The sequence below is a fragment of the Lissotriton vulgaris genome, unplaced genomic scaffold, assembly GCF_964263255.1.
Source record: "Lissotriton vulgaris unplaced genomic scaffold, aLisVul1.2 SCAFFOLD_999, whole genome shotgun sequence".
NCBI classification, from domain to species: Eukaryota; Metazoa; Chordata; class Amphibia; order Caudata; family Salamandridae; genus Lissotriton; species Lissotriton vulgaris.
Window position 1 is genome coordinate 75,625 of NW_028249010.1, and position 72,089 is coordinate 147,713.

Sequence of the window (72,089 nt, forward strand, 5' to 3'; positions counted from 1 at the left end):
TCAATCCGACGGTCAGACCGAGCACACGAATCAGACGATGGAACAATACTTAAGGTGTCTGATAGCGTCTTTGTCCTGTGATTGGGTAATGGCTCTGCCCATTGCGGAATTCGCTTATAATAACAGTGTGCATTCCGCATTGGGCATGACACCCTTCTACTGTTCACTTGGGTACCATCCTAGAGCGATAGCTATACAGCCCACGGGTCGCGTGCCAGCCATCGATGACGTGTGTGAGTGATTGAGAGACATATGGGACTTGGCCAAGGACAGCCTTATAGAAGCAAAGGGGGCTATGAAAGCACAGGCGGATAAGCATCGAGTCGACGCTCCGGCATACAAGATAGGGGATTTAGTATGGCTGGCTTCACGCAACCTGAGACTGCAAGGATCTCGTAAATTGCAGCCCCGATTTGTGGGTCCATTTCCCATACTACAGGTTGTTAACCCTGTAGCGATGAAGCTCAGGTTACCACAAGAATATAGGGTGCACCCCGTTTTTCATACATCTTTGCTTAAACCTTACATACCATCAGGCCAGGTGTTACCGCCTCCTCCTCCTGTTCTGATTGATGGGCAGGAGGAATTTGAAGTGCAGGCTATCCTAGATTCAAAGCGTGTCAGAGGTCGCCTTTTGTACTTGGTGGATTGGAAAGGGTACACAAAGGAGGACAGGACATGGGAACCAGCAGGGGGGGTGCACGCCCCGCGGTTGGTTCGATTATTTCATAGACAACGCCCCTCAAAGCCCCGGCCTGTGGGGAGGATAATTGGGGGGGGGTACTGTTAGGAATCGGGTTAGTCCCTTTTTTATGACCATGCCTTAACATCACATGACAAAGGAAGTAGGATAAAGGTTGGTCCTACCTTTAGTTCGATGCTTGATATTGCCAGTGTTTGGATTCCTACCCTGGTTGTTTGTTGCTGTGCAGAGTTTTCCTGCTATTTCTACGCCCCTTTTGCCTTAATCTTGCTCACAGGCTCGTGAGAAGGGTTTGCTTTGCCCTTTCCCCGTTCTTTTTCCTTTTAGTCAGTCAGGCAGTGTTTGGGTTTCCCTTCCCCTTTCCCCGTTCTTTTTAGCCCCAGCCCTATTTTTCCTTGTTTTCGAGTGTTCGGGGCTCCCGTTCACACTCGCGTTGCACGGAGGTATTTTTCTCTCGTGTAGATAGCGATGCAACGCTGAGATTAGACGAAGCTTCTGCGGTTTTAGCGCGTCTTTGCTGAGACTGCTCTCGGCCCCGTTTTGTGCGGAAGTGACGTTTTGGGTCACTCCGCGAAGGCTTTGCTGGTTTTGTTTTGGGGCTTTCGAAAGGTTTCCCTCTGTCCTTGTCCCTCGGGTAAAAAGCAAAGGTTTTTTTTTTCAGGCGGTGGCAAGTACCATAGTAAGACCTTTTTCCCCTCATTAGATTATTTACTTTTTTGGACATTGCTACAAAGGCTCCCTCCACTTTCTTACTACAGAGATTAAGTGCAGTTGCCGGAGTGCTACATTCTCTATTTTAACTCCTTACCTTTACGAAGCAGAGCCTGCACATCACATTGGTAAGAGGGGTTTTGTATGTTTTGCAAGGCATGGTCATTGGGGGTTGGTATTGATATTACAAGCAGTGATACATGAAGGGATTGTTTTGTCCCCCCTTGTACATAGGTGCAGAAGTGTAAAGGAAGGAGGGAGCTGTGTCCTATTCATCACTAAGGGTGGAAGACTTGGTGTCTCCTCAACATTACCACCCTCTTTTCTGGTCCATTGGTGCCCTTATAGAGTTTGTCCTGTGAGGGTCCAAGGGGCAGGTAAAGGGGATTGGTGCATGCTACGTTCCTGCAGTGCTTGGGCTGGTTGGAGTCTAACACAATACTGGTATATTCAAAACATAGCAAATTGCGCTGTTCACAAAACATTGCTGTTTTCAGCACTTCCACTACTTCGATCCTCTTGAAATTCACATGGACAGTCACTTGTTCCAGCGATTCACAAGAATCTCAGCAAGGCAGAACAAAATCGAACCACTGCCCTCTTTGAAGAAGAAGAAGAAGGAAGGTCTACAACTAGTTTTCACTTAGTTTTCACCCAAACACACACACCCGCAAAACACCCAAAAAGGCCAAAATTCTGCCAATTCTGGACCAAAGAACACCAAACCCCCCTAAAACATGGCCAACATCATTATGAATGAGCCAATGTTAGAAATGGGATCCCTGGCCGGATAGGGCTTGCGCCAAAGTCAGTCAGAGACCACCACTTCCACGTCAGGGCAATGGAGTTATGCGCCAAGATAACCCCTGCTCACCCACTTGGTAACGTAGCATGAGCAGTAAGGCTAAACTCGGAGGCAATGTGAGTTAAGTGTTTGCACATGCACCACCAGCAACAACACCCAAGGCCCACCACAAAGGAAACTCCACACAAGGTTATGTATAAATATAGCCTTTGCATTACACCAAAACAAATTAGATAAAAACACATACTTCACAATGTGCCAACAGGCACGGGCAGAATTTACAGGGGATATGTACAAGACAGGGACACCTGTACCACTGTCAGGAATCAGCACTTTTATAACTAGAAATACTGTTAGAATTAGCACTTAGAACACAGAGTATAAATCTATTTAGCACACAACCAGTACCTACTGGTAACCGGTAAGTACCACCTACACAACTCTAACCACCTCAAGAGAATATTACGCAGGGAACCAGGACCTCACAGGGAACACCTGTAGTAGGAGAAAACAACAAACTAAATATCACCGTCCATTTAGGGGTATAGGCCTGGAAACAAAACACATGATGCATAAACATACGTTCAGTGGTGTAAGAACAAGGCACATGATGCATAAAATACATTCAGAGGTGCAGCACAGGAGGATTCGCAGAAATTACCTTAGCACAGAACTTACATCAAAGTCCAGGTTGCGCCACTGCACCAAAATCTAAACGTAGCAGCTGGCCACTACTTGCTGGGCAGCTAAGGACAGGGACAGAACAGGGCCTAAACGCTGAGGGAAAGGGATAGGGGGAGTCTGGAGGAGGAGTATAAAGGAACATGATTGAGTTGTGAACTTGTGAACCTCAGGAATGCAGACTGAGGCACCTTCAAATAAATAAGGAATATAAGATGAAGACAGTGCTGCTGATGAACTTGTTGTGATTAGGTGATTAGAGTTTTGTTGTGGTAAAAGTTGCAAAACAAAGAAAGACACACAGGAATAAAAGTGAATAAGGACGAAAAAAAGGAAGTCATTTTCAGGGCTCAATGTCAGGGAAGTAGAGCTCGTCCTCCAACTCCATGATTTGAGACGGAAGTAGGTCAGGTAAAAGGACTTCCGTCACCTAAGTCGGTGTCCTCTTCTACCTGCGTGCATTCATGTACTTTGTAATCTGGTGGTATCAAGTGCTGATTCATCTTGATCAGTGTTAACCTCTCCACATTTTTGGCCGAGAGCCGGGACCTTTTTGAAGTTACAATGGCACCAGCAGCACTGAAAACACGTTCAGAAGACACACTTGCGAATGGGCAAGACAAATAATTTAGAGCCAGCTTGGCGATCAGTGGCCATAGAGCCATTTTCCTGTACCAATACAGCAATGGGTTCGTATGAACAAAGACCTGTGTTGGCTCATCCAGATAGGCCTGCACTATCAACTTAGGTTCTCCACAGTTGCTCCACTTTGCGTACCATCTGTGGCCTTCTCAGCACTGAAACGAGCAAATCCTTGATGAGTTAGCCAATCCGCTTCCGACAATATAATGGCTGGGCCTGGTGCAAGGTGAGGATGATGATAGGGTTGTTGCTGGTGTCGTTAACGGCTGTGAGGGAAAGTGACTCCCTTCGGCCACAGATTCAGAAGTGGAACTTGACACTGGATCACCTGCTGATTCAGTTGGACTTCTGACGGCTCCTTGAATTCTCTGCCGATCTTTTTCGAACCGTCTGGCTGATACAGTTATCCAATGTTTGTACTTTGAAACATCTGCCTCATTAAAAGGAATGAATGCTTTGCTGGCTACTGCCTTTTTGTACCGTGGATCCAGAATAGTGGCACAAATGTAATGTTGTTCTGTATGTATCTTTTGAAGCCTTTCATTGGCAACTAGACGTCTTAATAAGTTCTCTGCCAACAGATATGCAGCTTTCTTTACACCATCATCTCTCAACGCTGAAGACACCGCCTTCAGTTGGTGCTCTAGTATGCACAACAATGGGATAGCTTTGCTCAAATAACAGTCCTCCCTGCTGAATTCATGCGTGAAGAACTCAAAAGGACGAAGCATGTCTGTCAGGCTTTTAACTGGCTGCCACAACTCTAGCCTCATGTCATTAATAGCAGAACCTACTGTAAAGATATAGTCATTGATTACCATGCACGGCTCAAACAGACGCTCAAGCATGTAAAAGGTTGAGTTCCAACGTGTTGCCACCTCCTGGATGAGTCCTTTGACTGGCACTTTACGTACATGTTGAATGCTCCTCAGCTGCTTCCGGGCCTTAAAAGAATGGCAGAAATGTGTGCAGATTCTTCAGCACATAGACAGTAACTTCTTGACTTGGGGTTCAGTTTTCAAGAAGTCTTGAACCAGGTTTATACAGTGTGCCAAACACCGGCACTCTGAAATAGTCACCGTCCTGCATGGCCCTAACTATATTACTGCCATTATCGGTGGAAACATAACCAACTATGCGATTTCTTTGTTGCAGCCATTCAGAGACCTTACTTTTAAACTCATCCAAAATGTTTTTTGCAGTATGACTTTTCTCCATGGCAAACATGGCTAATGTGGCATGTTTCCAAGAAGCTTGAAAAACTGTGTCCAGGTCAGCAACTGCACTTGACTTGTCTCTAACCCCTGCAAAAGACCCTGCAAAAGAGACCCAGTATGCAGTGATGCACATGTAATGAAGGGCTTGGCAACTGGTCCACATGTCTGTTGTCAAGTGGATAGTGTGAACAGCACTCATCTGCAAAGCTGACCCAATCACCTCCAGTACATCTTGATGTAGTGCTGGAACTGCAACTCTGGCAAAATAGGACCGGCTAGGAACCTTCCATTTAGGGCAGACTGTTGCCACTAATCCTAGAAACCCCACCCCTTCCATGAAAGAAAAAGGGAGAAGATCCAGCACTAGCATTTTAGCCAGCTTCGTGTTATACAGACGGACCGTTGGGCGGATGCGTTCAAATGGCGCCTCCAACCAGAACATTCCGCTAATGGTGGGCTGGATCATTTTACGTGATGATGATGATGACCTCCTCAAACCAGTTAGGCCCATTGATGTAGTTTTTCGCATTTGTGTCTCTCCAACACTCTTAGTGTGCCTCATAGATGTTGCAGGGGTAGAGGGTGTGGGCGATACCACTGCAGTGCTGCTGCCAGGGGTACTGGGTGTACCAGAAAAAATGTCTGTCGCTTCTTCACTTCCCACCTGCACAATCAGATTCTCGTCATCATCAGATTCAATATCAAGGGATACATTTGGATTTTTTTTTCTTTTGGCTTCCTCGATCTTCCTCATGTGTGCTTCCCACTGGATAGGGTGGTGTTGTTTGAGATGACCTCTCTGGCCTCCCGTACCATAGTTGGTACCAAGCTTACCCCGACCAACTAATACTTTACAAATCGAACAAACGACCATGTTTTCCGCCTTTGCGCTAACAGTAAAGAAGTACCAAACTGGGGACGGGTGATGTCTGCTGGTGGTGGAGGTGCTACTTTGACTTTCAATGCCAGATGAAGTGGAGGATAGGCGTGGCTGAATTCGTTTCTGTTGTTCACTTACAGCACCACTACTTGAGGTTGAGCTGGATGGAGGTCCATGCCGACCCTTCTGACTAAAAAAGATGGAAGCTGTAGGTCGTGTTGGTGTTGTAGTTAACGCTGGTGGTACCAGTGCCATGCCGCCCATATCCTGCTCAGCAGCCATTCGGGCTAGGGTTAAAATGTCTGTCTGCTGCATGCCTGCTGGGGCTGGAGTGATGACTGTTATGACTGGGTCATTGTCAGACTGTTCATCAGCACCAGAAGATACCACTTCTTGTTCTTCGTCATCACCCATAAGTGGAAGCTTTGCGGGAGCCTTCCTTTTAGGCTTAGCTACCTTTGTCGGCTCATCATGGGGTGACTCACTCTCAGACTGCATTGGTGGGTTCCAATCAACATCAGTATCATCAGAAGGAAGGGGGCTTGAAGAAGAACTTCTAGTATTCCTCCTTGACCTTTTTGTTGCTGGGGATCTGGAAGACAATGGATAATCATCATCAGGAGGAGTAGCTTCCTCGGATACCTCCTCTTGAATAGCAATTTCCTGATGTGCCCTTACTTCTGGAGGAACAAGCGTTGTAGGCAGTTGCGCGGCTCCATGAACCTCTAGTCGCACCTCTCCATTCACCTGTCCATGCACCTCTCCTTGCGGCTCTCCTTGCGGCTGTACTTGCGTCTCAACTTGCGCCTCTCCTTGCGGCTGTACTTGTGCCCCTCCTTGCCCATGTACTTGCGCTTGTACTACTTGCACCTGTGTTTGTGGCTGTGGTTGTTGAACACTCGTCAGCTGAGTTATACCCGGCGTTGATTGGATGGTACTTTCTTGTGATGAGCCAAGATCACTGGTCAATGGTAATTCAACAACCAAAGTGGCTACGGCAGCAGCACTCATGGTGGTCTAGGACCTAACTTGGTGTGGTGGCACTGAGCCCAATGAAGGGGAGGTGCTGCTTCCAGCTTGGTCCCCGGCGGACATCTATGCTGCTGCAGGCGTAGTTTTTTTTCCAAAAAAGGTGTCGGTGGGCACACCCGTCTCCTTGGTAGGTGGTGCCACTTGCTTCTTCTGCTCCTTCTTACTGGCAGTGGCACTGGCGATTTTTTTCACTGAGGCGCTACGGCCAACTTTCTTTGGGGCCATCTTCTTGAGATGTCAGAATAGTAGGCCGCAGTTGCACGAGTTGCAGAGTTGTCTTGTCTGTGGCCACACGTGACGTCACGTGATGTTGTGCTGCACACACCTCTGCAGGACTTCCTCCTGACACTGGTGGTTCCTTTGTGCACCTAAAAGCAATGGAAGCAAGAGGAACATCAGTTATACACCCTAAAAAGTCGAAAAACATTCAAAAATCCCCACAATCCCAAGCCATCCATGCCCTCAATGATGTTTAAATTCAAGACAACCCAGAGAAAGACTAGGCCCATGCACCACTGAGTACCCCTGGGCATAATGGTTAAAGCAAGGCAAAGTGGGTAAAGGCCTGACCACACTGTCTGGCTTAAAAATGGCCCCTTGAACCCCACCACATGGCCAGGACCTGCCTGTCCCAGGCCTCAAAATGGCCCCCCTCCACATGGCCAGGCCCCAACACCACCCCAAAAAGTCGCAAAACACTAACAAATCACCACAATCCTATGCCATCCATGCCCTCAATGATGTTTAAATTCAAGGAGACACCCCACAGAAAGACTAGGCCCATGCCCTACTGAGTACCCCTGGGCATAATGGTTGAAAGCAAGGTAAAGTGGGTGCAGACCTGAGCACACTGCCTGGCTTCAAAATGGCCCCTTGACCCCCACCACATGGCCAGGCCCTGCTTGTCACAGGCCTCAAAACGGCCCCCACCCACATGGCCAGGCCCCAACACCACCCCAAAAAGTCGAAAAAGCACTCAAAAATCACCATAATCCTATGCCATCCATGTCCTCAATGATGTTTACATTCAAGACACCCCAGAGAAAGACTAGGCCCATGCACCACTGAGTACCCCTGGCCATAATGGTTGAAAGCAAGGCAAAGTGGGTACAGGCCTGAGCACACTGCCTGGCTTCAAAATTATTATTATTATATGAAATTTGTAATGCGCTCAGCTTACCCGGGGGCATCCCGGCGCAACAGACCAAAGAAGGAGGAACTCGAAACTCACTACTGTGGAAACAAGTAGGTTTTAAGAAGTTTCCTAAATACTAGGATCTTGTGCTCTGAGCGAATCTTAAGGGGCAGAGAATTCCACAGAGATGCCACCTGAACCGAGAAGCGCCTGCCCCCAGTCCGAGCTCTTCTGACTCTCGCAGATTGCAAAAGATGTTGCTGGTCTGAGCGCAAAAGGCGGGGAGGTTTATAAGGACGGGCCATATTCAAAAGGATGGGGGGGCCTTTGCCATGGAGAATTTTATGGGCCGTACACAACGCCTTGAATTTCACCCGCTCCTTAACAGGGAGCCAGTGAAGTGCTTTCAGGGCTGGGGCAGCAGACTGCCTTCTAGGGATCTCCATCAAAACTCTGGCAGCTGCATTTTGCACCTGTTGGAGAGTTTTAAAGGTGGCTTCAGGGGCACCAAGAAACAGGGCATTACCAAAGTCAAGCCTAGAAAGGATTAAGCCACGCATCAAAAGCTTCTTAGCTGGATCCGGAAGCAGTGGGAGAACCTTTCGGGCTGACTTCAGTAGACCGAAGCAAACCCCCGCGGTCTTTCTGGCGTGGGTCCTAAAGCCCCTTGACCCCTACCACATGGCCTTCTCTACCTGTCCCAGGCCTCAAAATGGCCCCCACCCACATGGGCAGGCCCCAACACCACCCCAAAAAGTAAAAAAACACTAAAAAATCACCACAATCCTATGCCATCCATGCCATCAATGATGTTTAAATTCAAGACACCCCACAGAAAGACAAGGCCCATGCACCACTGAGTACCCCTGGGCCTAATGGTTGAAAGCAATGCAAAGTGTGTGCAGGCCTGAGCACACTTCCTGGCTTCAAAATGGGCCCTTGACCTCCACCACATGGCCAGGTCCTGCCTGTCCCCGGCCTCAAAATGGCCCCCACCCACATGGCCAGGCCCCAACACCACCCCAAAAAGTCAAAAAACTCTCAAAAATCACCACAATCCCATGCCATCCATGCCCTCAATGATGTTTAAATTCAAGACACCCCACAGAAAGACTAGGCCCATGCACCACTCACTACACCTGGGCATAATGGTTGAAAGCAAGGCAAAGTGGGTGCAGGCCTGAGCACACTGCCTGGCTTCAAAATGGCCCCTTGACCCCCACCACATGGCCAGGCCCTGCTTGTCCCAGGCCTCAAAATGCCCCCCAACCACATGGCCAGGCCCCAACACCACCCCAAAAAGTCGAAAAACACTCAAAAATCACCACAATCCTATGCCATCCATGCCCTCAATGATGTTTAAATTCAAGACCCCCCAGAGAAAGACTAGGCTCATGCACCACTGAGTACCCCTGTGCATGGTGGTGAAAAGCAAGGCAAAGTGGGTGCAGGCCTGAGCACACTGCCTGGCTTCAAAATGGCCCCTTGATCCCTACCACATGGCCAGGCCCTGCCTGTTCCAGGCCTCAAGATGGCCCCCACCCGCATGGCCAGGCCCCAACACAACTCCAAAAAGTCAAAAAACACTCAAAAATCACCACACTCCCATACCATCCAGGCCCTCAATGATGTTTAAATTCAAGACACCCCAGAGAAAGACTAGGCCCATGCACCACTGGTACCCCTGGGCATAATGGTTGAAAGCAAGGCAAAGTGGGTGCAGGCCTGAGCACACTGCCTGGCTTCAAAATGGCCCCTTGACCCCACCACATGGCCGGGCCCTGCCTGTCCCAGGCCTCAAAATGTTCCCCACCCATATGGTCAGGCCCCACCACCACCCCAAAAAGTCGAAAAACACTCACAAATTACCACAATCCTATGCCATTCATGCCCTCAATGATGTTTAAATTCAAGACAACCCAGAGAAAGACTAGGCCCATGCACCACTGAGTACCCCTGGGCATAATGGTTGAAAGCAAGGCAAAGTGGGTGCAGGCCTGAGCATACTGCCTGGCTTCAAAATGGCCCCTTGACCTCCACCACATGGCCAGGTCCTGCCTGTCCCAGGCCTCAAAATGGCCCCCACCCACATTGCCAGGCCCCAACACCACCCCAAAAAGTCGAAAAACACTCAAAAGTCACCACAATCCCATGCCATCCATGCCCTCAATGATGTTTAAATTCAAGGCACCCCACAGAAAGACTAGGCCTATGCACCACTCACTACACCTGGGCATAATGGTTGAAAGCAAGGCAAAGTGGGTGCAGGCCTGAGCACACTGCCTGGCTTCAAAATGGCCCCTTGACCCCCACCACATGGCCAGGCCCTGGCTGTCCCAGGCCTCAAATGACCCCCACCCACATGGCCAGGCCCCAACACACCCCAAAAAGTCGAAAACCACTCAAAAATCACCACAAACCCATGCCATCCATGCCCTCAATGATGTTTAAATTCAAGACACCTCAGAGAAAGACTAGGCCCATGCACAACTGAGTACCCCTGGGCCTAATGGTTGAAAGCAATGCAAAGTGTGTGCAGGCCTGAGCACACTTCCTGGCTTCAAAATGGGCCCTTGACCTCCACCACATGGCCAGGTCCTGCCTGTCCCCGGCCTCAAAATGGCCCCCACCCACATGGCCAGGCCCCAACACCACCCCAAAAAGTCAAAAAACTCTCAAAAATCACCACAATCCCATGCCATCCATGCCCTCAATGATGTTTAAATTCAAGACACCCCACAGAAAGACTAGGCCCATGCACCACTCACTACACCTGGGCATAATGGTTGAAAGCAAGGCAAAGTGGGTGCAGGCCTGAGCACACTGCCTGGCTTCAAAATGGCCCCTTGACCCCCACCACATGGCCAGGCCCTGCTTGTCCCAGGCCTCAAAATGCACCCCAACCACATGGCCAGGCCCCAACACCACCCCAAAAAGTCGAAAAACACTCAAAAATCACCACAATCCTATGCCATCCATGCCCTCAATGATGTTTAAATTCAAGACCCCCCAGAGAAAGACTAGGCTCATGCACCACTGAGTACCCCTGTGCATGGTGGTGAAAAGCAAGGCAAAGTGGGTGCAGGCCTGAGCACACTGCCTGGCTTCAAAATGGCCCCTTGATCCCTACCACATGGCCAGGCCCTGCCTGTTCCAGGCCTCAAGATGGCCCCCACCCGCATGGCCAGGCCCCAACACAACTCCAAAAAGTCAAAAAACACTCAAAAATCACCACACTCCCATACCATCCAGGCCCTCAATGATGTTTAAATTCAAGACACCCCAGAGAAAGACTAGGCCCATGCACCGCTGGTACCCCTGGGCATAATGGTTGAAAGCAAGGCAAAGTGGGTGCAGGCCTGAGCACACTGCCTGGCTTCAAAATGGCCCCTTGACCCCACCACATGGCCGGGCCCTGCCTGTCCCAGGCCTCAAAATGTTCCCCACCCATATGGTCAGGCCCCACCACCACCCCAAAAAGTCGAAAAACACTCACAAATTACCACAATCCTATGCCATTCATGCCCTCAATGATGTTTAAATTCAAGACAACCCAGAGAAAGACTAGGCCCATGCACCACTGAGTACCCCTGGGCATAATGGTTGAAAGCAAGGCAAAGTGGGTGCAGGCCTGAGCATACTGCCTGGCTTCAAAATGGCCCCTTGACCTCCACCACATGGCCAGGTCCTGCCTGTCCCAGGCCTCAAAATGGCCCCCACCCACATTGCCAGGCCCCAACACCACCCCAAAAAGTCGAAAAACACTCAAAAGTCACCACAATCCCATGCCATCTGTTAGACCCGGGACCCTGGCCGGCCAAGACTCGCGTCGAGGTCAGTCAGGGATCGCCAGTTCTAAGTGTCAGGGCAAGGGAGTCACACACCAAGGCAACCCCTACTCGCCCTCTAGGTAACGTGGCGCGAGCAGTCAAGGCTAAACTTGGAGGCGATGTAAGTTAAGTATTTGCGCACGCACCCCAGCAACAACACCCAAGGCCCACCACAAAGAAACACTCCACACAAGGTTATGTAAAAATAGCCTTTGTATTATAAAAATATACATCAGATAAAACACACATCTTATTACACTGTGCCAATCAGGCACGGGCGGAATTTACAAGGGATATTTGTACAGGACAGGGCCACTTGAACCACTGTCAAGGGTATCAACACTTTTAGCAGCAATACTTTCAGCACTTTAGCAATACCTTCAGTAATAAAGCAATACTTTCAGTAATAAAGCAATACATTCAGTAATAGCACTTTAGCAATACCTTCAGTAATAAAGCAATACATTCAGTAATAGCACTTTAGCAATACCTTCAGTAATAAAGCAATACTTTCAGTAATAGCACTTTAGCAATACCTTCAGTAATAAAGCAATACTTTCAGTAATAGCATACCACCAGTAACTACTGGTAACAGGGCCTCCCTAGCACCACCTGTACCTAGGGAGAAAACAACCACCTACACGTCACACTACCTGTAGGGGTGCAAAAGCAACACACATGATGCCGTAACATTCAGAGGTGTAAAAGTCACTAACTCTCTCCCCAAACTCACCAGTCACCACCTGTGACTTGTCCCGGTGTCCCAATGTCAGGGCCTAAACGTGGCAGTTGTCCACTAAGTGCTGGACAACTGGAGCAGGGAAAGTTAGCACAAAGTTGGAGCCTCTCTGGGCTCAAAGAACCACCACTGTGGCACTGGTGAGCCTCTCTTAGGCTCTCTCACCAGTAAGGGGGGCTGCTGAGCCTCTCAGGGCCCTAGCAACAAAAAGGTGCAGCCTCGCTGGGCTGGGGGGTCCCTCGCTCTGGGGACCCAAAGCAAGAATGCTGGCCAAGAGCCACGCTGGGCTCTAATTCAACTGGTGCCCCCGGGGCACCTCGTGGCTCCAAAGACTCGGAGATATTCTCTCTTGTTGGAGCCTCTCTGGCTCGGGTTGGAGTCCCCCTCTTGGGGACTCGGGACACTCACAAATGCCCCCGGAGCCCTCAGGCTCGAAACACAAAGGCGCGAGGTCGCGCTACCGAGAGGGGGCGGGGCGGACACCGGCAATGTGTCCCGACGCTCCCCCCCTCCTCTGCAGGCACCTACCGGGTTGCGCTGGTCTCTCCAGCGGAGGCGGGTCTCTCCCGCTGGTCCAGGCTCCTCTTCTCACTCTCCGTGAGCCTCGGCAGGCTCTCTCGCGGCTCCGAGAAGAAGGCGGGACTTCCGGGTTGACTCTCCCGGGCCGCGCGGTGATTGGACGGCAACCCCTTCACTTCCGGGTCGCCGCGGGCAGCGCGGCGGCTCGCTTTAGGCAGGCAGGCGGCTTCCCAGGATCCGAGGAGTGGGCTCCCTCGTGAATCCAATAACTCGGGAATACCGCAGCAATAAGCGGGGTGGCACCCGCGCTGTTGACTCGCCACACGGGGCGATCGGCCTCTGCAGAACACAGCGCTCCCTAGCGCTGCAGGCACAAGTAAGCGCTCGTAAGCGCTAAACAGCAGCAAAAAGCGCTCCCAGGCGCTGGGGGTAAAATCCAGCGTTTCCAGGCGCTAGGCAGGCGATCTCAGCGCTCCTAGCGCTGAAGGGCAGAGAGCAGCGCTCTCAGGCTGCAGGCAGGAGTCCTCAGTGCTCCCCAGCACTGGAGGACAGGACAGGGCTCCAGCAGGGCTGGAGGCAGGCAGGGGGGGCCAGGCTGGGCCAGAGCCAGCACACTGGGTCTCCAGGCAGGGAGACTCCCCAAGTGGCGGTCCTTCTGGCCCCAGCAGCGGCACAAGCCCCCTCTGGCAGGATTCCAAAAGAAGAACATTTTCAGTGGGGACACAGCCCCTTCTTATACCAACAAATCCTTTGTTACAATGTGCAGGGTGGGGGGAAAACCAGTCGCAGCTGGTTCTGGGGCACTCTTGATGGCCCAACCACCCATTCCTTTCACTGGGGAGGCCAGGGTCATTAGACACACCACAGGGGGGCGGAGCCAGCATTGTGTGAGGAAAACCCAGCCCATCCAGGACACAGGTACACTCCTCCCACACATCACTCATGCTAATCTCCCACTCACCACCGGGCAGACCCATCCAGACTTCCTGGAGCCTGGCATGCCAGCCAGCTCCAGCCAATCACGCTCCAGCACCCTCACTGCACACATATCTCAATGTCCAGAAGTAGCACTTCCCAACTAGACACACACATGCCGCAGACACCATCTTGCAGCATTCGCTCTCCCGAGTTCAGGCATACCAAACTCGAGCCTGCACTCCCCACGCATCAGGAACTACTAGGGACACACACATTCCCCATGCATTCCTATGGGAGGGCAGGCCAGCCATACTTCACGCACGCACTTTCACTCTGGGACTCAGGGGAAAGGGCGCAGAGACCCAAAAATCACTAACACAGGGTCACAAATAAGGCAAAAAGTCTAGGGGTGAACCTGCCCTGCGGGCCAAGTCCAACACAACCCCCTTCCAGCCAAAACGCAGGGGAGAACAATCACCACCGTGATGGACTTCCCTGCTTGGGGCGATAGAACACGGACGCAGGCCCGCCACTGCCGGGACACTCTCCTGTTCTATGCCACGGTGAACCCCTAGGGTTCTTTCTAAAACTACTGTAAGGACCGACTGGGCTACCCCACTGGTACTCCTCAGCCGTCCGCGGCCCGGACCGGGCCCTGGGCCACCCAGGTGCCACCGGTCCTTGCCAATTCGCAGAGCGGGGGGTAGTAACCCCTGGCAAATAGTGTCCATTCTCCACTCTCCCTGTCTGCAAGACAGGACTAGACTGCCACTGGTTCACCAGCCTTTGGTCTACAACCTCAGGCGGACCAGGAGTCTCAGAGAAGGCTTTCCTCCCCTTACCTCTTCTTCCAGGGTTCCTCCTCCTCCTGCGAGGGGGACACCCCGAACGCCATTCCAACCTAGGGTCTAACCCCTCAGGTTGCACCGGGGTCAGAGGTGGGCTTTCCCACCCTCTGCACCCCCTTCCAGAGGTCTGCCCTCTCCCAACTGGAGAAGTTCCCCTGGAAGAACCGGTCAGGACACTGCTTACAGTCGTCCTACCCTTCAGGTCAGGCCGAACCTGCCCCTGGCCTCCCAACCTCCGGTCTAAAACCTTTGGTGGAATAATTGCCTGGCACTCCAGGACTTCTGGGGACTCACACGCAATCCCCCTGAGGCTGACACATGACCCATGTGTCGTGTGACGGTCTGTCTGGCGCAGGTCTCCCGCCTCCTGTCCACCTGACAGGGCGCAAAGATCCCCCAGACCAGAAGTGGCGCCACCCGGGTCCACCCAAGACCTAGCCCAACTGGCTAGTCTCTGGTCCACTGGTGCATCCACTGGGAAACTCGTCCCCCCATCACTCCTCGCTTCGGACTTCTGTGCCCTCCCAACTGGAGCGACACTGCCGGCTACTGGAACCCCTGGAGTTCTGGTTACAGACACTCCAGGTTCCCTAGACACTAGGAGATCTTCCTCAAGTGTACTCACAGGACAGCCTAGGTTCCCAACCTGGTGTTCCCTCAAGAAACCACCCAAGTTCTGAGACAGGGCTTCGGGCCTCTGGGTGCTCTCAGCCACCCCCTGACTCCTGCTCCACTGAGCCAGGCAGTCAGCCCCTTCACCCTTCTCACTATACTGGGACCTAGCTGGGCTACACTGAGCCTCTTCCACCACGCTGGGCTGGAAGCTCCCTGTACCACTACTGTTGGACTCACTTTCTAGTGACTCTGCAGACCCTCTGGCGCTCTCCCAGCGTTCTGCTTCTCTTGCAAGGGTCCAAGGACTAAAACTCTTCAACTTCAGCAGGTGCTGACGCAACTCTGGACAGACAACACTGAGCAACTGCTCCTTGAGGAACATATTTACCACATTGTCCACCTCATCATCCACCTCATCGGTCAAGCTATCCTTCAGCCAGTCCCACATTGCATCTGAACAGTCATCCACAAAATACTTCCACTCCTGGTGAGGTGGTTTTCTAAGGTTCCTAAACCTCAACCTATTCTCCTCCTCTGGAGAAACAGGAACCATACCCTGGGAACTGGGAGTGGGACTGTCAATACCAACATTTAAAAAGCTGCCACCACTGGACTCCACCCTCCCTGGGGGATCCAGAAAATTCGGACTGCGGGCAGGGGATAACCTACTCTCTAGGGCTATCTTCTCCCTGGCCCAGGCCCTCTCAGCCTCTGCAATCCGCTCATTCACACCCAGCTGCGCCATCTTCCAGGCATACTCTAACCTGAGCTTCTCCATGGCCAACTGGTGCTCCCTCTCTTCTCTCCTATCCACCCACTCTTCTGGGGACAGGGAAAGGGATGGGGTGCTACATCTGACACTGGACCCAGCAAGGGACTCCCTATCTAGGGGGTACTCGCTCTCTGCTGGCGCCCATCCACTGTCAACCTCACTCTCCACATCAGACTCTTCAGGGCTCTCCTCAGACCCACCACCCTCATGGTGTGCGGTCCGGGCCCTCTCCCTCTCACTGTGCTCACGCTCCCAGTCACTCTTCTGCCACAGGATCATGTTATCCCTAAGCTTGGACTGGGTGTCTGACTCACTCACTGGGATGTCTCTCTCCTTACATAACCGTACCAACTCATGCATACTGTACTTAAACAGGCTACACAGGTTAAAAGGAGATTCCATCTTGACAGGATGCTCACAGACACGTGCAACACAAGGGAACTAGCAATCTGAAGTAGAAGTACACAATTCAAAAACTTCCACTCTCCTAAAAAAAAAGAACTCACTCATGCGTCCAGGAAAACACACCATTCATCCACACACACCCTCCCCTCGGATCGGTAAGGCAGTTTCTACCACCCCTGACTTCTCAACCTGACCACAAGTGACACAGGTACCAAACTCTGGAAGCAGGGCGGGGGACAAATGTACTGAACACAATTATCAAGTGACACTCTTCAGGAGAAGCAATAATGGAACTTCACCAAAACACAATAATCCCCAACAATGTGGTCATCTAAAAATGCAGAGCTTTGTAGTGGCCAGTTGCTACTGTGGTACAACGCAAACACAAATCCTTATCCTCACCGCTTGCCGCCAATGTTAGACCCGGGACCCTGGCCGGCCAAGACTCGCGTCGAGGTCAGTCAGGGATCGCCAGTTCTAAGTGTCAGGGCAAGGGAGTCACACACCAAGGCAACCCCTACTCGCCCTCTAGGTAACGTGGCGCGAGCAGTCAAGGCTAAACTTGGAGGCGATGTAAGTTAAGTATTTGCGCACGCACCCCAGCAACAACACCCAAGGCCCACCACAAAGAAACACTCCACACAAGGTTATGTAAAAATAGCCTTTGTATTATAAAAATATACATCAGATAAAACACACATCTTATTACACTGTGCCAATCAGGCACGGGCGGAATTTACAAGGGATATTTGTACAGGACAGGGCCACTTGAACCACTGTCAAGGGTATCAACACTTTTAGCAGCAATACTTTCAGCACTTTAGCAATACCTTCAGTAATAAAGCAATACTTTCAGTAATAAAGCAATACATTCAGTAATAGCACTTTAGCAATACCTTCAGTAATAAAGCAATACATTCAGTAATAGCACTTTAGCAATACCTTCAGTAATAAAGCAATACTTTCAGTAATAGCACTTTAGCAATACCTTCAGTAATAAAGCAATACTTTCAGTAATAGCATACCACCAGTAACTACTGGTAACAGGGCCTCCCTAGCACCACCTGTACCTAGGGAGAAAACAACCACCTACACGTCACACTACCTGTAGGGGTGCAAAAGCAACACACATGATGCCGTAACATTCAGAGGTGTAAAAGTCACTAACTCTCTCCCCAAACTCACCAGTCACCACCTGTGACTTGTCCCGGTGTCCCAATGTCAGGGCCTAAACGTGGCAGTTGTCCACTAAGTGCTGGACAACTGGAGCAGGGAAAGTTAGCACAAAGTTGGAGCCTCTCTGGGCTCAAAGAACCACCACTGTGGCACTGGTGAGCCTCTCTTAGGCTCTCTCACCAGTAAGGGGGGCTGCTGAGCCTCTCAGGGCCCTAGCAACAAAAAGGTGCAGCCTCGCTGGGCTGGGGGGTCCCTCGCTCTGGGGACCCAAAGCAAGAATGCTGGCCAAGAGCCACGCTGGGCTCTAATTCAACTGGTGCCCCCGGGGCACCTCGTGGCTCCAAAGACTCGGAGATATTCTCTCTTGTTGGAGCCTCTCTGGCTCGGGTTGGAGTCCCCCTCTTGGGGACTCGGGACACTCACAAATGCCCCCGGAGCCCTCAGGCTCGAAACACAAAGGCGCGAGGTCGCGCTACCGAGAGGGGGCGGGGCGGACACCGGCAATGTGTCCCGACGCTCCCCCCCTCCTCTGCAGGCACCTACCGGGTTGCGCTGGTCTCTCCAGCGGAGGCGGGTCTCTCCCGCTGGTCCAGGCTCCTCTTCTCACTCTCCGTGAGCCTCGGCAGGCTCTCTCGCGGCTCCGAGAAGAAGGCGGGACTTCCGGGTTGACTCTCCCGGGCCGCGCGGTGATTGGACGGCAACCCCTTCACTTCCGGGTCGCCGCGGGCAGCGCGGCGGCTCGCTTTAGGCAGGCAGGCGGCTTCCCAGGATCCGAGGAGTGGGCTCCCTCGTGAATCCAATAACTCGGGAATACCGCAGCAATAAGCGGGGTGGCACCCGCGCTGTTGACTCGCCACACGGGGCGATCGGCCTCTGCAGAACACAGCGCTCCCTAGCGCTGCAGGCACAAGTAAGCGCTCGTAAGCGCTAAACAGCAGCAAAAAGCGCTCCCAGGCGCTGGGGGTAAAATCCAGCGTTTCCAGGCGCTAGGCAGGCGATCTCAGCGCTCCTAGCGCTGAAGGGCAGAGAGCAGCGCTCTCAGGCTGCAGGCAGGAGTCCTCAGTGCTCCCCAGCACTGGAGGACAGGACAGGGCTCCAGCAGGGCTGGAGGCAGGCAGGGGGGGCCAGGCTGGGCCAGAGCCAGCACACTGGGTCTCCAGGCAGGGAGACTCCCCAAGTGGCGGTCCTTCTGGCCCCAGCAGCGGCACAAGCCCCCTCTGGCAGGATTCCAAAAGAAGAACATTTTCAGTGGGGACACAGCCCCTTCTTATACCAACAAATCCTTTGTTACAATGTGCAGGGTGGGGGGAAAACCAGTCGCAGCTGGTTCTGGGGCACTCTTGATGGCCCAACCACCCATTCCTTTCACTGGGGAGGCCAGGGTCATTAGACACACCACAGGGGGGCGGAGCCAGCATTGTGTGAGGAAAACCCAGCCCATCCAGGACACAGGTACACTCCTCCCACACATCACTCATGCTAATCTCCCACTCACCACCGGGCAGACCCATCCAGACTTCCTGGAGCCTGGCATGCCAGCCAGCTCCAGCCAATCACGCTCCAGCACCCTCACTGCACACATATCTCAATGTCCAGAAGTAGCACTTCCCAACTAGACACACACATGCCGCAGACACCATCTTGCAGCATTCGCTCTCCCGAGTTCAGGCATACCAAACTCGAGCCTGCACTCCCCACGCATCAGGAACTACTAGGGACACACACATTCCCCATGCATTCCTATGGGAGGGCAGGCCAGCCATACTTCACGCACGCACTTTCACTCTGGGACTCAGGGGAAAGGGCGCAGAGACCCAAAAATCACTAACACAGGGTCACAAATAAGGCAAAAAGTCTAGGGGTGAACCTGCCCTGCGGGCCAAGTCCAACACCATCCATGCCCTCAATGATGTTTAAATTCAAGGCACCCCACAGAAAGACTAGGCCTATGCACCACTCACTACACCTGGGCATAATGGTTGAAAGCAAGGCAAAGTGGGTGCAGGCCTGAGCACACTGCCTGGCTTCAAAATGGCCCCTTGACCCCCACCACATGGCCAGGCCCTGGCTGTCCCAGGCCTCAAATGACCCCCACCCACATGGCCAGGCCCCAACACCACCCCAAAAAGTCGAAAACCACTCAAAAATCACCACAAACCCATGCCATCCATGCCCTCAATGATGTTTAAATTCAAGACACCTCAGAGAAAGACTAGGCCCATGCACAACTGAGTAGCCCTGGGCATAATCGTTGAAAGTAAGGTAAAGTGGGTACAGGCCTCAGCACACTCTCTGGCTTAAAAATCGCCCCTTGACCCCCACCACATAGCCAGGCCCTGCCTGTCCCAGGCCTCAAAATGGCCCCCACCCACATGGCCAGGCCCCAACACCACCCCAAGAAGTCGAAAAGCACTCAAAAATCACCACAATCCCATGCTATCCATGCCCTCAATGATGTTTAAATTCAAGACACCTCAGAGAAAGACTAGGTCCATGCACCACTGAGTACCCCAGGGCATATTTGTTGAAAGCAAGGCAAAGTGGGTGCAGGCCTCAGCACACTGCCTGGCTTCAAAATGGCCCCTTGACCCCCACCACATGGCCTGGCCCGGCTTGTCCCAGGCCTCAAAATGCCCCCCAACCACATGGCCAGGCCCCAACACCACCCCAAAAAGTCGAAAAACACTCAAAAATCACCACAATCCTATGCCATCCATGCCCTCAATGATGTTTAAATTCAAGACCCCCCAGAGAAAGACTAGGCCCATGCACCACTGGTACCCCTGGGCATAATGGTTGAAAGCAAGGCAAAGTGGGTGCAGGCCTGAGCACACTGCCTGGCTTCAAAATGGCCCCTTGACCCCACCACATGGCCCGGCCCTGCCTGTCCCAGGCCTCAAAATGTTCCCCACCCATATGGCCAGGCCCCACCACCACCCCAAAAAGTCGAAAAACACTCACAAATTACCACAATCCTATGCCATCCATGCCCTCAATGATGTTTAAATTCAAAACAACCCAGAGAAAGACTAGGCCCATGCACCACTGAGTACCCCTGGGCATAATGGTTGAAAGCAAGGCAAAGTGGGTGCAGGCCTGAGCACACTGCCTGGCTTCAAAATGGCCCCTTGATCCCCACCACATGGCCAGGCCCTGCCTGTCTCAGGCCTCAAAATGGCCCCCACCCACATGGCCAGGCCCAAACACCACCCCAAAAAGTCGAAAAACACTCAAAAATCACCACAATCCTATGCCATCCATGCCCTCAATAATGTTTAATTTCAAGACACCCCACAGAAACACTAGGCCCATGCACCACTGAGTACCCCTGGGCATAATGGTTGAAAGCAAGGCAAAGAGGGTGCAGGCCTGAGCACACTGCCTGGCTTCAAAATGGCCCCTTGACCTCCACCACATGGCCAGGTCCTGCCTGTCCCAGGCCTCAAAATGGCCCCCACCCACATTGCCAGGCCCCAACACCACTCCAAAAAGTCGAAAAACACTCAAAAGTCACCACAATCCCATGCCATTTATGCCCTCAATGATGTTTAAATTCAAGGCACCCCACAGAAAGACTAGGCCTATGCACCACTAACTACACCTGGGCATAATGGTTGAAAGCAAGGCAAAGTGGGTGAAGGCCTGAGCACACTGCCTGGCTTCAAAATGGCCCCTTGACCCCCACCACATGGCCAGGCCCTGGCTGTCCCAGGCCTCAAATGACCCCCACCCACATGGCCAGGCCCCAACACCACCCCAAAAAGTCGAAAACCACTCAAAAATCACGACAAACCCATGCCATCCATGCCCTCAATGATGTTTAAATTCAAGACACCTCAGAGAAAGACTAGGCCCATGCACAACTGAGTAGCCCTGGGCATAATCGTTGAAAGTAAGGCAAAGTGGGTGCAGGCCTCAGCACACTCTCTGGCTTAAAAATCGCCCCTTGACCCCCACCACATAGCTAGGCCCTGCCTGTCCCAGTCCTCAAAATGGCCCCCACCCACATGGCCAGGCCCCAACACCACCCCAAGAAGTCGAAAAACACTCAAAAATCACCACAATCCCATGCTATCCATGCCCTCAATGATGTTTAAATTCAAGACACCTCAGAGAAAGACTAGGTCCATGCACCACTGAGTACCCCTGGGCATATTTGTTGAAAGCAAGGCAAAGTGGGTGCAGGCCTCAGCACACTGTCTGGCTTAAAAATGGCCCCTTGACCCCCACCACATGGCCATGCCCTGCCAGTAACCCGGCCTCAAAATGGCCCCCACCCACATGGCCAGGCCCAAACACCACCCCAAAAAGTCAAAAAACACTCAAAAATCACCACAATCCTATGCCATCCATGCCCTCAATAATGTTTAATTTCAAGACACCCCACAGAAAGACTAGGCCAATGCACCGCTCACTACACCTGGGCCTACTGGCTAGTGAGGCTTTACAGGCACCCCAAAATTAAAAAATTATCAAAATATAACAGTGAGCTAAAATTACATGACATAAATGAGAATTAAGTTAAAAAACAAATCACAGAAACAGTTGTATTATGCACCCATGACTAACCCTGGGTCTACTGGATACTGTGGCTACCCACCACAATATATATTTTGTGAAAGTTGTGAAAAAACTTTTAGAACTGTAGTTGCCTCAACTGCAATGCCCCAAACAAACAACACCAACTTACTTGTTAAATCTCAAGTCCAAAAGTGATCCAAACTCCAAAGTCCAAAAAGTCCTCAAATACAAATCCAGCAGCAGTCACAGAAAGTAATCCTTCCAGCTCAACAGCCAAATGAAAAGTGACCAGTACATGCACAAAGCACTGGGAGGAGCCTGCTGGACAGGAACAGGAAGTTGGAGACTCTGACGCACTTCCTTCCTCCTACCCCACCCCAATAAATGGACTCCTGCACCAAAAAGTGCAGTCAAATGTCAATCTGAGGAGTTATTCTGATCAAAATCATCATTTTCACAAGGTTCATGCTTCCTGCAGTGGATTTCTTGTGCAGAATTGCAATGTTTGCAATTTCGGGAACGCAAGATGTTCGAATCTCCCGCCAGAAGTCAGCTGCGCTCCGTCGCGGGATTTTATGACGTACTCGCGTTGTCAAACTCTCATCGTGCAAGATGGCAAGCCGCGATAACGTAATTGCGTTAAAAAACTCTTGCCCGATCACGCAGCAAGATCAAAAATGGCGCCTCACACGCAAAACCTGAAGAAAAACAACTCGGCGGACTCAGAATCACGGTAAGACAACGCTGCGCGCGCGATGTTGCATTTTTCAAGCGCGACCAAGCAAAATAATTCATATTTTGCGAATTTGCGGATTATTGGGTAAATTTGCGCGATTCGCGGATCACGAAATCGTCAAAAATCCGCAAATTTGCCCACGAAATGAATTTTACGCCCACGCTTAGCAGTGACAACACAAGACAAATGCGACTCAGTTCTTTTCTGTAGATAACTTGTAATTACTTCGATTAAAAAAAAAAATCCTGTTCCAGCTTGTACACTCACATAGATTTGGATAGGTTGGAATGACGTGCATGAGTACTCTTTCTTTTCATGAAGTAATCCATGGTCAATATTTTGTCTCACTTGCTCATATATTTGTTTTTCCTCAACATTTAGTTGTTCTTCCAAGTTTGCTAAGTTAGTTACATCTTCTTGAGCTTGATGCATTACTGTTTCTACCTCATTTTTGGCGATTGCTGCTTCAGCGCTGCAGAACTTTGGCTGTCTTGAGGACTGTCTCAAGCAATCTCAGCTGCATTTGTAGCTTCTTGATCAATTTCATCATTCAACATTTTCACATAATTTGCAAAAGCACTGCATTGTATGCTATCTTTACAAGAATTATAGGAATCTTCATAGCTCTGGAAATCTCCAATCAATTCCTGTTCTGAACGCCATGGTTTGAATAGTTGTAAAAGGGCTAAATAGTAAAATTCCCTTTTATCAGCAGTGTTGCAACTCAGCTTCCTTTGAATAATCAAACTTCTTTTTGTTTGTTTTACCAAACATCCTTCGGAACCAATGACTCCATATTTTCCATCATTGATGTTCTCTGTAGTATTCTGTTTAAAAGTGTAGTTTTGTAGCACTTCATAGAGACACATGTTCTCAAGATGATGACTTCTGTTTGGATAATATGTGTCCAACATATTCGTTTTCAAAATATCTGTACTTTCTGGATTTTGTTCATGCTAAATATTCAATTTCTTGTACAGATTTCAGTACTCGATTTTGCATTGCTGCAAGACCAAGACTCACATAAATTATTCTTCTAGATTTGGAGTGTAGATTTGCAGATGATAACCAATCTGAGCATTCATATGCTCCGATTCCTCGATGCAATAACATCTTCAAACTGAATCTGTATAATTTCTTACTTAGAGTCTTCTCGTCAGAAATCTCTTCCCACATTTCTTTCAATTCAGTATTTTCTGATTTTGTAATATAAGATGTTACATATCGAGCAACAGCAATGGAATTGTCCGCAACATATTGCAACAAAAAGTCGAAAACCACTCAAAAATCACCACAAACCCATGCCATCCATGCCCTCAATGATGTTTAAATTCAAGACACCTCAGAGAAAGACTAGGCCCATGCACAACTGAGTACACCTGGGCATAATCGTTGAAAGTAAGGCAAAGTGGGTGCAGGCCTCAGCACACTCTCCGGCTTAAAAATCGCCCCTTGACCCACCACATAGCCAGGCCCTGCCTGTCCCAGGCCTCAAAATGGCCCCCACCCACATGGCCAGGCCCCAACACCACCCCAAGAAGTCGAAAAACACTCAAAAATCACCACAATCCCATGCTATCCATGCCCTCAATGATGTTTAAATTCAAGACACCTCAGAGAAAGACTAGGTCCATGCACCACTGAGTACCCCTGGGCATAATCGTTGAAAGCAAGGCAAAGTGGGTGCAGGCCTCAGCACACTGTCTGGCTTAAAAATGGCCCCTTGACCCCCACCACATGGCCATGCCCTGCCTGTACCAGGCCTCAAAATGGCCCCCACCCACATGGCCAGGCCCAAACACCACCCCAAAAAGTCAAAAAACACTCAAAAATCACCACAATCCTATGCCATCCATGCCCTCAATAATGTTTAATTTCAAGACACCCCACAGAAAGACTAGGCAAATGCACCACTCATTACACCTGGGCCTACTGGCTAGTGAGGCTTTACAGGCACCCCAAAATTAAAAAAATATCAAAATATAACAGTGCGCTAAAATTCCATGACATAAATGAGAATTAAGTTAAAAAACAAATCACAGAAACAGTTGTATTATGCACCCATGACTAACCCTGGGTCTACTGGATACTGTGGCTACCCACCACAATATATATTTTGTGAAAGTTGTGAAAAAAGTTTTAGAACTGTAGTTGCCTCAACTGCAATGCCCCAAACAAACAACACCAACTTACTTGTTAAATCTCAAGTCCAAAAGTGATCCAAACTCCAAAGTCCAAAAAGTCCTCAAATACAAATCCAGCAGCAGTCACAGAAAGTAATCCTTCCAGCTCAACAGCCAAATGAAAAGTGACCAGTACATGCACAAAGCACTGGGAGGAGCCTGCTGGACAGGGACAGGAAGTTGGAGACTCTGACGCACTTCCTTCCTCCCACCCCACCCCAATATAAATGTAAATGTGTTTCGATTTATATAGCGCAACACTTTAACCCAGGGGTCTCAAGGAGCTTGCTTAGGGAACCCGTCCTGGTATTCCCCTGTGAGATACCCCGGCCGGGTATCCACAAGGTGAAAGCCAGGCATCCCGCTGCGAGGGGCCGTAGTGGAGATTAAGCAAGCTATTGCCCAGAGTCGCAGAGTGTGACCCCGTGAGTCGAGTAGGCACCGGATCGAGAATTGTCGACTCCGTGGAATTTTTGAGCCCGAGACCCGCCGAGGCGGGGAATCGAACCCTGGTCCACAGCCGATCTCAGCTTCCGGGTCTGCCGCCTCTAACCACTGAGCCTCGCTTCCCCACTAAATGGACTCCTGCACCAAAAAGTGCAGTCAAATGTCAATCTGAGGAGTTATTCTGATCAAAATCATCATTTTCACAAGGTTCATGCTTCCTGCAGTGGATTTCTTGTGCAGAATTGCAATCTTTTCAATTTCGGGAACGCAAGATGTTCGAATCTCCCGCCAGAAGTCAGCTGCGCGCCGTCGCGGGCTTTTATGACGTACTCGCGTTGTCAAACTCTCATCGTGCAAGATGGCAAGCCGCGATAACGTAATTGCGTTCAAAAAACTCTTGCCCGATCACGCAGCAAGATCGAAAATGGCGCCTCACACGCAAAACCTGAAGAAAAACACCTCGGCGGACTCAGAATCACGGTAAGACAACGCTGCACGCGCGATATTGCATTTTTCAAGCGCGACCAAGCAAAATAATTCATAGCTTGCGAATTTGCAGATTATTGGGTAAATTTGCGCGATTCGCGGATCACGAAATCGTCAAAAATCCGCAAATTTTCCCATGTAATGGATTTTACGCCCACGCTTAGCAGTGACAACACAAGACAAATGCTACTCAGTTCTTTTCTGTAGATAACTTGTAATTACTTCAATTAAAAAAAAAAATCCTGTTCCAGCTTGTACACTCACATAGATTTGGATAGGTTGAAATGACGTGCATGAGTACTCTTTCTTTTCATGAAGTAATCCATGGTCAATATTTTGTCTCACTTGCTCATATATTTGTTTTTCCTCAACATTTAGTTGTTCTGCTAAGTTAGTTACATCTTCTTGAGCTTGATGCATTACTGTTTCTACCTCATTTTTGGCGATTGCTGCTTCAGCGCTGCAGAACTTTGGCTGTCTTGAGGACTGTCTCAAGCAATCTCAGCTGCAATTGTAGCTTCTTGATCAATTTCATCATTCAACATTTTCACATAATTTGCAAAAGCACTGCAGTGTATGCTATCTTTACAAGAATTATAGGAATCTTCATAGCTCTGGAAATCTCCAATCAATTTCTATTCTGAACGCCATGGTTTGAATAGTTGTAAAAGGGCTAAATAGTAAAATTCCCTTTTATCAGCAGTGTTGCAACTCAGCTTCCTTTGAATAATCAAACTTCTTTTTGTTTGTTTTACCAAACATTCTTCGGAACCAATGACTCCATATTTTCCATCATTGATGTTCTCTGTAGTATTCTGTTTAAAAGTGTAGTTTTGTAGCACTTCATAGAGACACATGTTCTCAAGATGATGACTTCTGTTTGGATAATATGTGTCCAACATATTCGTTTTCAAAATATCTGTACTTTCTGGATTTTTTTCCTGCTAAGTATTCAAATTCTTGTACAGATTACAGTACTCGATTTTGCATTGCTGCAAGACCAAGACTCGCATAAATTATTCTTCTAGATTTGGAGTGTAGACTTGCAGATGATAACCGATCTGAGCATTCATATGCTCTGATTTATCGATGCAATAACATCTACAAACTGAAACTGTATAATTTCTTACTTAGAGTCTTCTCGTGAGAAATCTCTTCCCACATTTCTTTCAATTCAGTATTTTCTGATTTTGTAATATAAGATGTTACATATCGAGCAACAGCAATGGAATTGTCCGCAACATATTGAATATCCATGTTAGCATTCCCCATGGACTAAATAATTGGGTTGCAGTCATATATGTAGTTCTTCTTAAGTTGTAGGTATTTTTTGGAGACTTTCTTGTGATAGTATGTCGCAAAGATGACATCAAACTGTTCACTCTTCCTTTCGATATTACAGGACTTGGAAATCCTAAATGGCATTTGGTGTAGAACTTGTCCTTAGATTTGTACTTTCGTTACCAGTATTTTCCACATTGGTGGCTTTGGAATAGTAACACTTGTGCTCTTAAGTTGTTTTCTTCTGTGCTTTTGGTTACAGCACGTGTTGCACATTGTTCCTTAAAACTCAAAGCAGTATCATCCGCATCTGTTCCTGATTTGGGAGCATCCTAAATCCATAACAGCATATGTATATGAGGAGCACCTCTTGCTTGATACTCCTTTCTCCAAACGAAATCCACAACGTTTCCAAGAGGAGGATTTTTTTAATTGCAGATAAAATACATCATAGCCTCAAATCTATGATTGAAATGCCTGCATACATTAAAAGGGTCTAAAGAGCACAATTCTCCAGGTGTCTTGTATTCAATATTTTTCATATTAGAATTTGCCTCTCGAAGAAATTCTAGTAAATCATCCCAAGCGTACTCAGCACAGCTAAGGGTAAGGAACCATATTGGAGTTCCTAAGTTCCGTATAATACATTTCAGTTCTCCATGACGACGGTACCAAAGTTCATAAGTGCCACGCTGACATGCTATCAAATTAATGAGCTGAGATTCTAAGACGATCATCTCTCTGGTGCACTTTATCCATAAAATCTTTTGCAGATACATTTTGCAGATGTATTCCAGTTTTTAGAATATGATTGATTGCATATGAAAGTCCAGACAAGTCACTTTCAAACAACACTAATGGGTCGGCATTAGTTTTTTTTAGAATGGGTACTACTGCGGCGCATTTAAAGATGTTCGGAACAGTGCCTGTAACTAAAGAGTTGTTGAGGGGTGAGAGTGGAGGATCAGGACAGGCCCAGAAAGCTTCTTTCAGAATGTGGGGAGGGCAGCAATCATATGGGGAGCCAGTGCCAACTCTGTTCAAGAGGGTCAGAACCTCAGCCTGGGAAATCAAAGGAATATGGTCTAGCAGAGTTGGGTTTTTGCAGGTGATAGTAGGGACAGCAGACGGATATGGAGGGGGATATTGTTTTTAATGGTCGTGATTTTGTTGATAAAAAAGGCATTTAGGGAGTCACACAGAATCTGTGAGGGGACAGGTTTAACCAGTATCCGGTCTGGTTGTGTGAGCTCATTGACAATAGAAAAAATGTCTTTGGACTTGGACAATGAATTAATAATTTTTGGGGAAAAGTATGAAGTTTTGGTTTGGAGGATGGGGTTTTTATAATGTTTTAATAAGGTTACATAAGCAGTTTTCTCCTCAGGGAGATACTCGTGCCGCCAACGGCGCTCAGCCTGCCGAAGGGCCAGTTTTTCCTTTTTTAGTTCCTCGGAGAACCATCGCAGGGCATCGTGGGGACGTTTGGTTTTGATTTCTTTCAGAGGGGCAACCCTATTGCTGGCTGATTCCAACCAGCTGCGCTCGTCCGCTGCGCTTCCTTCTAACCTCCATGTTTAATAACCCGGGAGGGGGAGGGGAAAACGCTAACCCCCGGAAGTGAGGGATCAGGCCGGAAGTAGTGTTGCTCGTGAAGAGACCCTCCGCTCAATCGGCACTTTCCCGTGGCGGAACGGGGTCTAGAGCAAGCAGGAATCAGTTTACCAAGTAAGTTAAAATCACAGTAAACACAACAAGTTTAAAAATCAATGGTTCCTTGTTTTCGCACACAGATTAACGTCAGGAGTGCAATGTGCGTCTAACGGCCACAATCGCCGCGTCCGCTGCCAGAGCGACTACCTAGACGTCTAAATATAGCCTAGGCTCTGAGATAAATAGAGCGCTAACCCCCGGAAGTGAGGGATCAGGCCGGAAGTAGTGTTGCTCGTGAAGCGACCCTCCGCTCAATCAGCACTTTGCCGTGGCGGAACGGGGTCTAGAGCAAGCAGGAATAAGTTTGCCAAGTAAGTTAAAATCACAGTAAACACAACAAGTTTAAAAATCAAAAGTTCCTTGTTTTAGCACACAGTTTAACGTCAGGAGCGCAATGTGCGTCTAACGGCCACAATCGCCGCGTCCGCCTTTTGCACTTTCCTAACATCCACTAACTCCTGCCAGATTTTCTTATTCTAAGAGGCCTATTAGGATGGCGGACAGACCTGCGTCCGTCCACCAACCCCGAGGTGGAGGGACCGTCTGCAGGGGCAGCGGCGGTTCCTCCAGACCAATTAGGATATGACCGCCACCCTGGCGGTCACATCCCGTATCTTTAACCTTGGCGGGTGCTGTTTGAAGCAGCACCTGCCGCAAGGTTAAAAATGCATGCTTTGCATTTACATGCACAAAGCGGCAGGTACTGCGCGGTGACTGCCGCTTTGTGCGTGTAAATGCAGGGGGGTACCATAGGTACCCCCCATGTGCATCCCCCACACCCCTGACATCCTGGGGGCCCACAACGGGCCCCCAAACATAAAAGACCACATGCTTTTCCACAGCGCAAAAGCCTCCGTGGAAAAGCATGTTTCAGCCTGCATCCTAATATTGCTGGCAGTGTCTTGCAGACACTGCCACCATATTTGCCTGCATACACCACGGATCAGCGGCGGACTGACTTGCCATCCGCCGCTTATCCCACCGCCATCCTAATGTGGCGGTGGGTGTTTCCAATGTCCGCGGCAGTGAATTCGCATCCTCCAGACCGACGGTGGCTTCTGCCGGCCCGGAGGATGCGGATTCACCGCCATCCTAATTGGCCCCTTAGTCGGCACACCATTAACAAGAATAACTAGTGGTTCACTTTCTACACTCTCTACACTAATAGTTTCAATATTTTTCTTTTAATTTAAAGGTAATTACACAACTCTTCTTTTTAATCCTCTTTGAAAATCTGAAGGAGGCAATTTTTAGGCTCCATACAAAAAATAGCCCGAAATGGGTGCACACATTGAATGAGAATAGACTCATAGGTGTTTAAATCTATCAGTTCTGGAGGAATTGCAACCATCTCTAGATTAATATGAACAGCTCTAGCGGGCATTTTATTCTCATCTAATTTGTTATAACAATATTTACGATTACTCTGATCAGAACCCAAATTAAAACAATTCTCTACCATCAAATAAGTTGCAGATTCTTTCCATTTATTATTATTTTGTTTTTCATTTTTAAAATACAGATCAACACTCTTAGAAGGATTTTTGTAGTGAGTTCGGCGACAACAAATACAGGAACAATTTGGCTTTTCACCTGAAATCACCTTAAACTTTGTAATTTCATTTTGAAAAATTTTTGGACAACTATGTTCAACATTCTCTACAACGTTTTCTTCTATTAATTTCTGAGTTTCTTCAGTCTCTTCTTCTGGACCAAAGTAACAAAACTCAATATCATCACAAACCTTCTGCACATCTGATACTGACCCACGTAAAAGAGCACTGTACAACTCATTGAACATTAGTGCTGGAATTTTTGTATAATACAATCTTCTCACTAACTTATGCATTGGACTGCCAACATACTGAAATGATGAAAAACACTTTGACACACTTTCCTAGAAAGGCAAGCCAGAGACTGACCATGCAAACCAGTATGTTTTCTCACTCTGCAAGGGTCTATTCTTTGCAACACCTTCATCTTTTGTTCAACACTTTTTTTACAATATGCGTGTAGGAAATTGCATAATTTATCAATAGATTCTTGTCGTACACTAGAAATACTACTATAATCCCAAATGTCACCATGCAAACCAGTGTGTTTTCTCACTCTGCAAGGGTCTAGTCCTTTCAACACCTTCATCTTTTTTTTAACACTTTTTTTACAATATGCTTGGAAGAAATTGCATAATTTATCAATAGATTCTTATCGTACACTACAAATACTACTACAATCCCAAGTGTATACTGGGGCTTTAGGAAGTCTGCCTAGAACTTGATCAGCTATCACTTCTTCTGTATTTCTAGGAACCATTTGCTCTTTCTCAATTGGACAACCATTTTTAACCTCATAAGCTCGACCACTGGTGTCAACTGCATGCAACAAATCATTTTTACTAAAATAAAGAGGTTCCTCTTTACTTCAAAAGCCTTTTCAACAATGGATTCGATATGCTTTTTCTTTTTATAAAATGCTGTTCACGTTCTATATTTATTTGTATCATTCATCAAATTATGGACTACTCTGTTGTAAAATATTTTTTTGCGCAATTCTTTATATTGATTTTCTCTTCTTTTAATATAAGCTATAGCCTTTGTTTTTCCATTGCCTTTTTTTCCTTTCCTATTCTTTGCACTTTTTTAATGCTTGGAACATTTTCACTGCTTTGCACATTTGCATTTTTTTTTCTAAATCTAGTAATATTTTTATGAAGTCCTTTGTGGTCTTACCAGAAATGTTTCTCTTTTAGCCACAATATGTTGGTCTTCCATTCTTGTGGTTGAGTTTTTTCAAGTAAGTATCCTTTTTCTGACCTTTTTTTCTTCTTTGTTTCTCCGACATGATAACTTTATTTTAAGGATGATAAACAGTATCTGTAAAAAATAAACATAAATAAGTATTTATTAACAAATTATATATTTGTATTACTATACAAACAAATTTCATATAAATTCTGACTAAAAAATGTTAGGCCTGAAGCACAACTGTGAAGCTGATAAGAGCACTACATACATAATGCATAGCAGTTTGAAGCACTCCATAACAGTATAACCTGAAGCACTGTTTGACTACATGAATATTTACTAAATGATTACAATACTATAAGGAAAGACACTGAGTGAATTAATAAATAGTTTACTGCATGGTACATAAACAGTCACAGATTTAGAATTTACAGTAGTGCACTGTTGTTTGTCTAGTGTAGGGAGTGGTACTGGGGTACAGTTCTAGGGTAGTGCAGTGGTATGTCAGTAGTGTAGGAGATCGCGTTGACATAGATTTAAGATTTAGGGTAGTGTAATAGTGTTTCAAAAGTGTAGGGGGCCGTGCTACGGTAGTGGTTTAGAGTTTAGGGTACTACACTGGTGATTGGGTAGTCTAGGTGGTTGTACTGGGGGTAGATTTAGGATTTAGGGTAGTGCAGTGCTCTTTGTGTAGTCTAGGGGGTCCTGCTGGGATAGTGGTGTTTATATAGTGTACAGGGTCATGCTAGGGGTAGTATTTAGAGTTCAAGATAGTGCAGTGGTGTTTGCTTACTGTAGGGGTCATGCTGGGGTAGTGCAATGGTGTTTGAGTATTGTAGGAGGTCGTGCTGGGGTAGTGTTTTAGGGTAGTGCAGTGGTGTTTATGTAGTATATGGGGTCATAATAGGGATTGTGTTTTAGAGTTTAAGGTAGTGCAGTGGTGTTTGTGTAGTGTATGGAGTTGTGCTGCAGTAGGGATTTAGGGTAGTGCAGTAGTGTTTGGGTAGTGCAAGAGGTCATGCTGGGGTAGTGTTCTAGGATAGTGCAGTTGTGTTTGGAAAGTGTAGGAGGTCGTGCTGGCGTAGATTTAAAGCTTTGGGTTGTGCAATGGGGGTTGAGTAGTGTATGGGGTTGTGCTGGGTAGTGTTTTAGTGTTTAGGGTAGTACAGTTGTGTTTATGCAGTGTAGGGAGTCATACTAGGGCTAGGGCTAGATTTAGAGTTTAGAGTAGTGCACTGGTGTTTGTGTAGTATAGAGGGTCGTGCAGTGGTAGTGTTTTAGGGTAGTGCAGTTGTGTTTGGGTAGTGTAGAGGGTCATGCTGGTGTAGATTTAAGGTTTAGGGTAGTGCAATGGTGTTTGGATACTGTAGTGGGTTGTGCTGTTATAGTGTTTTAGAGTTTAGGGTAGTGCATTGGTGAATGGGTAGTGTAGGAGGTCATGCTGTGGTAGTGTTCTAGGGTTGTGTGGTGGTGTTTATGTAGTGTACAGGGTCATGGTAGGGATAGTGTTTTAGGTTTTAATGTAGTGCAGTGGTGTTTGTGTAGTGTAGGGGGTTGTGCTGGGGTAGTGTTCTAGGAAAGTACAGTGGTGTTTGGGTAGTGTACGAGATCGTGTTGGGGTAGATTTTAGGTTTAGGGTAGTAAAGTCGTCAATAGGTAGTGTAGGTGGTCATGCTGGAGGTAGATTAAGGGTTTAGGGTAGTGCACTGGTCTTTGTTTAGTAAAGGAAATCGGGCTAGGGATAGTGTCACTGCAAGAGTACAAGTGCTTATATGTCTGCAAACACATAAAGCAACCAAATGCTTCTCTCTCAATTTTCCCATATGGACACTGACTCACAGTGTGATTCTAGACAAATAACAATATTTCTTATAAATGCAGAAGTAGGGTAGTACAGTGGTGTTTGGGTAGTGTAAAGGGTCGTGCTGGAGTAGGTTTAAGGTTTAGGGTAGTAAAATGCTGTTTGGGTAGTGTAGGAGGATGTACTGGGATAGTGTTATAAGGTAATACAGTGGTGTTTGGGTACTGTAAGAGGTCGTCGTGGTAGGGTAGTTTTCTAGGAAATAAAGTGTTTTTTAGCTAGAGTAGGAGATTGTGCTGGGGTAGATTTGAGGTTTAGGGTAGTAAAGTGGTGAATAAGTAGTGTAGGTGGTCATGCTGGATATAGATTAAGGTTTTACAGTAGTGCAGTGGTATTTGGGTAGTGTAGAAAATCATACTGGGATTGTGTTCTATCATGATGCAGTGGTGTTTATGTACCGTAGGGGAACATGCTAGGGATAGCGTTTTAGGGTTTAAGGTAGTTCAGTGATGTTTGTGAGGTGTAGGGGGTCGTGGTAGGGTAGTGTTCTAGGAAATAAAGTGTTTTTTGGCTAGAGTAGGAGATTGTGCTGGGGTAAATTTAAGGTTTAGGGTAGGAAAGTGGTGAATAGGTAGTGTAGGTGGTCATGCTCGAGGTAGATTAAGGGTTTACAGTAGTGCAGTGGTATTTGGGTAGTGTAGAAAATCATACTGGGGATAATGTCACTGCAAGACTACATGCACTTTTTTTCTGCAAAAACATCAAGCAAGCATTCCATATATTTCAGAACTTCATTTTACTTTTAATACTTAACTTATTTTCCAAACACATAATCAATGACTATTTTTTAATTCTACCACAATTTGAGAACACAATACTTTTTTAACCAATTACATGTCAAGAAACACATGAAGCACCAAAAATTGTTCTCTCAAAGTGATTCCTAAATGCACAGACTCACTTTGTGATTCTACACAAATAACAATATTTCTTATAAATACAGTAGTAGGATAGAATAGTGGTGTTTGGGTAGTGTAAGTGGTCCTGCTGTGATAGATTCAAGCTTTAGAATAGTGAAATGGTGTTTAGACAGTATAGGGATTCATACTGGGATAGTGTTCTAGCATAGTGCAGTGGTGTTTATGTACCGTAGGGGAACATGCTAGGGATAGGGTTTTAGGGTTTTGATGTAGTGCAGTCATGTTTGTGAAGTATAGGGGGTCGTGATAGGGTAATGTTCTCGGAAATAAAGTGGTTTTTGGCTAGAGTAGGGGATTTTGCTGCGGTAAATTTGAGGTTTAGTGTAGTAAAGTGGTGAACAGGTAGTGTAGGTGGTCATGCTCGAGGTAGATTAGGGGTTTACAGTAGTGCAGTGGTGTTTGTGTAGTGTAGGAAATCATACTGGGAGTAATGTCACTGCAAGACTACATGTACTTATTTGTCTGTAAAAATATCAAGCATGCATTCCATATATTTCAGAACTGCATTCTACTATTAATACTAAACTCATTTTGGAAACACATAACCAATGACTATTTTCTAATTCTACCAAAATGTGAGAACACAATACGTTTTTAACCAATTGCATGTCGGGAAACACATGAATTACCAAAATGCTTCTCTCAGAGTGATTCCTAAATGCACAGACTTGCTGTGTGATTCTAGAAAATTAACAATATTTAATACAGTAGTAGGATAGTATAGTGCTGTTTGGGTAGTGTAAGGGGTCCTACTGTGATAGATTTAAGCTTTAGAATAGTGAAATGGTGTTTAGGTGCTATAGGGAGTCAAACTGGGGTAGTGTTCTAGCATAGTGCAGTGGTGTTTCTGTACCATAGGGATAGCATTTTAAGGTTTAAGGTGGTTCAATGGTGTTTGTGTAGTGTAGGAGGTCGTGGTAGGTTAGTGTTCTAGGAAATAACGTGGTGTTTGGGTAGAGTAGGAGATTGTGCTGGGGAAGATTTAAGGTTTAGGGTAGTAAAGTGGTGAATAGGTAGTATAGGTGGTCAAGCTGGAGGTAGATTAAGGGTTTACAGTAGTGCAGTGGTGTTTGGGTAGTGTAGGAAATCACACTGGGGGTAGTGTCACTGCAAGACTACATGTACCTTTATTTCTGCAAAATCATCAAGCATGCATTACATATATTTCAGAACTGCATTTTTTAATACTAAACTTATTTTTTCAAAACACATATCAAATTACTATTATCTAAACCTAACAAGATGTGAGAACACAATACGTTTTTAACCAACTACATGTCGGGAAACACATGAACTACCCAAATGCTTCTCCCAGAGTGACTCCTAAATGCACAGACTCACTGTGTGATTCTACTTAAGCAACTCCCTTTCTTTTTACCAAAACACATTTCATAGTCTAGAAGGAGTACTGCATTTTAATGTAGAATCTTGAGTCATTTTTGCAAATAAATAAAAAATTACTGGTTTCTAATTCTACCAACACATGAGAACAACATATTTATTTGTCTGCAACCACATAAAATACAAAAATGCTTATCTCAGAATGCTTTTTAAATACACACACACTCACAATACGATTATAAAAAAAAGTATTCCCTGCACTTTAGCAGGACAAACACATTAGTCTGATTAAAATCAAAATGCACCACATACATTCCCTCACAAATTAATAACTCTCCTTTCAAATTGTTTTGTGGAATAAGAACTATATCAGTTACACAGCAGATTTTCTCATACAGAATCTCTGTTTTGAACACCTCTCAAGAGAACCAAATAATGGCACAGTTTCCCTCTCATATTGAACACATATACACCTTCACATCAAATCTCATAGCTTTCCTCATTAATTCAAAAGCAAACACACATTTCTATTGGTTACAGATTTCAACCCCTTCTAAATGACATACATTTTAACCCTACCCCCAATCTGCCTTCTGCCTGTTACCTTAGAAACAGATCATGGAACACTTTACTGAGCACACAGGTCAAAAGTTCATCCCACAATGTTGCTAATCAAAACAACAAGTGTGTGTGACTTCTCAATATACCAGCTTATCCTATGTAATGTTCTTTTCAATCACTTTCAGATAACCAATAAGAATCATGCTTTTAGGAAACAGAAACATGCACCCTAGTTTTCAGTGTAGAATGTTGTCAAACAACCAATGATTTCTTTTCTGTTTTTCAACATTGCATGTTATCCACCATTTTAGAAAAATCTTAGTTTTCAAACTGCTACTTCATTTACAGAGACCATCTGAGTGCATCCAGACCTCCCTTCAAGATGCTTAGAGTGTGCATTGTGGGACACAGCTATATTTTCTGGAGCCAAAAGTACGCAGAACAAAAAGGAATTCACAAAGACCTAGGTTTTCCAAACGTAGACATTAAATGGATTGGACAGAGAGGGCTAAAGTGGCACCAATTGTTGTCATTGCTTATATCCTTTTTCCATCTCCAACACCCTGACCTCATAATAGTGCACAGTGGTGGCAATGACCTAGGCACTTTGACTGGGGTAGGTCTGGAAATGCTTTTTGAAGGAGACCTTTGGAGAACTGATGTCACTTTTACCCCAAACTGCCTTTGTCTATTCTAATGTATGACAAAGGCAGAAATGGAACTGGTCTAATCAATTTTATCCACAGATTGAGAAAGCCAGGAAACATGTGAATAAATCTGTTTATGCTTTTCTCCGAGACTATAGAACGGGGTCCATATTAAGTATGAGCGTAAAATCCGTTGAGCTCGCGGAATTTGCGGATTTTCGGCAAGTTCGCAATCCGCAAATTCTCGTGAATTTCCCGACAATTCGCAAATTTGCACGCAGCCGATTTTTTGGCTTGGTGATACAATATTGCGGCGCGCGGCGTTCGCTTACCGTCATTCCGCATTTGCAGAGTTGTTTTTCTCCATGTTTTGCATGTGCTGCGCCATTTTGGATCTTGCTGCGTGATCCTGCAGGAGTTTGTCGACCGCGATTACGTCATCGCGGCTTGCCACCTTGCACAGCGAGAGTTTGTCAACGCGAGTACGTCATAAAGACCCGTGATCACGCCTCGTGTGAGTAAACAATAGCAAATACGTAGATGCGGCGGGCAGTAACAATCTCGCACTCGCGAAATTGCAAAATTTGCAATTCTGCACAAGAAATCCACCAGCAGGTAGCATAAGCCTTCTGAAAATGATGATTTTTATCAGAATAACTCCTCAGGTTGACATTTACCTGCACTTTTCTTTGCAAGGAGTCCATTTGGGGGGGGGGGTGGTAGGAAGGAAGTGCCCCACAGTCTCCAACTTCCTCTTCCTGTCCAGCAGGCTCCTCCCAGTGCTTTGTTCATGTCCTGGTCGCTTTGATTTGGATCTTGACCTAGAAGGATTACTTTTTGTGGATGCTGCTGGATATTTGAATTGGAGGCCTTTTTGACTTTCTTTGGATCACTTTTGGATTAGAAATTTCACAAGTAAGTTTGTTTGGGGAATTACAGTTGCTGCAACTACAATTTTGAAACTTTTTCAGAACATTAAATAAAATATATTGTGGGTAGCCACAGTATCCAGTAGGACCAGGGTTAGTTATGGGTGCATGATACAACAGTTTTGTTGAATTTCAATATGATTTAGGACATGGATGGCATTGGATTGTGGTGATTTTTGTGAGTTTTTTGATGTTTCGGGGTGGCCTTTTGCCCAGGGAAACTCAGTGCATGGACTGAGTCTTTCTGTGGGGTCTCTTTAATGTAAACACTATGGAGGGCATGGATGGCATTGGATTGTGGTGATTTTTGTGTGTTTTTCGATTTTTTGGGGTGTTGATGGGACCTGTCCATGTGAGTGGGGGCCATTTTGAGGACTGGTACAGGCAGGGCCTGGCCATGTGGTGGGGGACATGGGGCCATTTTGAAGCCAAGCAGTGTGCTCAGGCCTGCACCCAGTTTGCCTTGCTTTCAACCACTATGCCCAGGGGTACTCAGTGGTGCATGGGCCTAGTCTTTCTGTGGGGTGTCTTGAATTTGAAAATGATATAGGGCATGGATAGCATTGGATTGTGGTGATTTTTGTGTGTTTTTCGATTTTTTGGGGTAGGGTTGGGGGCTTTTTCCCAGGAGTACTCAGTGGTGCATGGGCTGAGTCTTTCTGTGGGGTCTCTTTAATGTGTAAACATCATGGAGGGCATGGATGGCATTGGATTGTGGTGATTTCTGTGTGTTTTTTGATTTTTTGGGGTGTGATGGGGCCTGTCCATGTGGGTGGGGGCCATTTTGAGGACTGGTACAGGCAGTGCTTGGCCATGTGGTGGGGGTCTAGGGGCCATTTTGAAGCCAGGCAGTGTGCTTTGTTGTGTCATAGGCCTGCATCTAGTCTGCCATGCTTTCGTCCATTATGCCCAGGGGTACTCAGTGGTACATGGGCCTAGTCTTTCTGTGGGGTGTCTTGAATTTGAACATGATTGAGGGCATGAATGGCATGGATGGATTGTGGTGATTTTGTGTGTTTTTTTATTTTTTGGGGTGGTGTTAGGGCCTTTTGCCCAGGGGTACTCAGTGGTGCATGGACTGAGTCTTTCCGTGGGGTCTCTTTAATGTAAACATCAGGGAGGGCATGGATGCCATTGGATTGTGGTGATTTTTGTGTGTTTTTCGATTTTGTGGGGTATTGATGGGGCCTGTCCATGTGGGTGGGGCCATTTTGAGGACTGGTACAGGCAGGGCCTGGCCATGTGGCTGGGGGACAAGGGGCCATTTTGAAGCCAGGCAGTGTGCTCAGGCCTGCACCCAGTTTGCCTTGCTTTCAACCATTATACCCAGGGCTGCTCAGTGGTGCATGGGCCTAGTCTTTCTGTGGGGTGTCTTGAATTTGAACATGATTGAGGACATGGATGGCATTGGATTGTGGTGATTTTTGTGTGTTTTTTGACTTTTTGGGGTGGTGTTATGGCCTTTTGCCCAGGGGTACTCAGTGGTGCATGGGCTGAGTCTTTCCGTGGGGTTTCTTTAATGTAAACATCATGGAGGGCATGGATGCCATTGGATTGTGGTGATTTCTGTGTGTTTTTCGATTTTATGGGGTATTGCTGGGGCCTGTCCATGTGGGTGGGGGCCATTTTGAGGACTGGTACAGGCAGGGCCTGCCCATGTGGTGGGCTAGTCTGCCATGCTTTCATCCATTATGCCCAGGGGTACTCTGTCAGTGGTGCATTTCATTGGTCTTTCCATTTTGAGGGGTGGGTATAATAAAAATGCTTACTTGCAAACTCTTAATTGAAGCGCTACATATGCAAAATGTATTTAACTGATGTTCCTCTGGCTTTGTTTGCTTTTAGGTGAAGAAAGACAAATCATCAGCCTCATCGTTCCTCATCAGTGCCAGGAACAAGTCCTGCTGCGGTGTGTGCAGCACAACGTCACGTGTGGCCACAGACAACTCTGCAACTTGTGCAAATGCGGCCTGCTGTTCTGACATCTGAAGAAGATGGCCCCAAAAAAATTGCCCGTAGCTCCATTAGCAAGAAAGTTGCCAATAAGGAGCAGAAGAAGCAAGTGTCGCCACTTGCCAAGGAGACTGGTGTGCTGACAGACGCATTTTTGGGGAAAAAAAGTACACCTGCAGCAGCAGCGGGGTCTGCTGGGGACCAAGCTGGGAGCAGCACCTCCGCTCCATTGGGCTCAGTGCCACCACCACCACTCCAACTTAGGTCCAAGCCCTTGACTGCTGCAGAGGCAGCCAGTATAGTTGTTCAATCACCATCGACCAGTGATGTTGGCTCATCGCAAGAAAGTAGCAGCGTGCCTCAATCAACACAGGTTGTTGTAACTCATCTGACGAGTGTTCAACAACCACAGCCGCAACAACAACCACATGTGCAAGTACAAGCCCAAGTACATGTGGAAGGAGAGGTGCATGGAGCGCCACAAGTGCCCACAATAGTTGTTCCTCTCGAAGTAGGGACAAATTAGGAAATCGACATTCAAGCCGAGGTATCATTTGAGGAAGCCACTCCTTCTGATCATTCATTGTCTTCCAGATCCCTAGCAAGGAAAAGATCAAGGATGGTGTCTACATCTTCTTCAAGCCCCCTTCCTTCTGATGATATGGATGAAAATTGGGAACCACCACGGCCGTCAGAGAGTGAGGCACACCATGATCTGACAAAGGTAGCTAAGCGTAAAAGGAAGGTCCCCGAAAGTCTCATAGTTATGGAGTGTGATGATGACGCTGAACAAGAAGTGGCATATACTCCTGCTGATGAGGACTCTCACGACGACGACAAAGTAATCATACACGTCATTCCAGCCTCAGCAGGCATGCAGCAAACTGACATTTATACCCTATCCGGAAATGCTGCTGAGGGTGATGTTGGCGACGTGGCAATGGGACCACCATCAATGCAGTTAACTAGTACACCACCACCTACCCCTTCAATATTTTCTCGCCAGAAGGGACCTCCATCCACCTCGACCTCCATTTCCTCAATTAGTGGTGCTGTAAGTGCACAACGTAGTAAATTTCGGAAACACACATCCTCCACTTCATCTGGCATTAGCATTCCCAGTATCGCCTCCTCCGCCCCCCACAGACATTTGAAGTCCGCAGTTTGGGACCTCTTTAGTGTTAGCCCAAAAAGGGAAAACATAGCCATTTGTACCATTTGTAAGCTTCGAGTTAGTCGTGGTAAGCTTGGTACCAACTGTGGTACCGGAGGACAGAGAGGTCATCTTGAGAGACAGCACACTGTCAAATGGCATGCGCACCTAAAGGAGATCAAGGCAGCCCGAATTGCAAGTCAACAAATTTTATCCGTTGATGTTTCATCTGATGATGACGAGGATGAAGAAGCGTCAAACATTTCTTCACTTACACTCAGTACCCCTGTCAGCAGCACACCCCTTGCAAGATATATGAGCCACACTAAGAGTATGGGAGAGAGTGAGACACCAATGCGAAAAAGTTAATCATCACCGAGCGTAACAGGGTCGAAGAAGTCATCATCATCCCGTAAAATGGTCCAGCCTACCATTAGAAGCATATTGTTTTCAGATGCGCCATTTGAACGCAACCACCCAACGGCGCGTCTGTATAACACTAAGCTGGCTAAAATGCTAGCACTGGACCTTCTCTCTTTTTCTTTTGTGGAAGGGGTGGGTTTTCTTGAATTTGTAGCAATGCTCTGCCGTAAATGGAAGGTTCCTAGCCGGTTCTATTTGCCAGAGTTGCGAGCACTACATGAAGATGTGCTGGAGGTGATTGGGGCAGCTTTGCAGAAGAGTGCTGTTCACACTATACATCTGACAACAGACATGTGGACCAGTGGCGCAGGCACTGATTCCATGTGCATCACTGCACACTGGGTCTCTTTTTCAGGGGTTAAAGCAAAGCTAACCGTAGGTGTTGACCCGGACAACGTTTTTAAAGCTGCTCGGAAACATGCAACACTAGCCATGTTTGCCATGGAGAAAAGTCATACAGGAGAAAACATTTTGCATGAGTTTAACACAAAGGTCTTTCAATGGCTTTCCCCAAGAAAACGCATGATTGCTTATGTTTCCACATATAATGGCGCCAATGTAGTTAAGGCCATGGATAAGGGTAACTATTTCAGAGTGCCGTGTTTGGCGCACTGTATAAACCTGGTTGTTAAAAAATTCTTGAGTGAAGAAAGTCCCTTGTGCGAGTTACTGACCATCTGTCGAAGAATGTGCACACATTTCAACCATTCTTTAAAGGCCCGGAAGCAGCTGAGGTGCCTGCAACATGAACGTAAACTGCCAGTGAAAGCACTCATCCAGGAGGTGGTAACACGTTGGAACTCAACCTTCTACATGCTTGAGCATCTGTATGAGCAGTATGCGGTAGTCGATCAGTATTTCTTTACACTGGGTACACCTTTGATGGACCTGAGGATACAGGTGGAGCAATGGAAGCTAGTTAAAAGCCTGACAGACATGCTTCGTCCTTTTGAGGTCTTCACACGTGCAGTCAGCAGGGAGGACTATCCCATTTTTGCGCATGCTAGAGCACCAACTGAGGGCGGTGTCTTCTACGTTTCAAAAAGATGGAAAGCAACAAGCATTTGAGTTGGCGGAGAAGTTATTACAGTGCCTACTTTGCGATGAACGTCTTCAAAAGATCCACACAGAACAGCATTACATTTGTGCTACTATTCTGGATCCACGGTACAAAAAGGCAGTGGCAGGCAGAGTATTCTTTCCTTTTGATGACGCAGATGTTACAAAGTACAAATATTGGCTAGCTCTGTCAGCCAGTCGGTTTGAAAGAGAACGGCAGGAAATTGAAGTAAAAGGCAGTACATCAGCATCAGCAGGCCATCCGGAGTAAAAAAAAATCTTCCACTTCTGCATCTGTGGCTGTGGCAGAAGTGAGTTATTTTCCCTCTCAGCCGTTAAAGACATCAGCAACCGTATCATCTGCACCAGACACAACAGCAACAATGTGTGAAGAAGAGGATTGGCTAACTCAGCTTGGGTTTGCTTCTCAAAAGATCCCAGAAAAAAGTAAGCAAAGTGAAGGAACGCTGGAGAACCTTGAGTCAATGGTTCAGGACTATCTGAATGACTCAACAGAGGTCTATGTTCATGATGACCCATTGGCGTATTAGCATGGGAAAAGAGATGTGTCGCCAGAGATCACCAACCTGGCTATAAATTACTTGTCTTGCCCACTCGCAAGCGTGTCTTCTGAATGTGTTTTCAGTGCTGCTGGTGGCATTGTAACTTCCAAAAGCACCCGCCTCTCGCCCAAAAATGTGGAGAGGTAAACAATGATCAAGATGAATCAGCACCTCATACCACCAGATTACAAAATACGAGAATGCACGCAGGAAGAAGACTTGGAGGAAACCAACTTAGATGAGGGAAGTTCTTCTCTGTTAACTGACCTACTCCAGTCTGAATTTGCACAGTTTGAGGACGAGCTCTTCTTCCCTGACACCGAGCCCTGAAAATGAGTCAATGTAAATTGATACTTGTATATTGATACTTGTATAACGCACTACTCACCCGCAAGGGTCTCAAGGCGCTTGTACGAATACCACTGTGGAACCCATCCTGGCTTTCCCTGTGAGGAGTCCACTCCTGGGCACCCCCAAGGTGGAGGCCGGGCATCCTTAGCGTTGTGGGGGCCGTTGTGGAGATTAAGTAAGCTATTGCCCAGAGTTGCAGAGTGGGACTCCATGATTGGAATAGGCACCGAGGCGAGAATTATCAGGTCCGTAGAATTTTTTGGCGAGCCCAAGACTCGCCGAGGCGGGGAATTGAACCCGGGTCCCGGGCTAGACCTCTGCATCAGGGTCTGCCGCTCTAATCATTGAGCCACAAATCTCCACAGTTAATGAATCACTAACTTTCTTTTTCGTCCTTATTCACTTTTATTCATGGGTGTCTGTCTTTCTTTGTTTTGCAAAATCTATATAAAAAAACTTTAATCACCTAATCACAAAAACAAGCACATCAGCAGATCTGTCTTCATTTATTTACTTATTGATTTGAAGGTGCCACAGTCTGCATTCATCAGGTTCACAAGTTCACAAGAACATGCTCCTCAATCCTCCTCCTCCAGACTCCTATTTCCCTCAAAGCAGATGGCTGGATTACGCACAATGAAGAAAGACTCTGCACTTATGGTGGTGTTCTACTTCTTTGCGAGTGAGTTGACGGTTCTGGGGCATTGCTGTGAAGGTCTAATACCGGATAAAAGGGGTTTGGAGAAAATCGGAGCAGAAAAAGTTTTTGCGCTTTTGATCACTTACCTGTCTTTGGGGTGCTGTTTGGGGGGCTTCCAGGATTTTGTGGGTGGGTTTTGGGGTCTGGGAGCACTGCTGGCACAGTCTAATGCTGATTGCATTTGTTTTTCAGGAAATCCATGGTGGAAAAGGAGAGTTAGGACCTAGCTGCACAGCGTATTTGGACTGAATTGAAGGTAGCCCCATTTTTGCTTTTTGCCTGTTTGGGGGTGTTCTGTTTTTTTGCGGGTGGCTGCAGGGGTCTAGGGGCATAGCTGGGAAGGTCTAATATCGGAATCAAGTGTTTTGGACCAAATCCATGGTGAAATGTTTTTTGCGTTTTTGCTCACTTGCCTGTGTTTGGGGTGCTGTTTGGGGGGCTTTCAGGTTTTTGTGGGTGGGTTTTGGGGTCTGGGAGCACTGCTGGCACAGTCGAATGTTGATTGCATTTGTTTTTCAGGAACTCCATGGTGGAAAAGGGGAGTTAGGGCCTAGCTGCACAGCGTATTTGGACTGAATTGAAGGTAGGCCCATTTTTGCTTTTTGCCTGTTTGGGGGTGTTCTGTTTTTGTGCGGGTGGCTGCAGGGGTCTGAGGGCATAGCTCGGAAGGTCTAATATCGGAATAAAGTGTTTTGGACCAAATCCATGGTGAAATGTTTTTTGCGTTTTTGCTCACTTGCCTGTGTTTGTGGGGGCTTCCAGGTTTTTGTGGGTGGGTTTTGGGGTCTGGGGGCACTGCTGGCACAGTCTAATGTTGATTGCATTTGTTTTTCAGGAAATCCATGGTGGAAAAGGAGAGTTAGGGCCTAGCTGTACAGAGTATTTGGACTGAATGGAAGGTAGTAGGTCCATTTTTGCTTTTTGCCTGTTTCGGGGTTATCTGCTTTTTTGCGGGTGGCTGCAGGGGTCTGGGGGCATACCTCGGAAGGTGTAATATTGCAATCAAGTGTTTTGGACCAAATCCATGGCGAAAAAGTTTTTGCATTTCTGCTCACTTGCCTGTCTTCGGGGTGCTGTTTCGGGGGCTTCCAGGTTTTTGTGGGTGGGTTTTGGGGTCTGGGAGCACTGCTGGCACAGTCTAATGTGGATTGCATTTGTTTTTCAGGAAATCCATGGTGGAAAAGGGGAGTTAGGGCCTAGCTGCACAGCGTATTTGGACTAAATGGAAGGTAGTAGGCCCATTTTTGCTTTTTGCCTGTTTGGAGGTGTTCTGCTTTTTTGCGGGTGGCTGCAGGGGTCTGGGGGCATACCTTGGAAGGTCTAATATCGGAATCAAGTGTTTTGGACCAAATCCATGGTGAAATGTTTTTTAAGTTTTTGCTGACGTGCCTGTGTTTGGAGTGCTGTTTGGGGGGCTTCCAAGTTTTTGTGGGTGGGTTTTGGGGTCTGGGAGCACTGCTGGCACAGTCTAATGTTGATTGCATTTGTTTTTCAGGAAATCTATGGTGGAAAAGGGGAGTTGGGGCCTAGCTGCAGAGCGCATTTGGACTGAATTCCAGGTAGGCCCAAAGTGTGGCTTTTCCCGGGTATTGCTGTTTTTCCATCAATAATTACAGGCTGGGTTTCAGCCTGTGCATTGGGAAAAAAAGGATGAAGTCAGGCTTCACATTAGCAAGACGCAATTCAGCATCTGCCAGGCAGGCAGTGGACAGGGTGTCTTCTGGTCACCAACATTGATGGACGGAGCGTCAGATGGAATGGAGGAGTCCCGCTAATAAGAGGAATGGTTGGATGCATGCAACTTACCGAATTCAACAGGACAACTACAACAACATACAGATACAGTATCCGTTCTTTTCTAATTATCTTTTAAGTAATGATATTGCTGTGAACTTCTATGAGTGTGACTCTGCATTTCTTTGATCTCTGCTTCTAAATTCATCCCTACAGCCATTGTACAGGTTTTACTTCTGCTTTTTTTAAACCTAATTTAATGTAAGAAGTGTTTCTCTGAGTGCAGAGATAGGCAAGTGAAAATGCATAATTATTACTGCAGCCCTGTACTGTCACATTCTTTCATTCACGGTTGTCGAAAGTACTACATACTTTTCAGTAACCATGCATGCAGTAGTGCATGCACTTCCTTTATGTCACTTAAAAGATTTATAGATAGCTTTGTACCCAAAGATTTGTTTATCTTCAATTATTGTTTGTCCATGCTGTGCTATTTTTTTTCTTCTCTCAACAAAACTTTCTCAAAACCCCCCATTCCCATCCATTTTCCAAACCCTAACCCTTTTCCCCCTGGTTGTGTGGTTTTGATTGATGTGTGACTAAATGACAGCAATAATTCCACACACTTGCTGGGGAGGATAAGGTCATAGCAACAGGCTGGTGAAGGAATCCGAGGATATATTCTAACTAAGCTTGACACAGACCCATGACTGTTGGCAAATGAAAGCAGATTTTCATGTGCGCCATCAACTTGATTGATCATCAAGAACATCCTCCTCCTAGACGTGGCAAATGATTACGCTGCTGTGTCCTTCACCTTCAGTACTATTTCTTGTAGTAGTAGCCAATGTCAAAGAAATTCAACGCAAGTACTAGTTATACTTTCAATACTTTACCATTTGTTAGGCTACATTGTGGCACTGTTCTAGTGTACTGTCACCTGCTATATTCTCTATCGTACCATTCTAATGCTACGGTAAGGACAAACAAGGTTTCATTTTCTTTTTTTTCAGATGCTGCAACTGCCACTGTTTAACACCACTAGTACTACCGCAATGATGACATTTTATCCTCCCAGGATTGCCAACCTTAATCGCCATTTCCTGTGCAGCCAGCCCAGTTACTAGCCCTATTTCCAAACACAAATTACAGGTAAGATAAGCGTTTGGGGGGATGTAATATAATGGAGTATTAGGAGAGACGAGAGACTGACGGTAGTACTAGTAAAGTCCTAGGACTATTGAATTCACTTACTCTGTGAGAGGCACTTAGTTTTGAACACATTTGGGCAATTACTTACACAACTTACTGTTAAACCCCCACCCACCAGCCTCAAAAGCAGTAAAAAAAACACGTATGCTAAGATAAAGTTTAAAGTATATTTATGTCCCTAACAAAAATAATCTCCCGCAAGATCCAATCCACCCCCACTCCCTAACCCCAACGAATGTCCGTGAAAAGTCCAAAAACCCAACTCCCAATTCCCACCCCCAGAAGTCTTTAACCCCATCGCTGCGGCGGCTTTTCCCGCTGTGTGCGGCGTTTTTTAAAATACCGCGTTACATGACAAGCTCAGCTCGTCATCAGCATACGAGCGCCGTAGCTGATGACGAGTTGAGCTCATCATCAGCATCAAAGGTGTTAAAAAAGGGGCAAGGGACAGTCTCCTCCTATTGCTGGCTGCTGTTGACTTTTCGGGCCAGGTCGGCATGCTCCTTACGGAGGGTCTCGAGCAGGGTTTTGGTGTTGAGCAGCTCCTGTTTGAGGTAGGACACCCTGAGTGAAAGCCGGTGCAACCTTTTTTTGGTACTGCTGTGGGGGGCAGCTGATTTTTTTGCTGCTCGGCAGTGGCGGGTGCCTGCGGTAACCCGGCTCGGTACAGCTGGAGACCTGCTGCTCTGACTGGCTGACCCAGGGAGCGAGGAGGAGGATGCAGGTGTCACCGTGGATGTTGTCGACGTACTCTGCGTGTCCTCCTCCTCCTGGGCCACCAGCCGCCGATGGACATCACCCGTGCAGCAATTGCTCGGTGTGTCCCCAGACCAAGAAAACAATATCGGTCGACATTGGTACAGTACGCCCTTGGCTGCTGAAACGACATACCAATTGTAACAGTGAAAAAGTTATCTATCAAATTACCTGCCCATAGGTATGAACACGAGGAAGATTAAATTGAGAATACAGGAGCACAAAAGTACCATCAGGCACAGCAAACAAGCGACCCGGTTGACATCTCACTTTCTTACCATGAAACATTCTGCAGATGAGTTGGAAGGGCTAGTCTTGGAACAACCATTCATACCCCCACATTCGAGAGACATTTCCCATTTTCTGCTCAGAAAAGAACAGAAATGGATTTTCAAGCTTAAATGTGATGTTGAGGCGTTAAACGACAACATACCGTGGTTACAGCTGTAGGCACTGTTCCTATTTCACTGTGATTAGCCATCCAAGTCAATAACTTGGCGTTTCCAGTGTCCTTATAAACAACAAGCCAGAATCATTTTCACTCTTCAGGTCTCCATACCGAGAAACTGCACCTAGTGGTTTTGGGTGTAACGTATACATAGATTTGGTCAACTCCTCTAACGAGCCCGCAATAGGCTCCGTGTGTGCGAAATATATAAATAGATATACAACCGAAAATTTTGTATATTTGTTTAAAGGCACCACGATGGATCCAAGTTATTACTAGTGTATGTGTGGTGGAGGTTCTTTTGGTGTTGCATAACATAGTCAGGAAGGGGGGCAATGGTCCTGCTCTCCACGTGTCTCGAGGTCTGTGCACTATATGTGACAATCAGCGGTTTTCAGAAATGGCCCATAACGGGCACCCATTTACAGGCAGACATAGTATCGAGGAACGTCGGACTCCCCGATTGGCCCACGACTCTGTGTCTAAATTCGGGATGCTGTCTGACATTTAAAGTTAGTTTCGGCATAAACAAGCCGGGCAACACTAAAAACAGCGCCATGCACATGTGTTTACTTTTGGTGCACTCAGTTTCCGGTTTGGTTTCTATTCCGGTTTCAGAGTCCGACCAATCATCATCTTGGAATACAGAGCGATGAGGTGTCCCACCGTGGTCCGCATAGAGTCGTCAGTGAAGTGCGCATCAAAATAGAGAAGACAAACTGTTTACTTTCTGGGCTAATCAACCAACCCGAGTACGCTTCACAACAATGGCGGCGTCAAACTTTTACACCGACTCCAATAGGTTTGTTCACTGCTTTGGCTTATCCTATTACAACAGCCGTTTTGTCTGGCATTACGGTATTTTTGGTTCAGTAAATGTAACGCGAGCATAGAGCCACTCTTCGCATTAACAAACTACGAAGTCAGCGTGCTCTCTCTCTGGTCCGCCCTCGAGTCTCATGAACCGCAGCGCCAAACAGCCTCGCCACCTTCCCCTCGGCTCAGATGCCAGACCGAGGTAACGACGGAAAGGTGAGTGCGGGCAGTGTTTCGGTAAACTGAGGGTTTATTGGTGGGCCATAGTGTTTATCTTTGTAGGTGTGATACTGAAAGACTTTTTTCAGATATATATATATATATATATATATATATATATATTCTCCTTCTTAAGAGGAGGGCTACGTCCAGTCTATATATTCTTAGATCGCAATATGGATGTTGGACGCTTCTCTCTCTTCATGAAATGTAATCTAAATATTAGAGCATGCCAAACGTTGGTCACTCTAACTGAGCTCGACTGTCAGTGGGGTCTTGGACCTGCATCTCTGCCTGATTTTTCTTGTCACATGGCCAGTGTATGTCACTTTAGGAGATGAACAAATCTATGTTATATAATACTATTTATATTCTGATTGTTCCAGTGCGTGGCCTCTTTGTCCTGAGCGAGTGCCAGGCGAGGTGAGGCTGTTCCTCCCTACAATTCTGGGTGAGTGAAAAATACAATAGATATATTAAGCATAAACACATCAGATGTGTTTGTTCATGTTTGACATCTGCACTGTTTTGCGTGTGTTTTCTTTTGTTTCCTGTTTCATAGGAGAGGTTTGAAAATTAAGATATGAGACTACTTCACAACTGGTAGGTCTACATAATCGAGAATATTTATCACTGTATGTGGTAAGTGTTGCAGTAGTGTACATCATAGGTCCTGATGAAAGCCCGTGGGGGCTGAAGCATGTTGACCAACTACCATCCATGGTGAATAGTAATTTTTTCATACTATTTTCACTCTGCTTTTAAATATGCAGTTTTGATGGTGGTACCCAATAAAGTTTTCAGAGACATCAAAACAGGTATTTTTATATCACCACTATATTCGTTCACACTCTTCACACTTTTGAGCACTGCAACTTGCCCTTACAGCCTAATAACTCTCATCTTTTGGTGGATGGTCCAACCTGTGGATCCGATACTAGCTATCCTCAGGAATTTCCCTGAGAAGGTGCTTAGCGGATACCAACTCTCCACTACAACCCAGATGATGAAGTTCCGCCATTGTGTGGGCTGATGGGTATATTTTTCCTTTATCTTTGAACTTTCATTTTTCTCTCCTCTGTAAACCTCCTAGATAACCTCTGGGTATGTGTGATTTTGGATACCACAAATAGGTACCGACCACTGTTAAGATTAGAAAAGACCCTTGATATCTTCCGTGTGTTAAATTGTTGAGTTGGGGGACAAGATACAAGCAAGTCTATAAACACAGATTCCCCTTGGGCCCTCCTTCATATTTTGTTTGTTGCTAAGCCTCCAACACTCCATGATGTCACCAAAGGTTCTAGTGGTGACATCATGTGAATGACAATGAAATCCCACAGGCAGAAAAGAGACAGGCTAAATACAACACAGCATCTGTAGGAAGAAAGAAAGACATAGTCTGTAACCAATGCTCTTTAAGATTAACACAAAATGATTCAACATAAAGTTGTGTCACAGTAGAACCCCGCAACTTGCAAGCGCAGTACATTACTATTGTGGCCAGTATCTATCTAACCGCCCACTTCTTCTTCCTTGCTCTAACATTAGTGGGAGTTTAAGGAACCAATTCTGCGAGCACTGTGGACTCACTCCATTAGAGTCAACTATGACAGTACACCAGTCTTATTCTTCTTATTCTCTCTTGTTTAGCAAAATTGGTACGTTAACTTCTGCAAACCAGCATAATGCGCGCGCAGAAAAGCAGACGCCCGCCATGATGAGTGAGACAGCCAGTCCAGTACATGCAGGTGGTGATGCTCTTACTTTTCTATTACGGGAAGCACTGAGAATACTCTGTTACAAGGGATAATGCATAATTAATGTAACTTTCACCCTACAGTGCCAATGAATACTAGAAAAGGAAAATGAGGAAGATAAATAATCTGATTATCTATCACTGCACATGGTATGTATTTGCTTACATATGGGATGACTTTAGGTGCTTTGCTTTTTATTGAGTGAACAGTGACACATCCACACATGAATGACCGAGTTCTACTAAACTTATTAACAGAGGTAATGAGTGGCCATCGTAATAGCCGGATATATGCTGAGCTTGCAATACAAACCACTGCTACTATTCATGGTAATTTTCGGACAAAAATAATTTAAAACTTCTTTTCCTTGCCTTTCCTACACTGGGACGGACGTGCGGGTGCGTTGTTACATGCTCTTCAAAGTAACACTTACTTCATCCAGTGACCGTCTACTCTCTCTAGATACACATATGCTATCTAAGAGTCAGATAGTACCATGATCCAGGCATGCATCCATTTAAACTATATGTCAATCATTCTTCTTCATGTCTCTCATCTGGACAAACCTTACGTTTTCTCACGGGAAAACAACCTTTTCATTTTATTTGGGAAACCGCAAGCCATACATCCGTGCTTGACTTGCATTTGAATTTCAACCAAAGGATATATTGCGCACACATACAGTTTCTGTTTCACCCACCCAGGCTTTTCTCCTTCCACCCATCCTTGCTTCATCCTACACCCAGCCATGCATCATATTCCTTCCCAGCCACCTCGGGCACCAATCAAACAAGTATTCTTCTTTATCAGTCATCATCACTTTTAACTTGCTCGTCTTCCACACTTACTTACACCCTTCTTTCGCTTTTCATTCATCCCATTCATCAAGTTCATCTCAGATCTGATTTGGATTCTCGAAAAAAAATTCACTGCTGAGTTGAAGTAAATTTAGAGGAGGCTACTACCTGGTTGATAAAAACTTTGTTCTAAATGTGAAAGTCTGCTTAACAGTATAGTAACTTAACTGTATATAATATAATACACCTGTGCAGAGAGCACACTATGCAGTCTGCAATCTCAATAAGTAAGGAATATAAGAGCTTACCACTGCCCGCCACTACCGTGGCAACCCGCACAGAAGTTTCCTCCGGCACTTGCACTGCCTCCTCCCCAGAAGTGTCCTCCTCTACCTCCGTGCTGGGCCCGGCACCATATGTTCCACCTACAAAGTACATTTAAGAATGTTAGATGTCATAGACATACACCACTCACTAGTATTTTGTCTAGAAATGAAGAAATGTGAATACAGAAACCAATCTAATATTTTGTGACTGTCTACTCTAAAGTAAAAATGTCCCTTTTTCCAGGGAAGCGTGTTGTCTTGCTGCACTTTTTGGCACAACTGATGCATGCTTGCTTTTTAACACGCACCATTTTTCTCATAACAGACAGAAGCTTCACTTCTAAGAACAAGAGCAAGATCAGATCATCATCACTAGGACGGAGTGACCAACGATTCACCACCAAAAAGAAAAATTAAAGTTCAAACCAGGTGAGGGCTCGGCTCGCCCACAATAAATGTGTGAAATAAATCACTAAGCACTTTTCCATTTCTAATCAACCGTTTATATTTTATGACAAGCTTGATTTTAACAAATGCTTTTACTTTTAACAAAGCTTTAAAACTTAAATAGACTCTGTGCTTTTTGGTCAAGAGTGACTGAGCAAAAGGTTTTGCAATTTGCAAGCATGAGTCCGTGCCTCTGACACTTCTGGACTCTGACTCTGACTCCGTACTCTTGTCCTGCGTTGGATAATCATCATTGGGGATCAATCATCGATGAATTCGGGAGCTAAATGACTCTGCCACACTATCTAGTCAGTAAGGAGATTGGGGGTTCTTCAAAGTCTGATATCACTGAGGTATATGGAAAGTCTACCTGCGCCTATTATAATTGATAAACAATGCACTATTTAGTGTCCATAGTTCTGTTTGTGCAGATTTGTCCCTGCAACAGCATTAGTATGTATTGTCCTCCTATCCAATCCAAAAGTAAAGTAGTATCTTATTCTTTCTTGGTGGTCATTCACATTTTATTGTTGGTAATTGTCAAGCTATAAACATTTAGAAGACTTGAAAAGACATTATGGACAATCCCAGAGGACTGCACTCAGTGCATAGAGCTATGCTGACTAGAATGGGAGTTTCGTTTAACACCCTTTGCCAAATGTGCAATCTTAGTTAGCTACACAGACTAATAAGAATAATCTAGTAATACCACAGGGAGTCAAAGTAGAGACAGGATAAGAATTTAGATACAGTCTACAAGAAGATCAAAGACGATTTAGAAAAAATCGAATGAGGAACGCTAGGAAAAAATAGGTACGCTATATTAAAATTTTAAATTACCGGGGCCAGCAAAGGAGCCCTTGCCTGACCGATCCTGGCCTTGAAGAGCAGCAGCAGCCGATACCCCCTCCTCCTCTGTCCTCTTTCACCTGGGGGAGCTGATGTACAACATGAAAGAAAGAAAGACCCGAAAACATGGATGATTGTTGACAGCCAAATGAAACATTTCAAAAGAACAATAACAAAATATTTTGGCGAAATAGCAAATAGACAACTATTCCACAGGATATATTGACCTATCTCATGTGGTCTACTACGATATTAGTATTGCTTGATTTGCAGACCGTTGACTTGGAAAGTTATATAACTCACTAAACAAACTACTAAAAAGGTTCGCCTAGGATTGGCAGGCAGCAGTCCGCAGCACGCGAAGTGACAGACAAACTCCATCGTGATTGCAGATCAGTGACAACACTAAAAAGTTTCCTACTATATTAACCAGTCATTAAAATACTCAAACAATCAATCCACCACCACTATTTCTTCTTATCGCCAAGTGTATAATGGAAGGACTGGAATTGAGTCTGTAGGGGCAGATTTACAAGCCCATTGTGGCTCTTTTGCTCCCTTGTTGTGTGACTTTTGTGACGCAGTGGCAGAACCAAAGAGGAGCCATGGTGCGGCCTATATTAACAACGTGACGCATATGGGAGATGCATCACGTTGTAAAGCCCTGCGCCATCAGGGGGTATTCCGGTGCAAGGGAGGGCGTTCCTGCACAGGAATGCATCCTAAAAGTGGCTGAGGGAAATCTACAAGATCTCAATCAGTCACTTTTAGGACAATGATGCGTCACTAAAACCCTGCGCCTGCTTGAAGCAGACGTACGGCTTGACGCAGCATTGGGGAGATAGGGCACCCCAGAGTGTTGCTGGAGCTGCGCCATCATTGGGACGCAACTCCAGCAATGCGCCGCCTTTACGGCACAGATGCGTAACACTTAGGTGACGTTTTGGGCCCATGTTGCCCCGCATTGTAAATACGGCGCACCATGGTTGGTTGTGGTGTGGCGCACAATTACTGGCGCATCCCTGCTACTTTGCAGGGATGTGCCGGTAATTGCAAATCTGCCCTTTAGTGTCTAGCATTACGCAGTTCTGTAAACTACATTCATACATAATTTCTCAGGCCAATGAAATTAACACAAAACCGAAAACAAATAAGCATAGTAGCAATGCTACTGAGAAGGAGAGCAGTGCACCTGAAATGCACAGAAGATTTTGAAATATAATTTACCTACAATGTAATCGGCAGCATTATTGCTCTTGGTAAAAAACAACAATTTGCAATATAATACCACACAGAGCAGGAGAAAACAGAGTAGTGATGAAATAGCTACTACTACTCACCAAGCCCGGGGATCTCGATGCCGAGCAGGTCGAGCAAATCGCGTTCCCGGAGATCCGTCCAACGGTGGGTGGCTCGGTTGTAGGTGCGCCGGACCCGAGAGTGAGAATACATGGCCTGGCACATCTTCTCCCACTGCTTCCGGAGCCCGTAGCCGCTTGCGATCTTGCCGCCTGCCATGATGGTCCTGGGGAGGCGGCGCTGTACATAGAAGACTAGTGCGGCCACCTCCTCCGCACTGAAGATCTCCCGTGGCATCACTAGCTCCCCCCTCAAACACCCTCACGGAAGCCGGGCACTGGGTGCGGGACCCTTCCCCTTCTCGGTCTGCTTCCTGGCTCCCTTTACCATGGTCTGGGCAGAAAGGAAGGTAAATAAGAAATAAGAAATAGAATAGGGAAGAAGAAAAGAAAAGAGTTTAAAAAAGTAGTTTAAAATAAACTAAAAGTAGCAGAAAACACAAAAATATAGAGTTAGAATAATAGAGGGATAGATAATAAGTAAAATAGATTAAAAAAAAACTTCAAACAAGCAAAGGATGGCAGAGATTGAGAGAGGATACCGAAAGCATGCCCAGAACCATAGCAATACATGAAAAACAAGATGACGCGCCTGTTCACGACCGCGTGGGTAAGTTCGCACGAGATTTCCCCCGCAATCACACGCGAAGTTGTTCTAGCAAGCCGCACACTTTGCGAGATTACACATAGCGCCCGGAAATGGAAATACGTCACGCAAACAAGATGACCGTGCTCATGTGCGACCGCTAGGGTAACTTCGCCTCGTTGCGCTACCAGCGGCTTGCGAAAACGCAAATAAACATGCGAAATTACACGCCACAAAAAACAAACCGCATATTCGCACGAATTCGCGGCTTCCGAATTCGATCTCGTGCAAATTGACGCCCCGCGAATCCCGCGAAATTGCAGAAAAATGATTTTTGCAAAACTGAAAGCACTCAGCAGGTGCAAAAGTTCAAGCTCATCATTAGTAACCATTCCCTGTAGTGCTTCCTGAGGGGCCCCTCCAGAGTTCAGTTGTTTACTTGCAACTATTCTATGACCCTGCTCTGACCCTCACAGCAGGCTCAGAGAATAGCTACAAGTATGCCACAAAGGTCCTGTTAGAAAAAATTACACTGCAACAGAAAGCAATTACAGATAAGGAAGCAGGTGCCAGACTGGAAGTTCAAATTCAGTGACACATTAATCAACCCCTAATTCATTCATGTCAGTTGAGGCAGGGCAGGTGTGCTAACGAATTTTGCAAAACTGAAAGCACTTAGCAGGTGCAAAAGTTCAAGATCATCATTAATCAGGAAGTACTTACAGGTAAGGAAGCAGGTGCCATCTCAAATTCAGTTGCACATTAATCAGCCCCAAATTAATTCATGTCAGTTGAGGCAGGGCAGGTGTGCTTTTCCCCAAATAATCTACAGTGATGAACCAGAGGGTGGCAGTGATGTACCAGAGGGTGGCATGGGTGAGACAGAGGGTGGCAGTGGTGAAACAGAGGGTGCTGTGATGAACCGGATGTAGAAACAACATGGTCGCGACCGTTGCGAACTGACAAGTGAGTTAGCATTTGTGAACTGGTAAAAAACCCTCGTGAACTGGCAGAAACCCTTGCGAACACAAACAAAAAGAAAATATCCACAAATTTGCGAAAGTTTGCGGATTTTGCGAATTGCGAATTCGTGAATACGCAAATTCGCGAAGCACGAATTCGCAAAATTCACCCATACTTAGTCCATATACCACAACAATATGCATTTCAATATGCATGGCATCTATAGGAGAGATGGTGTACATTTTACAGATGAGGGGAACAGAGTCTTCCTCTTGAACTTCAGACTCTGCATTGGTTCTTACTTGTAGGTACTAAAACCTCTCAATAAACACAAGGGCTCTTTTTAGACCCACCTAACAACTAAATACATAAGCTTGATGTATATTTGAAATATATTCTTTGTTTTTGGCTTGGAGTCATGCACCCACCGCGTTAGGAGACGTGCAGCCAAAGCGTACAAGTCATGCACCACATATGCTGGAGTCGTGTACCCTGCGGTTTAGATGCCGAACATCCAACTCATGCACACCAGTGGCCATACTGAGCGCCGCTCTGGGTGCATGACTCCTAATTGTACCGTAAAAAAAATTTTGCCCCTTTCAGTAATTTTTATTATCCCCAGGGACCCCATCCCCCGGGGCTTATGTAATACATAGGAGCCCGTGGGGGGAGCCCCAATGCCCCCACGGTCCCAGCCGGCTCCCCGTGTCCTTCGGGAGCCGGCTTTGCGTTTCCTCAGGGAGAGCAGCTAACATGTTGCTCCCCCTGAGGAAAAGCAATCTGCTTTCCTATTTGGAAGAGAGAGCAGGTTAACCTGCTGTAATAAAGATGAATCTTCAAAGTAAAGATAAAATGTAGAATGTATTTATAAGGTCATATTTACTCAGCATCAATGAACCAGACCTCAGTCTTCTAAGTCCAGAAAGTCAAAATGCCTCTAACACATTCTATGTTGCATAACATCACATTTTGTGATGTCATTGGTTCTAAGAAGAAAGTTCTGGAACAACCACTAGGCAAATACAACACATCCCACTTACTAATAAAAAAAATAAAAAAATACAACCTAATAATTAAAACAAGAGAGGGTAAGCATAATGATCAATTTAAATCATAGTCTTTAAATTTCACTGGCATGTTCCTAAATCTACCAGAGAATCTTTTTGAACATCCTGTGCTTTCAGTGGTATGCTGTCTTGTACAATTTTTCTTTTATCAAAATTTGGGTGCTTCATGCATTTCACTAACCCCGACTACTCCATATGCACCCTGTATCAACTTTTACAACATTCTTCTTTATGGTACAATGGTAAATGGACCAATAAAGGAACTCATACCTTTTTTTGTATGTTTCGGGTTCTTTATCAAAACTTTATCTCCAACATTCCATTTTTTTTGTTTTTACATGCATCCTAGATCATATCCTTCTTTGTACTTACGTTGATACTCAGATATCCTGGAACGTCTCTCTTCTTGAGATCATTTTGAACCAGAACACTCAGGCAAACAACTGGGATTAAGTTTTGAAACAGCCTTTCAACCCCTCATTGCTTCAAATGGAGATCTTAAATTAATAGCATTGGGTGTAGTGCGGTGTGCCCACCATGTGTCTTTGGAGATACTGCTAAAAGAGAACTTCATTTTAATAGCGCGCTGGGCACAATCTTTAACAGTCCAGTTCATCCTTTCGGTTAAGCCATTGATTTGTGGTGAGTACAATGCAGTCTTTTGATGGATGATGTTATTGTCCTTAAGAAAATGACTCATCTCATGTGATGCAAATTGTACTCCATTGTCTGACACCAAGAATTTAGGAACCCCTTCTGAAGCAAAAACTTCCTTGAGAAAATCTAAAACAATCCTAGTATTTACAGAAGCAACACACTTGGTAACAACCCACTTTGACGTATAATCAACCAAAAGGATTACAAAGCATTCATAGGAAGGTAGTAAATCAAAGGGCCCCATGATATCTAATCCAAGTTTAGACCAAACCAAATCAGGTACATCAAATGGTGCATGACTAATATTGCGAGATTTATCACTCTCAGCACAAGTCACACACTCTCTCAACACATCTTCAATCACACGATCCATTCCAGGCCACCAATATCTTTCTCTCACCCGAGCTTTGGTCACTCCGTCCAAGATGGCCTTCATGGACAGCGTTAAAATTGTGTTTCTAAATTTAACAGGTGGAATCACTCTCTCTCCTCTCATGATGATTGATCCACATTCTCAGTTTTGCCAGTTCTTCATCCTTGTCAACAGCATCTGACCACTCATCTTTGAAAAAGGCAGGTTCAGTCAACCATAATAAACTAGACTCACTTATTCCATAAACACCCTCCACCTCATACACTGTTGCTTTCACTTCAATAGGCAAACGAGAGTGACAGTCAGCAGACTTATTTTTCGAACCTGATATGTCCTGTACTCTTAAATTCTATTCTTGTAAATCTTCACTCCAATATTTTATCCTTGGTGTGATATGTTCACTGTGTCTACATGAAAATATCTGTACCAAAGGACGAAGGTCTGATCTCGCAAGAAAGGGAGTCCCCAAAAGATAAAACATAAAATTTTGTATGGCCCAAAACACGCCCAAAGCTTTCCTCTCCACACATGAATAATTTCTCTCCACACATGAATAATTTCTCTCTGCATCTCTGAATGCATGGGCGAAATGCGCCAATTCGCGTTCCGCATAATCCGCAAGTTCGTGCAAAGTTGCGTTTTTTTTTTTGCGTGTTCGCAGGGGTTTTTGGGTGTTCGCGGGCTGCTAGCATCGCATCGACCGCGAAGTTACCGATGCCATCTTGTCTGCGTTGCGTATTTCCAAGAGCAAGGGGAAGGGTCCAGCACCCTGTACCTGGCTCTCATGCTGCTGCTTAAGGGGGGAAGCAGTAATAGCCCATGAGATTTTCAGCGCGGTGGAGGTGGCAGCACTAATTTTCTCCATTTAGCGCCACCTCCCCAAAACCGTTGCGGCAGGCGTCAGGCTCGGTGCCTGGTACAGGTTCCGGAAGCGTCAAAGACTATTTGAGAAGGTGTGCCGGGCCATGTATCGTGAGTCTGGGGTCCGGTGCACCTACAGCCAGGTGACGCACCGGTGGTCCGACGACCTGGACCGGGAACACAACCTGCTTGATCTGCTAGGCGTAAAGATCCCTGGGCTTGATGAGTAGTAGTAGCTATTTAATCACTACTCTGTTTTCTCCTGCTCTATGTTATCATATTGCAAATGTTTGTTTTTTCCGAAGAGCAAGAATGCTGCCGATTACATTGCAGGTAAGTTATGTTTCAAAAGCTTCTGTGATTGCAGGTACTCGCCTGCTCACTGGCGGTGCTACTATGCTAACTTGTTTTCAATTTTGTGTTCATTTGGCCTGGGTGATGATTATGTATCAGTGTACTTTACAGAACTGCGTAATGCTAGACATTAGAGACTCAAGTCCAGTCCTTCCTCTGTACTCCAGCCACTAAGAAGAGATAGTGGTGGTGATCATGACAGACTGTGTCTGTCACTTCGAGTGCTGTGGAGTGCTGCCTGCCAGTCCTATTAGAACCTTTTTGTAGTTGGTTTAGTGAGTAACTTAACTTTCCAAGTAGACTGCGAATCCAGCCATATTAATATCCTACTAGACCACATCAGATAGATCAATAAATTTAGTGCAATTGTTGTCTATTTCCCAGAAATAATTTGTTATTGTTTTTTTGAAATGTTTGATTTGGTTGACAACATTCATCAATGTTTCTGTCTTTCTTTCATGTTGTACATCAGCTCCCCCCGGGGGCAAGGGGACACAGGAGGAGGTAGCGGCGCCGGCGGAGCAGGAACAACAGCAGGAAGGACAGGATCGGTCCGGCGAGGGCTCCTCTGCTGGCCCCAGTAGGTTTTCATGTTAATATTAATAATTATACTTCCCTATCATTTACAGCACCAGGATTTTTTCCAAACGCTCCTCATTCTATTTTTTCCTAAATCGTCTTTGATCTTCTTGTAGACTGTTTCTAAATTCTTATCCTGCCTCTAGTATAACTTCCTGTGCTACTACTAGATTATTATTAGTCTGTCTGTGTAGTTAACTAAGCTTGCACAGTTGGCAAAAGGTGTAAAACAAAACTCCTATTCTATTCAGCAATAGCTCTATGCACTGAGTGCAGTCCTCTGGGTTGTCCCTAATGTCTATTGAAGACTTCTAAATGTTTATGCTTTGACAATTCCCAATAATAATTTGTCAATGGCCAATAAGATACTAGTTTACTTTTTGATTGGATAGGAGGACAATCCATATTACTACTGTTGCAGGGACTATTTTGCACAAACAGAACTAAAGACAAGAAATAGGGCATTGGTTATAAATTATAATAGGCGCAGTTAGACTTTCCACATACCTCAGTCATAACAGAAGTTGAACCCCCAATCTCCTTCCTGACTAGCCAGTGTATCAGAGTCATTATTTAGCTCCCGAATGCAGCAATGATTGATCCCCAATGATTATACATCCCAGGACATAAGACTACGGAGTCAAAGTCCCGAACTGTCTGAGCCACGGACTCATGCTTGCAAATTCTAAACCCTTTTGCTCACTCACTCAAGACCAAAATCCACAGAGTCTATGTAAGTTTTAAAGTTTTATTGAAAGTAAAAACATTTATTAAAATCAACTTCATCATATAAGATAAACGATGAAGGATTCAAAACTGAAAAGTGGCTGATTTCACACATTAATTGTGGGAGAACCCTCACCTGGTTGGAACTTCAAGTCTTCTTTGTGGGGATGAATCGTTGCTGACTCCAAGTGATGATGATGTGATCTTGCTCTTGTTCTTAGAAGGGAAGCTGCTGTCTGTTTTGAGAAAAATGGTGTGTGTTAGCAAGCATTCATAAGTTGTGCCAAAAAGTGTAGCAAGACATGTTACCGCTAAGCATAAATAAATAAAAAACCTTCCCGAAGAAAGGGAAATTTGTAGTTTAGAGGCTAGAAAGTCACAAATTATTAAATTTGTTTATGTAGTATTAGTAAAAAAATGTCATTCATAGACAAAGTAGGGACTGGTGTATATGGCATGTATTTTCTAGGCAGAACATCGCACAGCCATCCACCATTGCAGGGGCCAGTGCGGAGGTGGGCACTCCTGGGGCGGAGGCGGTGGAACAACCATCGGGAACGGCTGTGGTGGATGCCACGGTAGTGGCGGGCAGTGGTAAGCTATTATATTCCTTACTTATTGAGATTGCAGACTTCAGAGTGTGCTCTCTGCACAGGTGTATATGTTGTACAGTACAAGTACTGTTAGGAAGACTTACAAATTTATAAGTACGTTTTTGTCAATCAGGTAGAAGACATTCACCCTTGACTTCGCATGAGCAATAGCATTAGTGGCGGGAGTTGACGAGTAACCAATGGCCTATTCTAAATTTGACTTCAAATCAGTTGTGGAAGTTTTATTGAGAAGCCAAGTCAGATCAAAGATGAACTTGATTTATGGGATGAACGCAAAGGGAAAGAAGGGTGTAAGGAACGACGAGCGAGTTAAAAGTAATGACTGGCAAAGAATGATACCTTGAATGCTGCCCGAGGTGGCTGGGAATATGATGCATGGCCGGTTGAAGGCTGAAGCAAGGATGGGTGGAAGGAGAAAGGGAAGAGTACTGCCTGGGTGAGTGAAACAGAAACTGTATTTGTGTGCAATATATCCTTTGGTTCAAATTCAAATGCAAGTCAAGCACGGATGCATGGCTGGCGGTTTTCAAAATAAAATAAAAAGGTTGTTTTTTCGTGAGAAAAACTAAGGTTTGTCCAGTTGAGACAGTAATGATTGACATTTACTTTGAATGGATGGATGCCTGGATCATGGTACTATCTTACTCATAGATAGCATAGGTGCATGTAGACAGAGAAAAGAAAAGAAGTTGTAGTTTTTCAGAATACTACCATGACTAGTAACAGTAGTTTGCAAGCACAGCATATATCCTGCCATTACAGGGGCCACTCACTACCTCTGTTAATAATTTTAATACAACTCTGTCATTCATGTGTGGCCTATCAGTGGTCACTCAATAAAAAACAAAGCATCCTATATGTAAGCAAATATCCTGTGAAGGAATAATCATATTATTTATCTTCTTCATTTTCCTTTTCTAGTAGTCATTGGCACTGCCGGGTGAAAGTTAAATTAATTAAGCAGTAACCCTTGTAACAGAGTATGGCCAGTGCCACCCGTAATAGAAAAGTAAGAGCTTGACCACGTGCATGTACTGGAGTGGTACAGTAACACAAGTCTGTGTCATCATGGCTTTCGTCTGTTTTTCTCGGGTGCAAGTTGACTGCGCAGCATTATGCCGGCTTCCAGAAGTTTACGTACCAATTTCGCTAAACAAGAGAGCAGAAAAAGAAGAAGAAGAATGGTGAACTGTCTGGGTCTTATGTAGTTAATCCACATAGTGCTAGTAGTATTGATTCCTGAAACTACCACTAATGTTAGAGCAGAGGCCAACGAAGTGGGAGGTTAGATAGATACAGGCCTCAAATGTTATGTACTGTGCTTGCAAGTTACTAGTGCTACTGGGACACAACTTTCTCCTGAATTATTTTGTGTTAATCTTAAAGAGCATTGGTACAGTATGTTTTTCTTTTTTCATGTAGATGCTCCTTCCAAACCAACACGGAAGGAGCTGGCTAGACGTACCCGGCAAAGGAAGCTAGAGGTGATTGTCACCGAATATCAGCGGTTGGTGGCCCAGGAGGAGGAGGACACGTAGTCTCAGTCCACAGCATCCACCATGACAGCTGAATCCTCCTCCACGCACCCTGGGTCAGCCAGTCAGTGCAAGCCTCCAGCGGTACGGAGCTGTGGTATCGCAGCAACCCGCCACCACCAAGCAACCAAAAAATCAGGTTCCCCCCACAGCAGGTGCAAGGCACGCATCCACCGCCTAACCCTCAGGGTGTCCAACCTTGAGCAGGAGATGGAGAGAGTTAAAACCCTGCTCAAGAACCTTCGCAGGGAGCAATGGGACCACATGGCCAAAGGACACCACCGGAGGCAGTAGAGGAGGAGAGACTGTCCCTTGCCCCCTTTTTTTTTTGTTTATTTATTTACAACAACAAAGAAAAAAAGGAGACATTTTGTTGAGCAGATAAAAATTCAGATAATGTCACTTTGGCACATACAATTACAAGAATAATATAAAAACAGCAATGAAGAAACACAAGTAAAAAACAGCTGTTAGGTATACATTTCATAAGGGCAGCCTCAATTAAATCAAGCAAACATTATAAACAATCCCCTCAAATTTCCCCTTACATCTCCAAATAATTTGTGACTAATCCCCAAATCTCTTCCCCAATCTTCCTTCTGCGGGAGCCCTTTAGAGCATACAGGCTGTGCTCCATATTGTGTACCGAAAAAAAACGAGACCGCCAAGCTTCAAATGCAGACGGTTCCTGTTGCAACCATGCAGATGCAATACACAGCCTATACACTGCAGTCACTAAGAAAAATAATTTAACATGCTTCTTCGGAATGTTAGTGCTCAATGTGCCCATTTCAACACCCAATAATATCTGTGTTGCTGATAAATGTATCTGACGAATGTCTGACATAATATCGACAGACAGAATATCGAAATACCAAAATATCGGCACAAAAATATCGACATCAAAAATATTGGAATCATATCTTCATAAAGGTAAGTACAAAAATATCGAAAAAATAATATCGTTGTACAAAAATATCGGAATTAAAAATATCGTTTTTTTAAATGTATTAATAATAATGTAAAAATAATTTTAAAATACATATAATTTTACAAATATTAAATAAAAATATTAAAACAAAATTAAAACTAATACATATACATTTAAAATAAATAAAACACTTAATAATTTAATGTAATTTTTTTTTTTTATGTTATTACATTGATTTAATGTCATTTTTTTTTGTTTTTACCCTGTACGCCTGTACCCCAAAAACCCAAAACTGACCCTGAACCCTAAAAATATCCCTGTACCCCAAAAACCCAAAACTGACCCTGAACCCTAAAAATACCCCTTTACCCAAAAACTGAAAACTGACACTTATCCCTAAAAATACCCCTTTACCCAAAAACTGAAAACTGACCCTGAACCCTAAAAATACCCCTTTACCCAAAAACTGAAAACTGACCCTGAACCCTAAAAATACCCCTTTACCCAAGAACTGAAAACTGACCCTGAACCCTAAACATACCCCTTTACCCAAAAACTGAAAACTGACCCTGAACCCTAAAAATACCCCTTTACCCAAGAGCTGAAAACTGACCCTGAACCCTAAAAATACCCCTTTTCCCAAAAACTGAAAACTGACCCTGAACCCTAAAAATACTCCTTTACCCAAAAATAATTAATATTATTTAATTACAAATTAATTATTAATTAACAATAACAATAAAGTAAATATATGAGCACATTAGCTGTAATTAATTTAATTTAATAATTAATATTATTTTTCCCAATTAATTAGTTAAGAATAACAAAAATATATATATATAAAATTACTATAATTAATGTAATTAACTAATTAATATTAATTAATTACCAACTAATTAATAATTAAAAATATGTACAAAATTATATTAATTAATTAACTAATTAATATAAATTAATTACCATTTAATTATTAATTAAAATATGTACAAACATATATTAATTAATTAATTATTATTAAATTACTTCCCACCCTATTCCCCTATAAACCCATAACCCGCTACAGAACATATTTATCAATTAATCAATTAATTAAAATTAATTAAAAATTAATTCTCAATTAATTAATTAATAATTCCTACTAATTAATAATTAATTTAACATAATTAAATTACTTCCCACCCTATTCCCCTATAAACCCACAACCCGCTACAGTAGTAAAAGACAATATTTAATTAAATTAAATTAAAAATAAATAATAAAACATAATAAATACAATATAATATACACTAAATTTATTTAAAAATTGATATTAGTAACATCTAAGTTATTTATTTCGATATTATTGACATCGATATTTAAAACTTCGATATTACTGATATCATACTAATATCGATATTAAGACTGTTGATATTACTTACCTTCGATATTTTGTCCCATCGATATTTAAACTTCAATATTATTGTATATCGATATTTAAAACTCGATATTTTGTCTGTGTACCGTATCTGACTACCCACAATTGCCGAAATGCATTTTCCTATCTGAGACAACAATGGAGCTAATACGGTGCATGTACAGAAAATGTGGACATCATCCGCTGAGACAAGCCCACAATGAAAGCATTTCCCTTTTGCATCGCCTGACCATTTAGACACCTTGTCTGGGCTATAATATAATTTATAGATTGATTTAACTTTTTTTTTGCAGACAGGAATAAGTCTTTAGCCATACCTAATGAAATTTCTATTTGAATGTCCTGTCTGCATAGTTTAACGCACCATTTTCCATTCTGTTGCTCTATTCTTTCGTTTTCTTTAGTGTCTAACATATGATTATACAGAACTCCAATCCTTGCCCCTTTCATAATGTCCTCGATCAAAGAATTTGTTTTAAAGTTACTCCCAATACACGTTAGACAATTATGAATCTGTAGATATTTCACGAAATGCTCTCTAGGGAGAAAATATTGTTCTCGTAGTTGTTCAAAAGATTTGAAATGACTAGCATCATACAGGACACCCACCACTCTAATGCTTTTCTCCCTCCAATTATATTTTACTCTATCCCACACATCTACAGGTAAGAAAAATGACGATGGCAATGGTGTGTACCACGTTATTTTTCCGAGGCCCATTAACCCCCTAACTATACGCCAGACCTTATATGCAGCCACCATTGTCTTGAAAGGGGTGCATTTGTAATAGCTTTGTTCCAGGTGCCTAAATAGACAATTTTTAACTTTTACCCGCAGCAGTATTTGATAAATCGAAGGACAATCTGCAGGCCTTACTGGACCTTTGCCGGTTAATAAAATTCCCATACCTTGCAACATACAAGCGTAGTAATATAATGTAAAGTCTGGTACTGACCAGCCCCCCAAATTTCTTGGCAAAATCATTAAGCGCCTAGCCCTTCGTGCTTTCCCCCCAGACCACAAAAAGCGCATACATATTGCCTGCAGTTGCTCTAAACTTGTCTTGGGAACTTCTAGGGGTATACATCGGAAAAAAATATAAAATTTGAGGGAGAATCAGCATTTTTAATAGGTTACATCGTCCCACTAATAAGAGATATAAGCATTCCTCCTGATCTAATTTTTTCCGAACACCGACTAGGAGCTGGTCCCAATTAGCTTTAACTAAAGAAGTTGTACAAGCTCGTAACGTAACTCCCAAATATACCAGCTCTGGACATAATCTTGAGTCAGTGTAGCTTGGAATATTGATACTGAGTAGCTGGGTTTTATCCGAATTCAGCTTGTATGCTGACGATTTATCAAATTCTACTGCCAATTGCTCAATAGCCTGCATTGCCATAGTGGGTTTGGACGTGACCACTGCCACGTCGTCAGCATATGCCAACACCTTAACCTGGTATATATGAACCTTTAACGGGGTTATATAGAGTCCAACATTCTTAAAAAAGGCTCAATGTATAAAGCAAATAATGAGGGGGAGCAGGGGCACCCCTGCCTAGTCCCCCTACGAATTTGTACTGCTGCCGATTCCAAGCCCATAGTATTAATCCTGGCCAGCGGATGATGATACAGGACCTGTACTGATTTTATAAACTCTGGACCAAAACCTCGACCCTTCAAATTTTCCCACAAAAAAGACCATGCCACGCGGTCGAAGGCCTTCTCGGCGTCCAATAAAATTAAACAAAAGAGTTTCCTAGTTGCCTTAGCATAGTCAAGTAAAGTTATCACTCGTCCAACATGATTAGTAGTGCTGTGTTGAGGGATAAACCCATGCTGTGTTTTTGATACAAGACCTGATATAACCATCAAAAGTCTATTCGCTAAGATCTTCGAGTATATTTTACCATCTACATTTAGGAGCGATATAGGGCAATATGATCCCGGTAAATTCAGTGGTTTGCCGGATGAGGAAGAACATGATGTCTATGAACATGGCGCAACCTGTGAGACAGTCAGGAAAATTCCAGAAGCAGCAGGAAACTTAGACCAGAACCAAGGTACTCCATGTGCCCAGTTCAATTTGGATGAGGAGGAGATTAACGAAGATGCAGTCACTCTAGGGCTGATATACAAAAGTGTAATGACTCACAGGAATGAGACCAGAGCTGAAGGATTGCGGACACAAGGAGCCGTGAAAAAGCTTCAAAATACAGTAAGGCGCCTAGTGAAAACTTGTACCGAGGTAACCACCAGGGTAACGGAGGTGGAACAGAGAGTTTCCTCAACTGAAGATAGCCTGGGAAAACATAAATCGGCCATTGAGACACTGCAAAAGTCAAAGTCGGACACAGACTGGAAACTTACAGATCTTGAGAATCGCGCTAGACGCAATAATTTTCGTGTCCTGGGCATCCCGGAAGGTAAAGAGGGGTCAAGCCCCGTAGCTTAATTATTCAGGTGTTCAGGGAGGCCTTTCCGGAATTGAAATCTTGGAACTGGGAAATTTAAAATATTCGTGCACATAGGTTCCCTTTTGTGAATCGTCGGCGTGACAATGGACAGAAAGCATATCCAAGGGCCATCTTGATCTGCTTGAAAAATTTTCTTCTGAGAGAGGATTTGTATGATCTTGCACGTCCAGGGAAAAGGAGGAACGGGGGTGGGTGAGAGTTTTTTGTTCGAACAGACTTTTGCCCTACAACAATGGATGAGAGGTGGCAAATGCGGAAATTAATTGTACCGTTCCAGGCAAAAGGCGCTCAATGTTTTCTACTCAATCCGGCCAAACTAAAGACTATATTCAAAAGTCAGACTCAATACTTCACTTCTGGGTCTGAGGCTCAGCTATATTTGAATCAAATGGACAAACAGGCGAACATTTAATTTCAACTACTGAACTCTTAGAAATAGGCTATAATGGACACGCTGCACTTTTGAGAGGGCGTTGGATTTGAGTTGTAATCTAAGAGGGTGACTATGGGTGTTAAGGGGTGTAGGAGTTGCAACTTTGTTTTGTTCTTAGACTATAGGCTATAGCACATTATGGGCTTGTTTTCCCCCATCTAATTTTCTTTTAGGCAAATTCAATCCTGGAGTCAGCATTGGAAACTTAGTACAGGAGTATTGAGTAGGCAATCGGTGTCCTGGGGTCAAGGGCCTGAATTTCTACAAATATGATGTAATGTTCGACTTAGTCGTAGATAGAGGCCTGATCCCTCTGACTATCTATGTATGAGAGAAATACTATATGCATGATGTAATGCTGATTTGCTGGCTCTTGAAGTAGAATTTATAGGAGACACCCTGAAGAGGATATAATTAGCCTGAAGCAAGGCTGTTGAGTGTGGAATGATTACATTTGTGGGGGGAGAAGGGGAGTCATGATACGCAGTGAAGGCACTTCTGCATCGCAGAGGACATTGTCCTTAAGCCTCTTGAGGGGTGGTGGCGAGGGTGGGGTTGGGAGGGGAGGGGGCAAGGGTGGGAGTGGGGAAGTGTGGTAGAAAAAGAAAACGGCACATGAGCTAGGGTTGGGAAGAAACTTGTATTTTGTTGCGGTCGGGAAGCAATTTGCAAAATTTATCTGGATCAAAGATGCAAAATTTGAAGTGGCTAAATGGCAGGTAGGGGTTTAAGGGTGGGCACGCTGAATGTTAGGGGCTGAACTCAGTGGAGAAAAGACGAAGATTTACACAGGAAATACGGGCTTTGCAATGTGATATCATATGCCTACAAGAGACCCACGTGGTTTGGTCTAAGGGACATCTGTTAACAGAACTGGGGTTCAATTTAATAGTATGCACTAAATATTCAGGGGCGGCCAGAGGAGTGGCAATTCTTTGTAAGAGTCATATAGCTACTACAGGGAGGATACAATATGATAGGTTGGGACACTGGGCGATAGCAGAATGTGTTGTGGGCAACACTAAAGTTACTGTGTGTGTGGTATATGGGGCAAATCTAGATGAAGCAGAAACTCTCAATTTTCTAAATGTGGAATTAGCAGCTTGGCCCACACCATTGATCATGTCCGGTGATTTCAATATAAACCTAGCACCCAACGTGTTAAATAATGAGAAGGTGAGATATACTGGCAGGAAGCCGAGAGTATTCAAAGCCCTACTGGAACTCTTGGGAGCTCATGGATTGGTGGATGCTTGGTCGGTTTTAAGGGGTGGGTCACCTGGGTACACTTTTTTTTCTTTTCCAACATCGCACTTTGGTTCGATTAGACTATTTCTTTGTTTCTATATTGATGTTAAATAATTCTGCAATCCAAATATATCCTAGAGTGACATCAGACCACGGGCCATTTGTACTCTGTAGTGTAGTTCCTATTTTCTCAAAAGGGCCCTGCGCATTGGAATAACATAAACAGTAGTATGGACGTAGAAGTGCGGATCTTCCAGGTCTCCACTGACTATGCTAAACTTAATTGGGTTTGTTAAAAAAATAGCTCAGAGGTCACTGGAAACTTTCTTGACTGAATAGGAAGTGATCAGCTTCCCTGGTACAGACAAGAAGGGATTCAGTTTTCCAACAACCGCATAAACATGACAACTTTGCTCCTTAGAATAAAGGTCAATCTGTAGAGTCGTGTGAAACAATAGACAGTTATTTTTCTCAGTCAGTTGTGCAGATTACTTTCACCAAGATGCAGAGAATAGAGAGACGGGCGTTTTCAATAAAAAGGTATTATTTATTATTGTTATTTATTTATGAGGATTGCGAAATAATACTGTAAAAGCATTGATATGGTTTCTTAGCCATACAATGGTTTAAAATGAATAAAATATATACATTCATATATACCTTTGACTAACGTACTCAACTGGTGCTTCTAACTACGCCTACCCCAGTGTACCTGACCTAAGCTTAATACTTGGAAGGTAGTAAGTAAGTAGCAGTTTTAGTTAAGTTGGTTTTGCCAAGGTTTGCTTCAAGAATTCTCTCTAAGGGTTTAGTCAACACCATACCTCTGGAATAGAATGTTGGAGGTCTTGTATCTCCTTCCAGGACTCGATATCCCAGTCACTCGCAAGAGTAGGCTGGAAACGCCGGAGCTGGATTTTCTCGGCAGGAGAAAAGACAGCGTCTCTCTCAGCGGGTCGAGGAGGAGTTGGGGCAGCGTCCGTGGGCAGCTTGTATCTGCTGGGCTTTGCAGGGGACAGCTGTTCTGCTCCTATGTTCACCACACCATCGCATTCATCGATGTCGTTGAGGCAGCGTTTGATTAAGGCAACGTTGGTAATATTTATACCTGAAAGGTGCCTGGTTTGACGTAAGTTTTTGGACATAAGACGTCAATAAAGATGTCACTAGGAAGTGATCATCTCTCAGTGCTCATTAGAGGCAGGTGTGAGAGTGATTGCTGTCATCAAAGTCTGGATCAGCAATGCTCACAGAAGGTCGTACCTAGGTGATGTTGCTTTTATTTCTCGCTCCACTGTCACCACCTAGTCATAGCACAGGAGTCTCAACGAATGCCGTCATCAGGATTGGTAACCGCTGGGGACAACACAATGCGTGAGCCGTTATAGGACTTAGCAAAGTATCGATATCCATTAGTACTGCTGATGGAAGTGCAAGACAGATGTCCAACATGCACTCATCTCCGCATAGCATACATCGAAGCACAGGTAAGATGCAGGTCTGCCATATCGGTCTGAATGAAAGAAACCAGGTCATGTTCAGATCTCTCAGCCTGGCCAATCCAAGGACTCTAGTTATTCGGTCCCGGTAGCGTATTGCTAGGATCGTTTCTTCCATCCTTGTAGGAGTCATGTCTGAGTTTTGGCTTGCCATATCGGAGCAGGAGGGTCAAAAATAAAATGCCTGCTACAAGTCCCAGGGAAAAGGAGGAACGGGGGTGGGTGAGAGTTTTTTGTTCGAACAGACTTTTGCCCTACAACAATGGATGAGAGGTGGCAAATGCGGAAATTAATTGTACCGTTCCAGGCAAAAGGCGCTCAATGTTTTCTACTCAATCCGGCCAAACTAAAGACTATATTCAAAAGTCAGACTCAATACTTCACTTCTGGGTCTGAGGCTCAGCTATATTTGAATCAAATGGACAAACAGGCGAACATTTAATTTCAACTACTGAACTCTTAGAAATAGGCTATAATGGACACGCTGCACTTTTGAGAGGGCGTTGGATTTGAGTTGTAATCTAAGAGGGTGACTATGGGTGTTAAGGGGTGTAGGAGTTGCAACTTTGTTTTGTTCTTAGACTATAGGCTATAGCACATTATGGGCTTGTTTTCCCCCATCTAATTTTCTTTTAGGCAAATTCAATCCTGGAGTCAGCATTGGAAACTTAGTACAGGAGTATTGAGTAGGCAATCGGTGTCCTGGGGTCAAGGGCCTGAATTTCTACAAATATGATGTAATGTTCGACTTAGTCGTAGATAGAGGCCTGATCCCTCTGACTATCTATGTATGAGAGAAATACTATATGCATGATGTAATGCTGATTTGCTGGCTCTTGAAGTAGAATTT